General features: G+C 32.7%; 4 protein-coding genes, 1 non-coding gene and 1 pseudogene across 6 annotated transcripts; 5 read left to right on the top strand and 1 right to left on the bottom strand.

Annotated features, from left to right (window-relative positions):
- The first annotated feature begins 4287 nt into the window (after nucleotides 1–4287).
- Nucleotides 4288–7428, top strand: LOC143915838 (lysozyme-like). The gene is made up of 4 exons (XM_077436657.1): nucleotides 4288–4470; nucleotides 5420–5588; nucleotides 5668–5823; nucleotides 7292–7428. Exons 1-4 carry the CDS (start codon nucleotides 4288–4290, stop codon nucleotides 7426–7428), a joined length of 645 nt encoding a protein of 214 aa, XP_077292783.1.
- A 1755-nt stretch (nucleotides 7429–9183) lies between these two features.
- LOC143915837 (lysozyme pseudogene) lies at nucleotides 9184–9741 on the top strand (annotated as a pseudogene).
- A 4029-nt stretch (nucleotides 9742–13770) lies between these two features.
- LOC143915263 (lysozyme-like) lies at nucleotides 13771–14504 on the top strand. Its single transcript, XM_077435821.1, has 3 exons — nucleotides 13771–13909; nucleotides 14032–14187; nucleotides 14268–14504. Exons 1-3 carry the CDS (start codon nucleotides 13786–13788, stop codon nucleotides 14402–14404), a joined length of 417 nt encoding a protein of 138 aa, XP_077291947.1. The 5' UTR covers nucleotides 13771–13785; the 3' UTR covers nucleotides 14405–14504.
- A 6158-nt stretch (nucleotides 14505–20662) lies between these two features.
- LOC143916005 (delta-sarcoglycan-like) lies at nucleotides 20663–26079 on the top strand. Its single transcript, XM_077436857.1, has 6 exons — nucleotides 20663–21016; nucleotides 22936–23182; nucleotides 23261–23450; nucleotides 23690–23882; nucleotides 23971–24094; nucleotides 24197–26079. Exons 2-6 carry the CDS (start codon nucleotides 22937–22939, stop codon nucleotides 24383–24385), a joined length of 942 nt encoding a protein of 313 aa, XP_077292983.1. The 5' UTR covers nucleotides 20663–21016; nucleotide 22936; the 3' UTR covers nucleotides 24386–26079.
- Nucleotides 26080–58400: 32321 nt separating this feature from the next.
- On the top strand, nucleotides 58401–71567 carry LOC143915578 (proton channel OtopLc-like). Of its 2 annotated transcripts, none has more exons than XM_077436277.1 (14): nucleotides 58401–58619; nucleotides 58710–58868; nucleotides 66823–66910; nucleotides 67348–67440; nucleotides 67518–67677; nucleotides 67760–67865; nucleotides 67954–68097; nucleotides 68642–68789; nucleotides 68864–69054; nucleotides 69132–69441; nucleotides 69518–69656; nucleotides 70509–70661; nucleotides 70740–70989; nucleotides 71071–71567. In XM_077436277.1, the coding sequence occupies exons 1-14, from the start codon at nucleotides 58515–58517 to the stop codon at nucleotides 71389–71391; spliced, it is 2367 nt and encodes a 788-aa protein (XP_077292403.1). In that variant the 5' UTR covers nucleotides 58401–58514; the 3' UTR covers nucleotides 71392–71567. The 2 variants fall into 2 exon arrangements, with proteins under 2 accessions (XP_077292403.1, XP_077292402.1); XM_077436276.1 differs by having other exon boundaries at nucleotides 58403–58628.
- TRNAD-GUC (transfer RNA aspartic acid (anticodon GUC)) lies at nucleotides 63033–63104 on the bottom strand. The gene has a single exon. It is a non-coding gene; the product is annotated as a tRNA-Asp (tRNA).
- Nucleotides 71568–72089: the final 522 nt, after the last annotated feature.

Here is a 72089-nt window from a genome sequence, read left to right as displayed (position 1 = left end):
TATAGTTATAGCTTTTGAAACTGATTTTCAAAAGAACGTGTTTATATTTTAAAACAAGTTAAGTTTTTCCTCGAAATTATTCTCACTGCAATACTTATTCCTCATTAAAAAACAAATCAACTGATGTAAGCAGAATTGTATATAACTTTTTACAACCTTGTTTCGAACCTTCAACGTAACATGGTTAGTATGTCAATTTTTACAAAATTTTGTATTTCAACTAGCACGCAGCATATATTGGTGTTTGCGTTAATGCAAACCACCGAGAGGTTACCGGGTTCGATCCCGTGTGTTGACCTAGATTGAAAATAATTTATTCTTCTTATACTGCTAATCAAACTTGGATATTTATGACTCCAAACCAATCGTTTCCTATCAGAGTTTGCCAATTTATCTAACTTAATTGTTGAAATGGTTCCTCCAAATGGCATAAGCCATCCTAGCCACTATTTCACCACCATTTGAATATGATTTCAAAAATTTATAATCTATAAATTTATATATAATATGTATATGTAAAAGTTTAATACCATACATGTCCCTCAGGGGCAACGCAAAAATGGTATCATGGGATAATATAAAATTGGGTCCATCGGTTATGCTGCCTTTCCCAAGTATTAAATCAAATAAAAAAATTACTATCTAATTATCTCGCAGATAACACTCTGAATCTAACAGATCTGAAATGTCAGATCTGACATATTTGGCCAAAAATCAATATATATCGTGTATTACCTTACAAGAAGCTACACGCCAAATTTGAAATTTATATATACATATGAGAGTTAAAACTATAAATATTTATATATTAGAGATAACGAGAACTAAAAAAGCAAATTTTATAAAATATAGAGTGAATTATAGGCGTTTAAACAATTAAAATCTGATATGGCCATTTCATGGCGAACAGGTTAAAAGACAGTATAACGCGGTTGACGTCGGCTTTGTAGACGTCAGGCAACTCGACGAGCTCGAAATTTAAAACCCGTTGTATACGATATTTTATCTCCAACGTAATAGCAGACGATACATTGACGTATATTGATGACCAAAATGAGCAATATGGCAAAGTATGAAAACGATTGGATAAGAGATATAAAAAATGACTTCTTAAACGAAAACCATGTGAACTGTATAAGACGTATGTAAAAATTACTTATACCCTAGTATTTTTTGAACATGAAAAATTTTTAATTTTAGACATAATGATTTATTAATAGAATCACTAGAATTTCAGTTGAATATTGAGAACAAATATATATTATATAAATATTCTCTGATAGCAAAACAATAATAGAAACAACCTTAAAAACGACCAGCAATATTAAAATTGAATTCAATTTTTGGGAAAAACATCAGTTTGATTATCGCCGATCGACGACCAAACTATCGCTAATGCTTGTTCGCTATTATTTCGACTATTAGCACTACGCGACCCACCACTAATAAGCCTTTCAGCTGAAAACGATACTTGCGAATGCGATAATAAAATCTCGACCAAACTAGCGGCGGTCCATTTTATTTTTCACAGAGCAGCAACGGCACAAAATTCGAAGGGAACCGGAAGTTATTGATCAATAGGGTTCGGTGGCCGGTGACCAGCTGCCGTGTACCGACCGGCTGACATTAATTGAAATTTCGATTGGTTCTGCATACAAATAGCAATCGTTCGTCAGATGGCCACAAAGCCGCCGAGCACTAATCCCAGCAAACATCACTCTGGCCAAGAATGCTTATAATTGATAATCGAAAATATTCATCCATACCTCTTGATATACCTAATACAATCAATCCATAGTTCTTGATATAAAATCACCGATTTATTTTTATTTAAAGTAATATGAGGCATTTTAAAAGCAACCTTAAAAATAACCAAATGTTTGCCTGAGTCACTCCTTTATGAAATAGCTAACAAGAATGTATAATATAATGCGGAGTAGAATTATACATATGTATGTATGTAGGTAGAATTTAGGCCGGAGCAAAAACACGAATTTCGGATTTTCATCGATAGACCTAGTAGAAAACTCTCGTTGTATCAAAGTAACGTTAAATAAATAGCACTGTTCGACAAATGACGACTTTTTTTTTGGTTCAGAGACGAGATATGACTTTTCTTATAGATCTATGCCCACTGAACATGAATCTGGTAATAAAAAATGTTGATTGGCTTATCTTGTATCTATGTATGTATCTTGGTGTTATTCGGTCTATGTCTCAAAATCTATCAATTTCCTGTTCAAAATGAATATTGGAATCTATAGTCGGGTTTTTTATCTTTCATTTGTAGTACTTTTCAGCTTTCAAATCTCTCTAAGTAGTCATCCAGTTCAATGTGGTTCCAACCAAAATAACCTATTTTGATGCAAAATGTCATTTTCGACAAAATATTTAAATTTTGCCTCCGTATATTTCATTAATTTTGACATTTTTTGTGTTCAAATTAAGCCCACGGAAACTTCCAACGACTTTTATTTTCAAAATAAAAGAAGAAACAGGAATGGAAAAAATATGATTTTCGAAAAATAACGGTTTCCCATACAACCCCCACAAAAATAACGATTCCCCAACATTCATACTAAGCACGCCACGCTTTGTATGGGACTTTCGAGCGAAACGGTGACTTCGAATTCTCATTAATCAGTCAACACTTATCATAATTGACCCAAATAAACTTCAATAGGTGAATATTGAAAGTATTTTTTTTAAATAGTATAAAAAAATTTAAACTCTTTTTTTCGAAATTTTCGTCGAGGTAAATCGATTGGTTGTGGGCACAGGAAATTTTTTAAAATCAATGATTTTTTAATTTAACATTCCTTAGATACCAAAAGTTTTCCAATAGGTCCATCGATGAAAATCCAAAATTCGCGATTTTCACTCCGGCCTATTAAATGTAAATGTACATACGTATAAACAAAACAACAAAACAATGTTTGATATATATGATAGCAGTCAATGAAGCTGAAATGTTGATACACGCATATTTAATTTTTGCACCCCAAGTCCCACATATGTATGTATGTATATCCATTTTAAACATGCTGCGCCAAAAAGTAAGTTGAATGTATGATTTTACTGACCACAATTTTTATTGACCGCTACTGTACATAGGTACTTACTTTTTTTTTGTAAAAGAATAAACACTAGTTTTAGTGCTTTGATTAAAGTTAATGCTGATTACAATTTTTAAATAATAGTGTTCTTGAAAATGTTATGTTCATTTGAAGATCATGTTGCAGTTATCGGACGCACTTATCCACAGAAAATCAGAGAATCTGCATCTTAAACTTAATAGATAAAAACTAAAATAAATAAAATAAAATGTATAATCACTGTTATTTTAATGTGCTGTAGTATCTACATACATGGAAACGAGTAAAAGAATAAGAGTTAAGAATATCATCTCATTAACTGCTCGACTAGCAAATTTTCTAGAGCACTTTTGAACTCCACAATCCATTAGCTTATTAAAAGTTAATTAAGAAATTTGTTTCGTGTATCAGAATAAGGAATAATAAATAATAAATTTGTTAAAAGCGCGATAATTTTTCAACAATTTGATAATTCAACCAGCGGTATAGTGTATAAGAAGGTGAATTGCAAGGTGGATGCTGGATAATGCATTTTGGATTATGGTGTAATTTGAAAGGGTTTAGTACGTAGGTGTGCCGGTAATTAGCGTGCACTCCAACGCAATGGTGAGAAGATCAAGCAAACCAATGCGCTCGGCTCGGACTGCGCAGCTTCCATTAGCAATCTGCATTAGAATTTATGTATGTATGAACCTCCGATTGCAATGAAGCACTCTTAAATTGGCATTAAATCATCGTACTGTGGCAATAGACCCGTTTTCGATACCGTACAACACTGGGAAACACTAAATTTGAGAAAAAAATCTTTATATAATACTCGCCAACGAAACATTGTTTTACGGCTCATTTAAAAATCAGGTTATATATTTATGTATTAATTACAAACAGAAACATACAGTATTACAATATTTTTCCAAAACATTGACAGCAAAAAAGTTTCAACATATTTATTTATCCATTATATATTAGCCCCGACCATAGGTGCCATTACAGTTTGCCCAAGGCGACACATATGATCAAACTTTTCTACATACGTGCCAAATATCATCATTATATAATGATTATACATAAAATATGAGTTGAAAACACTGTGTGACTACCCCTGCCACTGCGGAAGCCACTATAGCAGCTCTGTCATATTTAATTGTTCCTCTTCCCAATTGGTCGAGCAAAACTAAAGGGGTTGATTACAATGCGCCTCAATATTGCTACTGCTTCACTCAATTCAACCAAGAAGGTCGACTATCCTGACATTAGTACATCGTCATATTATGCACAAAAACTGTGTCATATTTTGAATACTTTGCTGAAAGTCGTCATACACTTTGATCTGTATTTCAGACATTACCAAAATTCATCTATGCCATCAGTTCAAGTCTGATATATTGAATTGTGCAATAAAAAACCGCTACATATGAGCTAAAATTACCAGCGTAAGTGAAAATATGGAAATATGTATATTCTGAGACGTCTCCAACATACTAGGGATATCTATCAAGCGAGACGAGAGACATTATTTTTGACTGACGATTACGGAAATCTCATACCGGGGACTTATAAGGCATGAAATTATATCGTTATGCTTCTTTCGTTTCCTGAAAAGGAACTGTCATAAAGTGAGAAGCGTGAGATATGATTTTCCCTCCGCTTTCCATTTGTTATACGAACGTACCGATGCGCACGTGTACGTACCACTCGACTCGCACAAAATAATCTCAAATTTACGTACATATAATAAAACTCCTGCGAATTTCCCATTCGAATTACAAAACACCATACAAAAATTATTCCCGTTCAAACAAACTCGATCGTATAGTCGTTCAAACTAGAAATTTGCCAACAACTATTCACATGTCAACACTCTCTTATCTGGGGATATCCAGCCACTGCGACCCATTTCAAATGAATATGTGGCGTTCGTGCAATGCAAACAGAGTTCACCTTAATTATCATTTTTTAATAATGTTTCATTTATTTTACACACTCTTATCGTATAATTATTCATGGATGTTCTTATCTAACCTTAGCCTTTCAACGCCTGGAAAGTGTATAACGTTTCAGGTCGCCCATATTACATATTGCATATTAAATATGAATATATACCTTGATCTGAATTTATTTTTTTTAGCAGCACAATACGGGCTCGATTGGGCAACACTTTTGCAGAGATAGTGTCAGCGCATTTGTGTATTTTTCATGATTTATGCCATCGATGCATTCACTTTGGCAAACAAACGAGATACATTTTCAAGTACGCTCGAAAAAAAAAACACTGATAAAATCCTGTATATAAACGCTGGGAGAGCCGCATTTTTTCAAAGCAGAAATTCGACTTCGACAAACTCGCAACCGTATCCAAAATGAAGTGCTTGGTGAAAATCGTCATTTTTGCGATCGTCGCATTACACGTCGCTCACTGTAAAGTTTTCACGCGTTGCGAACTCACCGAAGAGCTGAAAAAACAAGGCTTTCCCGAGCATCAGATTCGCGATTGTAATTTATTTAAAACGTCTATGGTAGAGCGCCGTTGTTGAAGTTTTGTTTTTATTGTTTATTTTTTCAACACTTTCAGGGGTGTGTCTGGTCGAGTCCGAGAGCACCAGAAATTCTACTGCAAAAGGCGGTCCGAATTGGGACGGATCTTACGACTGGGGTCTCTTTCAAATCAACGATTATTACTGGTGCAAAGTGGGTTATCCTGGTGGCGTATGCAAAATCTCTTGCGAAAGTGAGTATAAATATAAAGTTAATGTGTAGTTTTACATAGACGGTGGAGCATTTGGCTCACGAATTGAAAATCCAGAACCCGAATATCAATACCGAAATTTTTTTTTTTTTTTATTTTGGAGCTATCGATTATTCAAAAATGGTTTATTTGTACAATAAGCTTAGAATAGCTATCTATAAACAAAAAATAATCAAATTTTAAATAATATATACGACATAAAGTAAGTTTGGGGAAGCATTTCAGCGTTACTGGTTGGTTTCGTGAGCAATTCTCAAATTCTTGCAGAATTGAACTATAATGTTCCTAGCCAACTCGGGTATATTAGATGCCGCATGTTGCTTTTTTTTTCTGGTGGCACGTACCAATTTTGATGGTTTCGCCACCTGTTACAAGGGATATCAAGCTCCTCAATCAGATTTCTGTTAACCTAAAATATGCTAGTTGAGAGATTGTTTGATTTGAGATCGTAACGTGTTCTATTAGACTGTTCGACAAATGACGACTTTTGTTGTTTCAGAGACGAGATATGACTTTTCTTATAGATCTATGCACAGTTAATACGAATCTGGTAATAAAAAAATTTGATTAGCTCGAGATTCGGAGATATATGGGTTTCTTAAATCGCGCGATTTTTCTATATCTTGTCGTTTTTCGGTTGATGTTTCAAAATCTGTCAGTTTCCTGTTCAAAATAAATATTAGAATCTATAGTTGGGTATTTTATCTTTCATTTTTAGTACTTTTTAGCTTTCAAACCTCTCTAAGTAGTCGTCCAGTTCAAATCAAAAGTCAAAAGTACGTATTTTCACTTGAGATTTTTTCCCACTGTTAATACTATTTTATATTGAGTATTTTCTATTGAAACGTGTTTATTGGGATAGTCTTCTGGCCACCTTATTTTTTGTTTTCGTTTAAAAGGGTTATTTGGAAGTGTGCTGAACTTTAAATCGGTAAAATTAGACGAGATTAGGAAAATGTGTGGGCTTGGATGGATGAGAGTTGCGCAAAACAAAGATAAGTAGAAGCGTATTGGAGAGGCCTTCATCCAGCTGTAGATGGTGAATGTCTATAGATGATTATGATGATTTTAATTGTTATTTATTTTCTTATAATTGTATTATTATAGCCATAGTGACAATCTTGTAATGTCACTATGGCCAATTTTAAAAATGAAAAAATAAAGAAACATATTTTTATTTCTACACAAAATAAATAGTAATAAAAGTATGATAGTTAGCTTATTGCTGTATTCGAATGACAAATAATCAATTATATTGCACATACGATAAATTCAATAAAAATAGTACTATTTTCTATAAATTCTATTGTAATCAATATAATATCTACATAGAAAAGCAAGTGTTTATAGTATTACAGACAACAACAATAGGAATGTATTTGCTGCATACAAATGTATATATGTATACATACAATTTCATTATACTAAACACTAATTTAAATATTTAAAGGTCTACTATCAGACGACATAAGCACTTCAACCAAATGCGTAAAAACCATTTACGGCATTCACGGATTTGACGCCTGGTACGGATGGAAATACAGATGCCAAGGAAATCTACCCGATCTATCAGACTGCGACGCCTAATTTTTCCCACATGCTACCCGTTTGTAAAATTGAAAACATCTCAATAAACAAAATTTGATCACGTCATCATAACGTCTTTCATTCTCTAAATTCCTCACAGACCCATAGCATATACAAAATACGTATGTACATATACACCATGTACGTAGTGTCGTATTAAATCCGGAACATTCGGCTTTGTCCGGTTGGCCGTTTGCGCAAACCTTTCGGTGTAGCAATATCGCAAAAGTGGCGGATAATGTCCGCGGGATACGGAAAATGTTCGTCGCCGAGCCGAGCCAATCACCCGGAAAATTTAGTTTTCATACCGGAAAAAGGTTATATGCGCGGCACTAGCCCGTACGATCCGTGAAAAATCCCATACGATTCGTGCCGCAAATCCTACAACGATTTCATTTTTTTGTTCGCAAATTTTCAACTTTCTGATGGCACACTTTGACGAAAATACATAATATTAAGCTCATATAATTACATGACATTCAAAATTATCGTCAGTTCTATTATCAAAAAATCGGTGCAAATTAACATAATAGCACATACCGAATTATTATTACATTGTGTTTAAAAGATAAGAAATGTTTTTGAGCTGCGATGTATTACTCCATTATTTAAGCCTATTTTATAATTGCTATAAACAATCATTCTTTAATCACACATTAATCGATTAAGATTTAGTCCATCACTAAAAACCACTCTCCAAATACATGTTGACTCAAAGACTAATTGATATATGTAGTATGATTATTACAGTACATTTTTTTTTCAGAAAAAATATTTTAAGGTAATTTGTGTATACGCAAAAAATTGGTAGCTTACTCAGAAGCTTATAGACAGGTGATTTTCATAGAAACGTGATGTTTTAATTTATTGATAATAATTACACTGACCAACAAAAAATCACGTTTTTTACTTACCGGAATTTTTACTAATCAAGTTTGGCCCATTGAATTTGAATATGATAATGATTTGTGTTGGCTTACTCACGTTAAAAGATATAAGCATATAAAAAAATGTCTTATTTTTACAGATTTTTGGTTTTGCAGTCTTTAATTGTATATTTGGTATTGTTGTGACAAAAATGACTATTGGAATCAATATTTAAATGCTTTTTTCTAAATAAAATAGAATAAAATACTGCAAAAGCCAAAAATCTGTGAAAATTGCCCATTTTTTTTAACCGCTCATATCTCGTAAACAAGAGTAAACTAAAAACAATTATTGTTATATCAAATTTTGTGGCTCAAACTTAGTTCAGATTGATAATTTTCCGCTCCGGTAATTTTTTTTTTTTTTTTGCTTCGTGATATTAAAATATTGTGACACTTTGATTTTTATTATGACAATTTCTATAATATTATATTGAAAATACATCAACAGTTTTCATATTAAAATAATACTACATATGTACATATTACATAAAATATGATAACACTTGTAGTTGTTTATTTTGAAATAGATCGATTAATTTGATTTAAATTATTTCATTTAATTTGATTGATTGTCTTTATTACATACATATATTGGATATAAAAAATAGCTAATCTTATCTGCTCAAGACCATTGTAATTTTATCTGCATACTTTGATATGAGACGAATCAAACAAAACATACACATATTGAATATAAATAAAAAAAAGTATTATCGCATAAAAATATATAAAAAGAGAAACATTCTCAGCATCCGCATCGAGTACCATTTTATTTATAAACGAGTGAGCGTTGTTCTTTCTTATTGAAATATAAAAATAATCTACGATGAAATCGTATTTGTATCTCGCAATTTTCCTGATAAGCTCCCAATATAGCGTGGCTAGGATTTTCTCAAGGTGCGAACTCGCTCAAGAATTGAGGAGACAGGGATTCAGTGATCTCCCAAATTGTAATATTTAATCACTTAAACATATATTCAAAATTTTCATTCGAATTGTAATCCATAACTACACGTTTAAGGGGTGTGTCTGGTGGAATCAGAGAGTTCAAGCAACACAGCTGCCAAAGGTGGACCCAACTCTGACGGATCGTACGATTGGGGTCTTTTCCAGATCAACGACCGATATTGGTGTAGACCTGGTGGTCCAGGAGGCGAATGCAACATTTCGTGTGAAAGTGAGTCTTTTGAAAAATTTTAATTACCTTAAAAAGTTGAACGGACAATCTACAGCGGGATAAATTTCAGGTCTCTTGTCTGATGACATCACCGTTGATAGTATTTGCACCAAGCAAATTTTCGCCATTCATGGATTCGGAGGCTGGTACGGATGGGTTAATAAGTGCCAAGGACAACTACCAGATCTCTCTTCTTGCGGTGTTTAAATATACACATATGTATATTAATTAGTATATTGTTAACTGTAATAAATAATATATAATTTGTATTAGTGAAATGTTTATTGCTACTTTTCTTTACACGTTTGAAGAATTCATATTACGAACATATGTATTTAATAGATTCATATATAAGTGAAATATAAAAAAAAACATATGAACTCAATTTTATACGATTTAAAATCAAGTAGCTTTTGTTTTGATTTAAATATTTCTTATAAAGAGATTTTTCAATTGAAATAAATTTCAATCAAATTTTAACGTGTCGCCTCAAAATATATTCGACTTTCTTTATAATTACGAGGATACAATTTGTTGCAGGAAAGATATGGATGATTATACAATCCTGTCAGAGTTTTATCTGACAATAATTGTTGAAACCCACCAAAATCATAATCCATTCCAACACTCCAAAAATCAAGCAGAAAACCACTAAAGAAAAAGACCTTTCACAAAAAAATATTGTAAATCCGTAGTATAAATGTTAGACATAACTTTCATAGGACAAGATATTACATAGACAAGATATTACAAGATAAGTATATTACATATGTAAATTGTGTGAATTTGTAGCGTTTTGTGTAATTCTTATACATTTTATATATGTACATACTAGCTGAACCCGACATGCGTTGCAATGCCACAATAACGCATGCAATTCCCGTTCCCTTTCCCATTCCCGTTCTCGTTCCCATTTGTCGGAAAAACGCAGGCAGCGAACACATTGAAATTATTCAATTATTTGTTTATTTTACCCTAAAAACATTTGAAATTTTTGCGTTGCATTGCCACTCATTCCCGTTTTTCTCGTTTCCTTTCTTGTTTTTAGGATTTGGATATAAGATTGGTGGCTCTATTCTTGCTTTTCACACACTTGTCATGGATCTGGGAATTACTTTTTTTGAATATTTGGAATTTTAATTCTCATGTCCAAGATTTTTGCAATAGGGCTGCGAAAACATAAAGCTTTGTCATCAAAAACTCACGCACCGTTGACGGTCTGGAGTAACACGATTACTTTGTACTACATTTGTGCGCAGTTTACTGGAGTCTGGCTCGGTCATATACATATGTAGATTCCTAATCAGATGAAGTACTCGCTCATGTTAGAGAGGGTACAGGGAAAATTTCTGCGCTATCTTTAAATCGATGCAGTGCAAACGATCGAAAAGCGCCAGACAGACTGAACCACAGATTAACGACACGTGTACCTCATGCGTGCGCACTGCTCGCACTTTCACTAAGTGAAATCTACTCGAAGTCCCGACATACCTACCCTGTATACGTTCTGTGCTTCTGATACTTTAGTTCCGAATTTTTCCTTATTAAATTATTAAAAACTCGCCAGAAAGATCCAACTCAATTTTAATAATTACCATTTTAATAATTGCATCTGAGCACATCGAAAGGTTACTCGTCATATGATGTGCAATTTTTCATTCGTAAAGTCGAGAATTGCGTTTAAAGCAGCCATCCAGTTAATCTGTGGTTCAATCTGTCTGGCGCTTTTCGATCGTTTGCACCAAACCCCTTTACATATATGAGAGAGTTTGGACAATATTCCTATTTAGTTCCCAATAAGTTTGTTATGGGTTCTTTGGGCTTTGACTTCTTAGGAACCTCGCGTAGGAACGCTCAACTCGGTAAGCTTTTTCTAAAAATTCTAAGGGGTGAATGTCACCTTTCAGAATTTCTGTTTAGCATCAAACTTTGGGTACCTGGGAAGTTGATAGAATCTCGCTACTTAACTCTGTTTCTGCCAGTTCGGGCCAGAACTATGTAATGTGCTTTGTGTGTATTCACCTACATACATATGTATATACATACAATATACACATATTTATCAGTGGTGTGCCATGAAAATCTCCTTGTTTTTGTTGCACAGCCTTATTTACGTGTGTGCGAGTAAGATATAAAGGGACTATGTGACGTCATACCAAGTCCCCTTGTATCCTACTCGCGCACACGTAAGTAAGACTGTGCGACCAAAAACGGAGAGATTTTCACGCCACGCCACTGGCTTAATAATTATTCATTTTTTCATAATTGGCCAGGAAGACGCATTGGGTTTACCTGTTGGGCCTTCCTGGTATTAATATATAAATAAAATAAATATAAAATAATAAAATCTGCCACCCTCAGAATTGAGTTTGCATTGTAAAAATAATCTCATCATAGTATTTGCATAAACGAATATATACATACATACAAACATAACATGCTAATTTTCGAAAATTATACTACTATGCACATTGCATGAACGACAATGTAAATGGGAGTTAAATCGCGTTCGATTAACGAACCACCCACTTAATATTCATGTAACCGCTGTGTAATACAGTATTACAAACTGAATCGTACACCAAATTGGGATTATTGACAGCACCTAGAGCATTATTAATACCCGATATTATATACAACGCAAGCATAGTAATAATGTTAATATTAAGCCCAATATATGTATGTATGTATGTACATACACAGAGAAAATAAGAATTCACTTGTAAGCGTTGTGACCAGCTTGCTCTGTATACTTGCGACAATAAGCTATAAAACATATGTATGTATGTATATGTATATAATATGTATTTACTAAAAGAATTCTGTTCCGTTTTCCATATCCAGCTTAGAATGAACTTTTGCTCTGTTGATATTTATACATTACATTGGGAGAGCTACCAATAAATATTTACTTTTGCTTACAAAATGTTCTCTATTTTTGGTTCTAGCTGTAACATATGTATATGTATGTATATATTCATCATGTTATGTATGTATATTTATATTTTGCAGTAAAAGTGTATTACCAGTTATAACATATTTTGATTAGTTAAAATGTGTTTCATCTTTCTCACGTAGGTATTTCATATGACACAATGAATTTACAATATGAACTATTTTTCCTATTACGCTGTACATTAACATTAGAAGAATATAATACTATGATTACTAACAAAATCAAATTAAAATTGTAAAATAGAAAATGATCAGTTGATCAGGTAGCTATTAAAATAGACATAAGATGTATTTTGAACATAATTTAGTCATAATAAAAAGCATTTAAAAATCAAAACGATCTGAATCAGTTATTTTGTATATATGAATTCCGTTGCTTCTAACCATTAACCTTTTTTAATATGATTAACAGGATTTTTATATGATTCACTGCTTTTCACTTGACACACTTCAAATTTGAGTCAAAATGTCACATTTTGGTTTTGCTTATCGTCTTATGAAACTCTGTTCCATAATTCGTAATAGTAAGTAATAAAAACTTATTGTTGAATCCGACAGCAATCTGTAAACATATGAACTATTATAGCCAATGTATAATTAATGGCGAGCATCGGTGAAACTGTATTTTTGCCTGTAGAACCATATATTTGCAGTTAATTTATACTTGAACATGAATTATTGTTTAACAGATGCGAAAATTGAGCACATACGAAAGTGGTTAAAAATGAAGAAGAAAGAAAAGATTACATGTAGATTACTTTTTCCCACCAAACAAACATAAACAACTTTATCTTTACTTAAAAATGCATAACATAACATACATACATAAAATTCCTTGGGCATAAAATTTCTTTTCAAGCACTGAATGATGAATCTCCCTCTTTTATAATGCAATAAAAAATCATTGGGAAGCGTCATAACTACTACATTAATTTATAGTGCAAACGTTGAAAATCTTAATAATATTTACTTAAATAACTTTTCCGTTGTTCTCCTTTTTCATACATTATTTTCATATTTTAACTTGTTTTCATATATATTTTGCATTGTCGTCATACTTCTATTATCTAATATTACATACAAATTAAAACGAGTATCTTAATATCATACTTGAAAGATAAGATATATATTTTGATGTAATTACATATGTACATTATCATAACCTCTTTTATTCTTAAAAGAATAGACAATACTATAGATAATCAGCAATCAATTAAGTGATGTATATCTTATAAAACTGAGAAGTTTATATAAAAACGAAGAAATCAAAGACTCACACTACAATTTACGTTCAAAATGAAGGTCCTCTTGGGTGTTGCTATATTTCTGATCGTTGCTGAAAGCACCACGGCAAAAGTTTTCACCAGGTGTGAACTTGCTCAAGAGCTAAAGAGGCAAGGATTCAATCAAATTTCCAATTGTAAGTTCATTATTTAAATTTTATATAAATATAATGATATATGATTAATAAACAAGGCAAAATTTAATTTTATGATACCATAATTATATTGTCAGTCAATTTTAATTTAAATTAATCCATAGGGGTTTGCTTGATCGAAGCCGAAAGTGGTAGAAACACGGCTGTCAAAGGTGGTCCAAACAATGATGGTTCTTATGATTGGGGTCTATATCAAATCAACGATAGATACTGGTGCGTACCTGGAGCTGTAGGAGGTGATTGCCGTATAACATGTCAAAGTAAGTCAACTTTTTAGATTATGTATGATAAAAATATCACAAAAATCACATTGTGAAACTGTTTGATTGTTCATTTGTAGATCTGTTGACTGACGATATCACCGTTGCTAGCAATTGTGCCAAGATGATCTGGAATAGACACGGTTGGACAGCTTGGAACGGATGGAAGGCCAAATGCCAAGGAGCTCTTCCAGATCTCTCGTCTTGCGGTGTTTAAAATAATATATATTCTCTACCTGAAATAAACAAATATTTTCATTTTTAAATTATAATCAATTTTTATAGCTATTTTTTCAAAAAATACAATAACTTTTTTCAAAAACGAGACAGTTTAAGTTTTCTTTACGATATGTACCACTTCCGTCCCATATTAATGGACTAATTTTAACTAAATTTTGTTAATTATTAATTATTAATTACTTATAATGATCCAACTGATATAATATTGTAATATATACATATGTATGTCCATAAATTCGATGACATTAATTATGTTATTATTAATATGTATGCAGTTCGTAACTACATCTTGACATCCAATGTATTTATTTCTGGTATTTTTATTTGAAAAAACAAAAATAATTATTATTGTTTTTTCTTTTTTTTATATTAGATTTTTACTATATTAGATTTTTACCGCTAGCAAATAAAATCAAACAACTTACAAGTAAATTTTTTTTTAAGTTGTATTTTTATCTTTTAATTATTTTTATAAGCCCACAATGAACTGTGAAATTTCCTCTAAATGTGAATTTCAATTATATATTTTTATCAAAAAATATATTTTTATAAAAACAATTATATACGTATTTTAAAGCAATAAAAAAATACAGCCAATAGAAAAAACACCCAACTATTTATTCTAATACTCACTTTTGACACAGCAATACTAGATTTTGAATTAAAGACTGCGAATCCAAAAAATCTATAAAAATTGCACATTTTTTAAACGCTCATATCTCTTAAAAAAAGCTAACAAAAATTATTGCCATGTTCGAATTCAGTGGGTCAAATGTATTGAAGATTGATTAGTCTCCGCTCCGGTAAATAAAAAATGTGATTTTTTGTTGCTCAGTGTAATCATATGATCTCAAATTACCATCAAGCATTCATTCATTTACATAAATTATACATAAGTACGATTCATAACTTTGAATGTCAAGATATTGTCTGGTTGATGATTAGGCATAAATTACCAGACTATTGAGACGTTCGGACGTGGACTAATGCTTTCATTTCGACGACTTTTCCCCCATTTTTTTATCATTTGACTGCAGGAAGTCGTTAGACTACAATCAGAAGACACTTTCGTCACCGAATCGAATCGGTGAAATGGAGGAAGTCACCAAATTACGACCCATTCGGCATTACGGGTAATTTCAGTACAACAACAACAATAAAATACGAATGATTGATGAAAGCTTTTCCCCTGTAATATATTTTTGACACCTTTCGACGAACTTTTGCGCATTTCTTACATTATATATTATATTTTCAAACACGTTAACCTTTACCCGGTCATTGTCCACACATTTGGCCAAAAGTTGCCCTTTTATTTTACATATCGTATGTGATTATACATTTATTTTAATACACACCAAATCGATAAAACTCTAACCATGCATGTATATGTATATTATACAATTATACTTTAGTATTTGAAGAGCTTAAAAATTATTTTCGAATCACTGCGCCTAAAAAAATACACCGAAAGTCTGGTGACGCATTGCGTACATTTTCCGCTTGTTTCAAATTGAATTTGCATTTGAATTCAAAGCAAGGGTTCGTCAAATAAATAGATGTGTCTGAAACTCGCTTAAAGTGAAGGGGATGCTTATCGTTAATCTCCAACGTGGAAGAGGTTGATAGACACGAACACTTATCTTAAATACTATCTTTTCCTTTCAGAAACACGCATATGTGCGAGCGATCCAAGGCAACGTATAAAATATATAGATCTAATATAAAGGTCACTTCAGACTATCAACAGTACACATAATATTTTTCAAACTCTTATAATTGTATTTATTTTTTAATACCAAAATAAATATTTATATTTTGATTTTATTCGTAATGCAGTCGTATTATATTATGCGAGTGGCAGACTACGGGACATAAACTTTTTCCTACCCAGGTTTCCCCCTTCGTATACCCTACAGATAATTTACCACATCTCCATACTCCCTTCTACTGCCTTCAACTTAAGCTACACCATTGCACGAAGTCAATTCAAAAATAAAATTATTATTGTTCGAGTGATGTGATTTACGACAAGCATGCGGTTCGATCTCACATCAATTAATACGATATAAACGAGGCTAAAATGTGCGGGATGTTTGCCAAGCTTTACCACAACGAATCAATCGCAAAAGCTTCTAGGGAAATTCTTCAGACTAACGCACCTACATATGTACATATGTACGTGTGGTTTTATAAAGCATTTCTCAACCTTTTTTCCACTCATTATATACTTCTGAATTTTGTTTATTTATGTCCCTACGTCTGTATATACGTCATAAACCTGTGCGCTCTACCGACATCCATATTCTCACAATTTAACTTGGATATAATGCAGTACATATTAAACAACACTGGAGTAGAGAAGCAAATCTTTACAAAAAAGTATGAAGATTCTGAAAATTCTGCAAAATTTTATTTATTTACTTAAAGTTTGGACCATTGTAGTATTACAGGAATTCCTAATGCGCCACAATGGTCAAAAATATAACAGAAAAGAAAAGAAACAAAATAATAACTAAAGAAATTAGACATAACAAAAACAAAACATATATATATATACAAACAACTAATAATATTAATAATTACAAATTATAAAAAACAACAAAGAAGGGAATGTCTTATAAAAGAAAAAAGAGAAAGAAAAATAAATATAAACATATGTATGTATATACACAGACAAAAATACATTTATTCATAATCATAATGAAACGTAAAGGAGGTATGTAAAAAACAATAGCAATTATAATAACAGATACGTAAAAATATCAAATATAAAATATAACATAAGGAATGCCTTGCACCTACAGCCAGTTCCAATAAATAAGAACCAACTGCAAATACAAAACATTCAAAAGTAAATCAAAATTCCACTCATAAATCACAATCAATCATGAACACAATGATGAGCGCAGACTACCAGATAAATGGGTTAGAGTAATATCTGACAATTTACGATCTGAAAATATCACATTCAGTCTCGGCAGCAACGATTTAACTAAGAAGTCGAATAGCTCTTGGAATAGGAGCCATTCGAAAAAGCACTGTGCGGGCAGGAGGTACAGTCATCAAATGATGATGTCTACCATGCACATATGTAGTTATTAGGGACATAAAGTCCCAACTGCTCCAGAAACAACGGGCATGACGTATTACCACGTAGGAGCTGGAGAACGAAACGAATTAATGAGAAGTTTTTCCGAAATTCAAGGGAATTATACCCTAATTATTTTGATCAAATTACTCCAAAATAGATGGCGAAATTTACACAGTATCTTTGAAAGTTTCCCAAAACCCACACAACAGTCCATTATTTTTCTGTAGCCCCTTAAAAACATGGCACAGCCCCAGGTTGAGAAGCAGCATTTTAGCTTATACATATTTTCGTTTCGTTTTCATTTGATGTAACGCCGCGACGAAATATCCGTGGAAAATCGACGCTTCGACCATAAACACAAGATTTTCAGAGACGTCTCTCGCCTGTCAGTTTTCAACTTATTTCGAGCTTTAAGTTTTATTTATTTTTTTACTTCAAATTTAAAGCGAACAAAGAATACTTTCAAACGTTCTTACAACACGCTCATCAATCACGTCAATTTTAATAACGGCAACTGTCGATTTCATAGCATTTATTTCCGAGTCCATTTACATTATTACCGAAATATCAAATTGAGTATGAAATTAACTTTTGTTTGCATGTACTACATGCATTCATCACGCACAGTCATATCAATACACATCAATAATCGACAATAAGTTAAACATACGATCCAATTAGATCAAAGATCTCTATATCGCGACCTAGATCAAAATGTATGTACATACATAAATACGTATATATGTATGTGAAATGTAATAGAAAATTGTAATATAATGTAATATACATGTAATAGAAAATTGTTACATGTAATGAAAATTATAAATTTCATGCACTTATATTTTTAACTTAACCGGAAGGAGTACTTTTACTCTAGAGAATCGAGGTTGTTTATGTCTTTCTCAGAAACCGTGTATTAAACTGAAATTTCATATCTAGAAGTTAAAATTTAATACTAAGTTTATATAAAATTATTATTATTATAAAAAAAAAAGTTTATATAAAAAACACCCGTTAACTGGAAGTGACAGTTAACTCTTGTTCGATTTTTCTTCCACTATTTTTTGACCCTTTAAATATGCGTGCTCTTCACGAGACAATTCAAGTATAATCTTTGTATCAATTTGATGAATATAAACTTTAAATTTAATAAACCGGAAGTGGGATTTTTACAGAACGTATATATATTTTTATATTTTTATTCTTTATGTACTAACTAAGAGTTGATAACGTTTTATTTAGAATTCGAAAACCGGAAGTAGTATTTTTTTTAAAACAATATTTCGTTATTTTATTTGGAGCTTCTAAATTATTTCAATCTTCTTGAAATTTTATCTTCATAATAATTACAGTGATGTTTTAACTGCTAACTGCCACTTTAACCCTTTAACTGCTACGATGTTTTTCAAAATTCTAATGAGAAATGCTAAAATTTATATGCTATATTTATGAATATTTACATATATATATTAATTGTATGTATGTATATGTATAAATTTTTTCTCACCCCTGACGTATTGGCGCACAGAAAGTATTCGAATACGACCATTATGATGTCAACAATAATTTGCATCGAAAATGCTCTCATAGCTGGTATGTGTGAACATGAAAGTATGTTACACTTTCGAATTTTGTTTTTTATACTTATATTCCTCAAATACACAGATGAAGTCGTGGGTTTGATCACATTTTGGCATTTTTTTTTTTCGTTTAGCCATATTGACAGACTTTGTATGTATGTAAGTTTTGGTTCGTAGAACCCGTGACCTTATCGAAAAAATCAAATTTTCTATGACGACGATATCGATATCGATTTCGATTCCGTTTTCAATTTCGATTCATTTTTCAGTTCTGAATCCGGATTCCTTTTTAAGTTCCGGTTCCCGATTCCTTTTTCAATTCCGGATCCCAATTCTTTTTTCAGTTCCAGATCGGGATTCCTGTTTCAGTTCCAATTCCGATTCCCTTATATATATAAAAAAAAACATTCGTTTCTAATTAGCTGTCGTAGAATATATTTTTTTTCAATTCGAATAAATTTAATAAAAAAACACGTGAATGTTTACGATTAGATTAGCCATATTTAAGCGGTTTATATTACAAATACCGATCAAAACCACTAGTAAATATAATAATACTAGTTGTTTTACCCGGCTTTGCTCTGTATTTGTAATATAAACAACGTAAATATGGCGAATCTATGTAATAGTTCTAATATTCATTTGTTTTTTTATTAAATTTATTTTAATCGAAAAAAATATAATATTCAACCAATTGAATTGTCGTCATAGAAACTTTGTTTTGTTTACGAAGTTCCCAACCAAAGATACTTTGTAAGATACAAACTTACAAAGTATCTTTTGAAATTATATATTTGACTAGTGGTTTTACCCGGCTTCGCTCGGTATTTGTAATATAAACCGCTTTAACATAACTAATTTAATAGTAAACATTTTATATAAATTTATTTAAATATTCATTTGTTTTTTTTTATTCAATTGACTGTCACGAACAAACAAACATATGTATATATACATATATATATATATGTATATATGTATACTGTCTCTTTCAAAATTATATGTATACCAGAATCCGGTGCTTGCGCCCCCGGAGCCTTCGCCCCCAGAAGCTTCGCCCTCGGCGGCTGCGCCCCTGGAAGCCTCACCCCCTAGGGCTTCACCCCCGGGGACTTCAAATCCTTTGAATCGAAAAAAATCGAATCGGTGCCTATGAATCGAAAAAAAAAGTCAGATGTGTCGTCTACGAACGAAGGTTACATACATACATACATAAATACATGCAAAGAGATTATATAGGTACAGACACATATCCTCACGAACAAAACAAATGATTTCATTCTTCCTAGCAACCTGACTTATGTGTTAATGTGTTCATTCGAATATGTAACATTTGAAGTTTACCAGCTCATTGTTAGTATAATTCACCTTAGTTATGGGTGCCTCTCACCAGTCATGCCTTTTTTCTTCAAAATGACTTCAATTACAACCTGCAAGGTACAATGAGAGCGTGAAAACTTATATTAAGAGTTTTCCATTAAAAATAACGATTTTGTATACAACATGCAACGTGCACTCGCAAACGTTGAGTGGGCGAGCGTTAACTATTTCTGTTCCTCATACACACACACCCACACACGAGCACACAAGTTCAATCCAATAACTGACCCACCTCTCCCGTTCCCTATCCCCTCATTCCCGATCCCCTCTTCCCGTTGAACTGTCTGGCGCGGTGTGATATTTTGAGTACAAATTTCGCGTTTCTCTCCACTTCCTGACCGACTTTGCCCAAATTCCGTTTCGTTTTGATAATCCGAGAGGCCGGTGCGCTCCACGAGAGCGGACAGCTTTCGCGAGCTTTTTCATTCGCCGCATTTTCGATCGGACAAATCGCGTAAACAGATTTGACAGTGCGTGCGCGTTTGTTTGAAATCGTCCGTCTCGGTGGGAAAATGTGAAAGGAACATCTCTAAACGTACGTACATATTTGTTCATTTTGGTGATACAATTTTCGGTGCAGATTACAGTTTCCGATTTGAGGATTCCCATAAAATTTCTCTCGAATTTTTATCATTCTTTTACGGTGACAATCCTGAAATAATTGACACATATCAATTCAATTTTTCAATAATAATTAAAGTATAAATATTAATAGATTCTATCATATGTGCATAAGTGCATCAAGTCATCCAAATAGCTTTGAAAGTCAATTATAATCAAATCTTTGACGATATATACATACGTGTATGCATACATATGTGTACTTTAATTTGTCAATATAATGCTTCATCGTAAGAATGCTTACAACTATCATTAGAAAAGATACTTCTCTAGTAACCACAAGCGTATGTATGTACGAGTATGTAGCATGATAAAGTATAAATTAGAGTTAAGATTACGTGGTGTTGTGGTTCAAATTTGTGCTTAAAATGGAAAGTAAGTATTGTATAATTATTGTACGGCACTATTGGAAAAAATCTCAAAAACCTATTTAGAATGTGTTATAAATGCTCATAACACATTTTATACATATGTATGTAATATTAACAAAAAATGATCCTACTACATTAATCTGCAGCAGCATAGATCAGTCATTAACGTGTAATGCTTTCAATTGTGTGGCCATGGGTTCAATGCCTGGCTATGTGCTGCTGGCCAGACCTTGAATGTGTGAATCCAAGGTCGATCGTTTCCTATAAAAGCTTGCCAATATATTTGATTACATAGAAATTTGCAAACTTGTCCTATATCACGCAAAGTTCGAGTTTATAACATTTCAAATTTTCTGATTCATAAAAAAATGCTGCAAATTTGCCTATAGATGTCTCTATGATTGTCAATCGATGTATGTTATAGGCTTTTAATAATATAATGTTTGACCATAGATGTCGTGTAAAATGAAATAAATGAGTGTATACCTGTATAAATAATTAAATAAATAAATCTATAGGATCTATTTGAAGCTAGTAAGCTTTCTACAATAAGCTCTCTCGTGCCACATTAGCACTCATGTATCCATTCTTATAGATGAAACTTTAATCACCAAGCTTTAATATAAAAATTTGAGCTATCAATTAAGCTTTTGTGTGAAAATGATCACATTTCGTCTTAATTATTAATACATCAGATTTATACTCGTATAAAATTATAAATTGGAGACTTCGCTATACATCGTCTCAATCGTATGCTGAGGGTAATCGTCATTACCCAGTCACCCAGTTTCCTTCAATCGAGTGCTTACGTCGACCAATCTTTCGAGTCGATCAGCGTTTCGACTGATTGGATCGACACCGAACCAAATTAACACCTTTTGCACGTGTATTGGAAAATAGGGAGAGGGAAAAAAACCGTATCACGCCCAAACTAATAACACGCTTTTTTTTTCATTACACTGTGCAATGAGCGTACATACATATATATGCAAAATGAAAGGTGGGTCTGTGGGGGGGGAGTGAGGGGGGGGGGGGTGCAGAGACGGTGAAAGTTTGATTTTTCTAGTTTTACAACTCGGCAGTCGCCGTCTGAGTTCTTATATCAGAGGGGCATTATGTTAATGAGACGGAGAGAGCAGGTGTTTGTAACACTGGGCCGCAGCCCGGTCCAGTTGAAGCAAGGTACGCGAGACAAACGAGAACTATTATATGTGCATTCGGAGGTAATATAGCAATAATGAATACATATAACTGTATTATATTAGAAAAGTATATAAGAAAGTGCTCTAATACTATATATTATATAAAATTTAAAGAAATGTTTCAACGTGTTGTAAAATATGCAATAAGTATTAAAAAGAAAAAAGTTTTTTTGTAAAATTCAACTGAACATTTCCACTAAAGCGTTTCTTAAGAAATCTTTGTGTGCTGTGTCGTTAATATTTCATATTTTAATTTTTAGCATGAAAACGGTGGTTGCTTCAGACGACATAGACGTAGCTGAAATTCAAAACCCTTCTCAAGAGGAGATTAACTTTCACGAGAGGACAAAATCGTGTATACCAATCTGCGTTAAGGATAAAGTCGACATTAAATTCCAAGGATGGAGAAAATGGTGTATATTCGGAATTTTACTTTTTCTCATACTCTTAGTCATGCTCAATTTAGCGCTAACCATGTGGATACTCACAGTGATGAAATTTAATAAGGTTTCAATCCAAATACATTTTTAAACAGTTCAATTCCACTTTAACACGATTGTAAAATTTCTCCGTTGGATGTTTCAGGATGGAATGGGACAGTTGAAAATCACAAAAGAAGGAATTCAACTCTCCGGAAAAGCATATTTCCTCGACGATCTCGTCGCATCCACGATAAAAACAAGAAAAGATCGATCGCTCACTTTAGAATCGTATAAAAATTTCACAATTAAAACGCTGGATGTGAACGGGAATTTGTCGAATCAAATCTACATAGGTGAGTAATACGAAAGCGTTAAGAAGAAGTAGCGAAATTGAGTGAAACGTGTAAAAAAAAAGATCCTTTGTATCCGATAATGTCGAAGTTTGTTTGAAAGTCCATTAGCAGTTTATCATAAATATTCAATCAGATGAGTACTACAAGGCAGCAAACGCGTAATGAATAAATCAGAACGAAATCGCCAAACTTTTAACAGCTACATGATGGTTTTTTTTTTACAATTGATTTTATTTTAGATGAAAATCGATTTGAATGTCTAGGAAAAGAATTTACAATAAAAGACCCTAACAATAATGTATTATTCTCTACGAACGCCGATGAGGTAACTTTGGGAGTTAACAGTCTAAAAATTACTGGTTCTGGAGGAGCAGTTTTTGAAAAATCTCTCATGACACCATTGATAAGTGCAGACGTTGGTAAAAACTTAACGTATGCAAACTTAATTAATATTTATTCAATTACATACATGTGTAAGTTTCTTTGTACATATGTTTGACGCACATTTCCATACTTACAGAATACAATCACTAACTCGATCTTTAAATATAGAAGCATCTGGTAAAATAAATTTAGAATCTAAGGCGGGATCTATAGATGCTAAAGCATTGGGTGACATCAAATTCAAATCTTCAACGGGAACAGTAAGTATATTTATATACATATTTAATATATAAAATATTATATTCGAAAAATACAAAACGCACGCGCTGAATATTGAATAATATGGCTTTTTTGTTTCATAGATCAATTTAATTTCTTCAAATATAATACTTAAAGACTTACAAAAAGCCAAATCTGAATCAATTCCTCCCAAAATGAGAAAAAGCGGGATATTCCAACTGTGCATCTGTGAAAATGGAAGACTTTTCCTCGCTAATGCGAACGGTATTTGTGCAACGTTTGATTTAGATTTTGATTCAATTTGCACTTAGACTTGCTGAATAAATGTATTTTGTTAATAAATACATATTTTATTTAGTACATACATACATATGTACATATATTCTTCTCCAGTGATGACGGATGGATTTGAAATTGAACGCCAAGATGCTACACGAAGTCTAATGCACCCAAAAAAGTATGGAACCCAGTATGCTTGACATAACGAAGAAAGACAGAAAGTGGAATACGTGGGTGAGAAGTATGACAAGGGTAGTAGATATAGTGGTTAGAGGGAAGAGATTGAAATGGCAATGGGTGGATCATGTAGCCAGAAAAATTAACTAAAAGTAGACAAAAGAAGCACTAGAATGGTACCCGAGAGAATGCAAATGGGTAAAAGACGATATAAGAAAAATGTTTGGGGAGAGATGGATGAGTGTTGGGCAAAACAGAGACGAGTAGAAGCGTGTTGAAGAGGCCTTCATGTAAGGTAAAAATTCGGCTAACCTAAATATACATACATATGTACATTACAAAGTGCAATGATATGGCGCAATATTGCTTGTCGTCGAGTAAATATTGTCACAATATGATGCCTAAAAAAATATTCATATGTGCATGGCACTTTTTTTTAGTACGGGTGCACTAGCCACTACGAAATCACGCCATGCTTGAATATTTCTACAGTAGCAAAAAATAAAACTGGTTCTGCTCGATACGTTTCGGCGACATGCACGTGCTGTGCTAATATAAATAGACCTTAAATCGTGTCGCTGCTGTTTTGATGCGCCGCGTACACATTACGGAATATATTGTTGCGTAGAGGGGTGGGTGGAGGATCCAAGTAAAAGGCCAACAGTCGTTTCACAGCATTTATTGATGATTCAGGAGTTACACGCACTGTCCCTGCTCAGTCCAGAATGACCTGAGATCGCTTACGTACCGCCTTATAAGGGGTAGATCTCTCAGGACGTCTAATCTATTTACCTACTGTATAATCACGTATTCGGATATGTATTCCCACGGTATGAGAAGTGCAATCATTGTTTCATGCACTTAGCTTGTCGCTTATCCTTAAAACCCACTTATACCAGTCGCACGGTATGCATTTAGTTAATCCGTTAACAGATATCCGTTACAGATAATCTTTGAACGGTCACACAGTCTCTGGGATTCTATTCGCTTAATCCGCGGCGTACGTTACAATATAAATGTGTCCATATCATACGCTACCATTAAGCCAGCAGATTAATGGAAGCGTATATAATTAGCACCACTGAGACCGAAGGTTCGGGTCATCGTCAAACTGCTGGTTAGGTTTGGGGGTTTTGTGACTCCAAATCGATCGTTTCTCTATCAGAGTTTGCCAATTTTATCTGATCATTACTGAAACGGTTCCTGAAAAATTGCTATTAGATCATTTCCTGCTGTCACAAAAATCTGTCTGTGTATAATTTGTAAAAATTATGCACATCAATCTGAAATCTATAGATATCTCTATAATTTCGTATTTATTATATTTATAAAAATTGTACACAAAATCTAAAAATAATCCATAGATGTCTCTATGATTATTATTTCTGATTAATTGTTATATGATTAATTGTTATATGCTATGTATTCTGATTGTATATGTATATTGTATTTCTGACCGTTAAAACGTACACTCGTCGCATTGGAGCAATATCTAATGACGAGTGTATATTGATTGTAACAATAAAATAAAATATAGAAGTTACATACTAAAGAAAACTTTTCGTACTGCTGTTTACGTGCAGTTTGCTGGCTTGAGCTGTACTGGTAGTAACGAACCTTTGATTTCTTTTCGATGGGTCTCTAAGACAACGGTACCTACAAGATCGAATTTGGTAATTTGACACACGAAATGATTTTTTTCAAAAATTAACCTATTTAAATTGCTTTTAAGGATAGTTTCATATAATTTCATCAAAATCCTTACATCCGTTTCCGTAATAAAATTGAAAATGTATACATATGTACATATATTGCATATATGTACATTTATAATATATCACTCTAAATCTGCTCTAATTTCAACAAAACCCCCATTTCAATCACAGATTATTTTCAATAGAACACTGTAATCAGATTGTATCGTTTGAATGCATTTTAGTGGCATTTGAATTTAGCGTCGCGTCATTGCACATTAATGCGAAATCCACAGGTAGGCGAGAGGCGTGGACCGACACACAGACAGACAGATAGTTCTATATGAGAATCACGCGATTTCACAGGCTGCCGCTAATGACAATTATAGTCGGTGATTGCACGTGAAACGCGTGCACCCCTTAATTGTTGGGATTCGTGACGTTGTGATGAGATGCACCGGAGTGCACGCTGCACTGAGAAATCTCGACTGATTTCCATTTTAATCCCCTATAACCGAATGCTGAATAATGTTCATTTGCGTCACACAGTACTCAATCAATAATATTAGCATTATAGCCCTTCTACAAAACCACCAATATATATAACTCGCTCAATTAGCATGCACCATATTTTATTATGGAGATATAAAAAAAAAACAATACATTTATAAACCGATTTATTTATAATACATCATAAATTCAGCACATCAAATAAAATGGGATTTATGAGCTCAATTTATTGTCGTAAATCGTTGATTTATTTTCTCCTTTATATATGCTCAAATTATGTTTTAATTTTTTACTGTGAAAGAGAACTTAATTTTAATTTAAATGCACCAAACTAAGCCAAGTAAAGACATACGTTCTTTTCATTATAAAGTTATCAATACATACATAGGTTTTTACTGTTCCGTATTTTATTTCAAAACAAGATTTGCTAATGCAATTTTTCAAATAAAATTTCGCGTTATTATAGCTGCATCGTAAAAATGTAATAAAAAAACCAATGACAAATTATTTATTATATGTAATTGCCTTATTATTGCCTTTTGGCATCATTACAAATTCCAATTTCCATAGAAATTCTGAACATATTGCACATTGTGTTTATTTTAATTTCCATTTTCATTCAATCCCAGGCAATAGTAATTATTTATTAAATATCGCACTTTCCTCTACTGAAAACTTTTACAGGTAACATACACTATTTTTAAAAAAATAAAATATTTCACCATTGCACAGTATTTTTCCTATCCGTTGGTTCTAAGATTTGTTCGAATTGTGCTTTATTACTTGCCCACCAATAGATTAACAACACATTCAAATATTCGTAATCTATCAATCTGTCGTGATTGTATGTCGTTGAATAATTCACTAACTCCGTATTGAAGTACATGTTTAAAAGCTTGTCACTACGGTGACAGCTATGAAATATTCATCGATTGTTCACATTTGATTTCAATCAAACTCATTCATAATTTAGATTTATTCTACACAAATATATGTAAGTACCCGAGTGAAGTACGGCGAATCAATGCAATTTTGTTTTCATCATCCATTGAGTCCAGTATTAAAAAGTATGAAAAAGTGTGGGCAAAAATATTTATATAGCACTTAATCAATTAGTCAAAGCGATATATTGCGTATAAAAGCTCCCCGAATGACAGCTTTAAAATCACCTGAAGAATGAAAGACGGTGACCCTACCCTACATACTACTTGAATACGTTTTTAAAAGCTTTCGGCATTTAACTATTCAAGGAAAACGTAGAAATGGGTGTGTTTAAACCGTGAGTTATTCGCAACGTTTAACCGAACAGAGCCTATCCGGAAATTGAAGTCGGCCTACGAATGCTCGCGTAATTGAAAAATGAACGGAAGAACTGCCAGTGGTAAATTCTGCATTCGATTGCAAAATCGGAAATAGTAATTTTTCAAAAATGCGACAACTTCAAATTTCAAATGCCCAGTTCCTTTAACTTTGACATAATATTGGTCCTCATATTTTACAAAAAAAAGAACAATTTAATGTATCTATGTACATACATACAATACATATGTATGTACAAAGTTTCATTAGAGGAAGTTTTGGCATTTTTAAATTCCAAAATGAAGTAAATTCATACATTTCCAGCAAGTAAGTATTGTATATTTTTGTATTTGTTTCTTACATCCTAAAATAATAATTTTTGATAATGATGCTTTCACCGAAGAGCTTTCACTTATTAAAAAACCAAACAAAAATAAATCAAATAATAACCATAGTATTTAGCAGATTATTAAAATAAAATACAATTGTATGAAATTTTTTTCCGATAATTTTATTTTATCTATGTACATATATGTATGTATGAATCAATCCAAGTGTTTACTCCAGCTCGTTAATGCACATACATTATTGTTTGTTCATACACGACCTATTGATTTTAGTTGTGCTATAGTCAAAAACTATCTTCAAATACTCACCAAGTGTCGCATGAAACGTTTAGCTATCAAAACTTTTGAGCTGTCAAAACCATTGAGATGTTTATCAAGCTTTTTAAATAGGAAATTCTATGGAAACCGCACTACAACGTCACTATGTACATATATTAATATTATTGCAACTTAAAGTAAGCAAAAATACATAGAGGATGGGAGAAACGACTGAGAATACTACTTATACTTACATATGCCTAATAGTTTGTGCCTGAAAAAACTTGGAGTGCAAGTATCAATTGATGAAGTATTGTAATCATGAGAACATTTTAACTCAAGATTGTGGCTGATTTTATTACAAAAGTTTGAAGTGCCAAGCATATGCAAATTAAGACGCATTAATTGGAAGCATATACATAGTATATAGACACAGTGAAGCAAATGTAGAAAATGTAAATAAAAAAAGTTTCTTTAAAATTCAATGGAAGTTGGTAGAGGAATATTTACTCGAATAATATTGAAGAAATTGCACATAAAAAAGCAGGATAAACCTCAAATGTGTTGAGATAACGGACTTGGACGAAAGGATTTTATAATAATCAACACCTAGACGAATGATCTCCAACCGGAAGTGGATGATGCTTGGCCAACAGTGATGATGCTTTCTATAGTAGAGTTTCATTCGACCAATTTTCCTGTTTGAACAGTCACGGATGATGTTCGTGACGGTGGGTCACACATATTGCGAGGCCTTGTTTGCCTCGCGGGGCGTATCACTCGAACTTGAGTTGGAACTTTGCAAGGAAAGAGGCTTTGCCGGTAACTAAGCCGGGCCAGAGGTGAGCAAGCCTCCCCCTCAAGACAAATAACACGAACAGATCAACGGCTCATCTGCATATATACGAACCGGAGTGGGCGGGAATGCTTCACCCCACCCCCGGTTGCGACGCGAAAATGCTCTCGTTTCCGGTTCCGATTTGCATCCCTTCATTTCCCGACGAGGAGTCTGGCAAAATGCGCGCGATGAATCGCCCCGTATAACACAATTCATTTCGTTTGCATGTTAACACACTCGCAAATGCTCATATATTCTTGGTCTAGTACGTATGTACACACATATGTACATATATTACAGAGGCAGCGGCTTCTTCATAATTACTAATAAATTAAGTGCCAACTCGACTACCAACAAGTCATGCGCAAAAACACTTCAGTTACATACATACATATGTAGATTTTAGCAATACGCGGAGAGGTACGCAGTACGTGTTGCTGTTTTTTTAGACAGTTTTGCACATGCAAAATGCGTCCTTCAACCCCTATAGTATCATTCTATTGACATAGTTTAGAGAGTGATCGACAATAATGATTCCCATCTTTGAATAAATTTAGAAACTTGTCAAAATAATAAGAACCTACGAATTGTTGAATAAATATACCTACAATGTATTTCATATTCTCCTATTACACATATCCACCATTAGGTACAATATAATATACTAGTACATATTAGCAATTATATTTGCAAGTGGCATAAGTCAACTTTTCTTCATTCCAACAACTAAGACAGCAGTATGGCTCGGTGGTTGCGTTTATGTTAAGCACCGAGAAGCTACTGTGTTTTACCCAGTGCTAATCTTTAATGCTGCTGGTCAGGCTTGGATATTTGTGACTATGTAATTTGCTTGGATATTCGTGATTTATGTACAATATTTAAAAATTTATGTACAAGTCTAAATCAATAGATGTCTCTATAGATTAATTCATGAATTAATTAATAATTTGGTGTTCTTCAGTATCTTGAAATACAGCGATTGTTTTTTACATAAATATATGTAAACCAGGAAGGCTTGACAGGAAGACACCGATGCACCTTACTGGACAATTAATTACAAACAATGCACCATTTTTATTACATAAATCACTGTATCAGAGTTTGCCAATTTTCTCTGACTTCATTGTTGAAACGGTTCCCGTTTAAAATTGACTAAAAATCCTTCCTACCTACTACATATATCACCACTATTTGAGTATGATTAATGTACAATAAAATTTACGTACAATTCATATGTAGATGTCTCGTTGATTTGCGAGTTTTTCAGTGTCTCATAATTCAGCGACTTGTGTAATAAAAAATGCTGCATTTTTTTTGTAATTGGCCAGGAAGGCGCATTGGGGCTTACCTGTAAGGCCTTCCTGGTATATATGAAAAAATAAATAAATACATAAATATATATGTATGTATGTATGTAAAGCGAAACGATTCTCAACGTGTAATTATACGAGTCCCGCTCGAAACTGAATAAAACCCCGCAAAACACCACAAAGTCTGTTTGCAGTCATCAAAAACACGCCACCCAGTCACACGCTGAAAGCCGCGAATGACTCTACCTCGGCAGCAATTTTCCCACGGTGAGATTTTTCCGCGAGCGGAGGGGGTAAGTTACGCATGAGTGAATTATAAATTGATACAATAGTGAACGACACGACCATTAACAGTAATGCACTCGAGTAAGATAACGGCCTCGGGGACGTAATGTGCCGCGCCTAATCTCATCACGACAGGGTGTTTAACAATTCACACACGACACCGCCAAAACCGGCAGACCCTCCCACAACTACCACCCCACCCACCACCCACCCACCGACGTGTCCCCGTCCCGGACTCTTCTCCGTCGCCGTCTTCATGGGATATTTACGCACGCAGATTGCGTCCCGTAATAGTTTGTGTGCCGCGCGTCGGTTATTACGCGATCGCGCCGTAAATTCGGACCGCCCTCTTTTGAACGACTACACGGGATATTTCATTTCTGCTAATCCTCATGCAAATTCACGTTTCCTCCGAGGAAATGAGAAACGCTCGCGACAAGGGGAGGGGGTGCTCTTGCTATGAGGTAGGGCGCCGTTTCTCAAAGTGCGGTCCCGCGCCCCATCCATTGACGGCCCGCTTCAGCTATGCATTGTGAAATTTATTGGAACTTCATTGCAATTGTTATTGTCGGCAAAGAAAAGAACAAACAGAGAAGTTGTTTCAGATGAACAACTAAACTTTCGACGGTAAAAATTTCTGAAATATTAAATCAAGAATAGACTTTGCAATAAACTGGGGATAATATACGTAATTTCTTAATTTATTTTTACCATGGTGTCATTAAGGGATCGTCCCAAGTTGACATCTATGGCCAATTTTAAACAAATTTATTTATTTATTTAGATATTTATACATATAGCCAACAGCATAGCTCGGTCGTTAAGCTTCTGCCCAGCAACGAGAGGCGCCTGGTTCGATTCCATGAGCTGACCTCGATTAAAAAGAATTTTTCTTCTGCTGGTCAGACTTGGATATTTGTGCTCCAGGTCGATCGTTTCCTATCAGAGTTTGCCAATTTTTCTGATTTCATTGTTGAAACGATTCCCGATTAAATTGGCTAAAAACTTTCCTACCCACTATGTCACCACTATTTGAGTATGATTAATGTACAATAAAATTTATGTACAATTCATAGATGTCACGTTAATTTCGAGTTTTCAGTGTCTCGTAATTCAGTGACTTGTGTGATAAAAATGCTGCATTGTTTGTAACTGGCCAAGAAGACACATTATATATATATATATATATATATATATATATATATATATATATATATATATATATATTTATTTTCAGTAAATTAACACGCATACAAAATTTACATAAAAAAAAAAAACATTTTACACCACTTTAGGTTTTATAAAAATTAAATGGTCCCACCTTTGATAAAACAACGATCGTATCAAGACTCTTGTTTACCAAAATAACCTGGAAACTGTTTGAAAACAATAGACATTTCAACTTGTATCACAAATAAGCATCATTGTAATATGCGAATGCCCAGAACATATTAAATGTATAAATTCACCAATAAAGATATTGTGAGCACCATGAATAAAGAAAAATTAGTGCCTTACCTATGACTAGAAAAGTTTGAGAATGCTGGAGTGGGGATATATCTAAGTTTCGAGCGTCTACGCCCGATTGATGGGGGTACGCTAGGAACCTTAATGGCCTAATGTCCGCACGCCACTGTCGCGACAAGAAATACATAGCTTCAATGTTGAAAAGCACGTCTCCCATTGACATAAACTATCCTCACTTTTGATCATAAGTAAAATATTTTAAACCCGTCCTTTGGACATACAACATAGCTTTTTAAAGGGCACTTACATATGTACATATGTAGGTACTAATAAGTGGGTACAAAAATAAGCCGAGCCTATTAAATATACAGATCATCATCGTTATCATTTGAAATCGTTCGTCATCCATTACTGGATCAAACGTTTAAAAACCATTCATATAACCTCACACATTTTCGGTACTTCATCCACCCACCTGACTTATAGTCTCTTCAGGCACCACTTTACACTCCCTCGGGCATCATTCGACAACTTTGCCACTTATCCTATCTATAACTATTCATCTCTCCACAAACTCAACTTCATAAACTCATATTTTTTATTAATAAATGTTATTCTATTCTATATATGATAAACAGAATATTGAAATTTCTCAATGCTAAGCTCTTGACAAAGACCGAAAAGATTTTACCAATTTGGTGGAACCATTTCAATGAAATGAGATAAATTGTCAAGCTCCGATAGAAAACAATCGACATATATCCAAAGTCCAGCCAGCAACAACGGCCCACGTAATGAACTCATGGCCCCTCAGTTGAAAGCATTACATTATAGTTACATATATGTATATGTTGCATTGAATTGTATTGAAAAAAATAACTCAAAAATACCTTTCAAAATTAATTCACTTTCATACGATATGAGATTGAAAATAATTAATCTTTCCACATTAGAGACGAGAAGAATGAGAAGCGATATAATCGAAGTTTACAAAATATAAATAGCCACTAAAATTGTAAATATTTATTTTAAAAAAAATCTGAAATTTCTTCTTTTCAAATAGAATGGTCACAGTTTTGAATAGTCTACCAAATGAATAACTAACTTCTAGTAACCTAAATCTCTTTAAAAACAACCCTAAAAATTTACGGATTTTTTAGTTTTTTTTCCGATTAATTCTTATCATATTTTTTTAATTAATTAATTGAGATAATAAATTCCATTGCTTCAACTACGTAAGTATGCGTTATTTCGAGCATGCAATTTTTCTCGCTTCTACAACATAATAGTTCTGAATATATACATACATATGTAGACTTTATGCACCTTTTTGGCATTAAATCAGCAATTCAGATTGATCATTTGAGAAAGTGCCATTTTTTTATCATGAAGATTATATCGATGGCTTGCTGCACAGATATTGTATGTCCATTTTTGAATTTGTATCGAATTTTAAGTTTGTAGATGCTGGAATAATTCTGGTTTTTCCTTTCGACTTACATAAAATTCGATACAGATTCAAAAATGGACACACAATCCATGCATACATATACAAAAGCTATTTTGTAACATTTTACTAGAAAGATCGTCTCTTATATAGGTGCTTGTAAACGACCCTAAATAGTCGGGTCGTTGATCGAGGGTGAGCGTGCGGCTTTTCCAAGACGGATCGAGTCGCCTACGATTACAGACACCCACACACGCTCGGCAAAATGGTGTGTGTGGCGGGTCGTTAAGGACGTTCATATCCTCGCGAATATATCACACGTTGTTTAAGAGCTACATTCCGATACGTCGAGCAAATAAATAGTAGTACACGGCTAAATAGAGCAACGGTGGGATCCGGTCGATCCACCTACGTACACACACACACACACATGAAAATATATACACCGGAAGTGCCACAGAGGTTGTTGCATTCAAAGTAATTAAATTCCGACAAATAAAGGGATTCTGCCGAAGAGAAGGGCGAACCGCGAACACAGTGGGAATTCTTACCCATACAAGTAATCGAATCTTCGTATGTAGGTATACGTATATCAAATCTTCATATCCATGTTGAAGTGAAGAAAAAAATTGATATTCAGTAGCATAAATATTCATTTGTTATGCCGGTTGGGTAGCAACACTTTTGAAATATATAGTTAATTTATAAATATTATTTCTGAACCCTTATATATATTCGATTATAAGAAAAGGTTGGAGCTCAAGGTCAACAACACCCCATAAAAATGCCCCGGCAACGCCGGGCTAAGTTTGTCCTTTATGCAATTTCAGCTTTCATAGAACACCAAATTTTTCTATACTATCTAATACTACTTATGTACCTACATAATATGCACCTTAATTTGCCGTAGACGAGTTTTGAAAGAAGTTGGAGACTTTTTATATTTTTTATTTTCAAACTTTCTTTCGTCTGAGCAACGCCAGATTATATATGTATTTGTATATTCATAAGCATATGTGTAGCAGTTCAAATTGGTTTCACGAAAGGAAGATTTAAAATTACTATATAAAACTTTTAGTATCGCAATTTTGAAGATTCTACTAATATGAAGCAAAATTCTGCATACATATTTTCATTTTATTTTATTTACATTTTTTTCAAGATAACATTACATAATTGCTCCAAGTTTTTACTGTGACATTAGACAAGAGGGACTAACTAGGCTAGTCTCCTAAAATATTTTATCTAACATTTAAATTTATCAAAAATTCAATTATGTACAATAAATTCGAATCGTTGTTCATATTGATATTGTTCACTCAGATTAGGAAAGTTCAGAAATCAGAATCAGCCCTACCTGAGGTAACGGTAGTGGCAGTGGATTGTTATGGTATGGTCGGCCACATCGTCCGCTTGCACGGACTCGCCGTCTCAATTCTGTACTGTTGAATTGTTATGTATAGGTGATCTGTCGAAGACAATACATTTTTTAATTTATTTCGTTTTCTCCAAGAATATTCTGATCATTATTTTATATTTTTTGGTTGAAATAACACATAAATAATTGCAGAGAACTTATTATATACACAAGGCGCCGGGTTGGATCCCATGAACTGACCTCGATTGAAAAAGAATTGTTTTGAGTATATCTGTAGTGCTGCTGATCAGACCTGGATATTTGTGCTCCAGGTCGATCGTTTCCTATCAGAGTTTGCCAATTTTCTCTGATTTCATTGTTGAAACGGTTCCCGGTAAAATTGGTTAAATATCCTTCCTACCTACTATGTCACCACTATTTGAGATTGATTAATGTACAATAAAATGTATGTACAATTCATAGATTTCTCGTTAATTTTCGAGTTTGTCAGTCTCTCGTAATTCAGCGACTCGTATAATAAAAAAATGCTGCAATGTTTTTAATTGGCCAGAAAGGCACACTGGGGCTACCTGTAAGGCCTTCCTGGTATACTGTATACTGTATATGTAAAAAATAAATAAATAAATATGGCAAGGGATTCGGCTTGCGAAGCGATTCCTTCAGAATAAATCAGTCCAGAGAGTGTGGAAACAAATAATAAAACCTTGGAATGTTGCATTATCGATCGATTGTTCGATAAATCATTAAGTTTTGAAGACAAACTGAGATGTTATTAAGAAATATAGACTACTTAGGATATTTCTGTTAGCACGATAATGAAAAAATATACTCATCGTTTCAAGACAGATTACGCTGTTCGACAAACGAAAAATGGTTCAGAGACAAAATATGACTTTTCTTATACATAGATCTATGCCCAGTAAACACGAATCTGGTAATGAAAAATGTTGATTGGCTCGAGATTCGGAGATATGTATGTGTTTTTTTAATCGCGCGATTTTTCAATATCTTCGTGTTGTTCGGTCGATGTCTCAAAATCTGTCAATTTCCTATTCAAAATGAATATTGGAATCTTTAGTCGGGTGTTTTATCTTTCATTTGTACTACTTTGTAGCTTTCAAATTCCTCTAACTAGTCGTCCAGTTCAAATCAAAAGTCAAAAATACGTATTTTCACTTAGGATTTTTTCCCACTGTTAATACTATTTTATATTGAGTATTTTATATTGAAACATTTTTATTGAAATAGTGTTCTGGCCAAACTATTTTTTTTTTCGTTTTAAAGGGTTAATTAGAAGTGTGGTGAATTTTATATCGGTAAAATTGCGAACTAAAAGCTCCTACTAGTATTTACACGAATCTGAATTGAATTAATAGAGATAATATATTAAATTGCCTTAATATGAGAATTAAATAAAATTCCCTTCCCTAGAAAAATTGCCGGATTCGCGCTTGGGTGGAAGTGGCATACGCAAAGCCCACACTATGCCGTGTTTTTTTCACGATATACGATTACAAGAGGAGAAAGAGAGACGGAACATATTAACGGACATGTGGGCAATTGTTATACACGATATATAAGATATTAAAGGTACATCATTCGAAATATTCTTCAAATATTTTCTTGGCCAAGATTTATTCAGTACAAAGCATTAATGTAATCCACTGCCTCTTTTTAATCATTTCATATACATATGTACTTTATTCATAGTACAAAGTTATCAGTTTTAAATATGACGAAAGTAAAAATGGAATGGCCCGTCCAAATGCGCAATCGTTTGATTACCATATCCGAATAGAGAGCCAGATGGGATCCATTAGCGCCCATTTATACATAGAGTGAGAGGCTGGGCGAGCTGGGGGTGGTGGTGCCGGGTCGATCTGTTTACCCTGCCGATGATTAAACAAGGCTAATCCCAGGCAATTAGACCGAACGAATTTCCCCGTAGACCGTCGCCGCATCACTCAGACGAACACAAAGAAGCAGAAACACAACGCCAATTAATTAATAGCATCAATTCGCAATTTTTCACTACAATCGAGAAACACGCATCGCGAGCTCAATGAAGAGAAAATACGATTTTTCCGATATTCACGCGTCGAGCTCAAGTTCGCACCGTTAAAATATTCCATAAATGCGAATTGAATTTTGAAAAAGGCTCGTTACAAACTTTGATTTGATTCGTGATTAACGCGAATTTTGATTAGTCGTTAAACTCGAATGAGAGATCTTTCGTCTCGCTTCTCTGCAATGTAATCCGGATAGAGCCTTGTGAAAGCTCGCTGTTGCAAGTTCAAATATTCACATTACGAGGTGTAATCAAAAACTTTGGAAACCGACTTGTTCGCGAGAGCAGTTTGGTGCATATTTGGAACTTGGACCGTGTTGAAATTTCGATAGAACAACGATTAGCACATCGCAAAACAACTGTTTGAAAAGCGCTGATATGACTTTGGTAACATTGCAGAAAGTCTGATTGCAAGTAATACGATTGAAGAGGCTTAGCAGGGTGTCTTCGTATAATAATAAAATTACATAGATGGGTAAGATTTATTATATAAATCGTGTAAGTGCGAATCATCCACAATCGCATTACCCATCAACAACTATCTTATTCATCTTTAATTAAGGCCCTTAAGACCCTTAATTAGATCTCGGAGGGTCAAGGGATCTACCACTTGAGGGCGGCGATAACCCTTTAATTTAACACTGAATGAACGACATCAATTATAGCGATGACGGATTCTAATTTGAGTGAGAGGTATGAGATTTCACATATAATATAATAATTGCGTAAGTAAATTTAAATACCTATATAAAATAAAAGACATTGAACTAGAACAGAATGAGAATATGAAAAATTATTTAAATATAACATACATTTACATTTAATAAATTTTATTTAAATTTATAAATTTAGCCAGCAGCAAATCTCGGTCGTTAAGCTTCTGTCTAACACCGAGAGGCGCCGGGTTCGATCCCATAAGCTGTCCTCGATTGAAAAATAATTTTTCTGAGTATATCTGTGGTGCTGCTGGTTAGACTTGGATATTTGTGACTGCAGGTCAATCGTTTCCTATCAGAGTTTGTCAATTTTCTCCTAGGCTCCTAAACCAAAAAACCGATTACGATGAAACTTTCAGGATTTGTTGTATATATGTCTGGAAAGATTACTGTGAAAAAAAAGTGAAAAAACCTCTTAATAATAATATTCGTAATTACGATTTTATCGACGCGAAAGTATGAAGCGCCAGTAGGTAGTTAAGGAAATGTTTACGTTAGTAACCGACTTGCGCGCACTACCAACGTACAAATACATCACGTACCACTCATACGAACCTGACCACTCATAACTAGAGGTCGGAATCTGAAGGGGCCGGAAACGTGACGCCTATTGTTCCATTGTTGTAAATCCTTTGTAAAAAAGGTTCGGCAAACCTTTAACAATGCATTTACAATCTTTGAACAATAAACAGCCCCTTCAGATTCCGGGCTCTATTCGTAACAATCCTACATATCTATATATATCAATGTTTTTCTGTCTGTCACGTATGCGTTCCTATACTTTACTATAATTTAATTTGACTATTAAGTATTGATTTGAAACTGAATCATTCACTTATCGAAACGCATCGAGAAACGGGAACGGGAACGGGAATTGCATGCGTGAACTTTCAGGATTTATGCATGTCCGGGATGCTTACTGTGAAAAAAATCGGCCAAAAACAGGAACGGAAACGGGGAAAACGGGAATGACTGGCTAATTTCAATAATTCTAAATCTTTTTAGGGTAAAACGGGAACGGGAACGAGAATGGAAATGGGAACGGGAACAGGAATTGCATGCGCTATTGGGGCATTGCAACGCATGTCAGGTTCAGCTAGTGTACAATAAAATGTATGTACAATTCATAGATGTCTCGTTAATTGGCGAGTTTTCAGTGTCTCGTAATTCATTGACTTGTGTAATAAAAATGCTACATTGTTTGTAATTGGCCAGGAAGGCGCATTGAGGTTTACCTGTAAGGTCTTCCTGGTATATATGTAAACAATAAATAAATACATAAATATATATGTATGTACGTATAGCGAAACGATTCTCAACGTGTAATTATACGAGTCCTTCTCGAAACTGAATAAAACCCCGCAAAAACACCACAAGGCCTAAGGTCTTCCTGGTAAACAAAAAATAATAATTTACATACATAGCAGCATAGCTCATAGCCAGCAGCATAGCTCGGACGTTAAGCTTCTGCTTACCGTCAAGAAGGTGCCGGGTTCTATCCCTGAATGAAAATGGATTTTTCAGAGTATGCTGTTGGTCAGACCTGGATTTGTGACTCCAGGTTGATCGTTTCCTATCAGAGTTTGCCAATTTTCTCTGATTTCATTGTTGAAACGGTTCCCGGAAAAAAAAATTGGCTAAAAATCCTTCCTACCTACTATGTCACCACTATTTGAAAAATTTGATTGATGTAAAATAAAAATTTATGTACAATTCATAGATGTCTCGTTAATTTGCGAGTTTTTTCAGTGTCTCGCAATTCAACGACTTATAATAAAAATGCTGTATTTGTATTTGTAATTGGCCAGGAAGGCGCATTGGGATTTACCTGTAAGGCCTTCCTGGTATATATGTAAAAATAAAAAAATAAAAATAAAAATAAAAAATATGTATATTATACGAATATACATATTTGTTTTTTTTTTATTCGATTATTCGATCGACCAGAGAATTTATGGTATTACGAGAGCACAATATGCGCATTCACGAGATCCGTTGTGTATTTATCGTTTCGCATTGTCGTCGTCGAAGTGGCGATCTTCGTGCAAACACATCTTCTAGGAGTAAACAGTAATCAGGTGAGACAACAGCAGACAAGGAGGCCACTTCGGCAACGGATCACCGAACAGGTTTGGGAACAGTTGGTGATTTGTTTGCTGGTATGGACCCACGCGGAACTAATTTGTGATATTTGCCGTGTGTACGAGTCGACAATCGGACAGTCCGTTTTATTGAATTAGCGATCGGAAGTGGATCAGCTCTCCAGGTATGTAGCCGTCGAAAACGAGATGTGACTCGAGCCTCTGTAATTGCATCAATCGGCGTTGAAACGTTCGTGATCCGGTTTTCTTTTGGAAACAATCAAATTAAATAATAATAATAAAAAAAAACAAATGCACCATTTGATATTACAAGGATCTTGTATTACGAACAGAAGGATTTTCAGTAAGTGTATTGTTGAATTCAATTTCTTAACTAAATTGTTTTCAAAAAGGATAACAAAACAGGTTTTCTACATATATGTACATACATATGTATATGTATATATGTTACACCGAATCCGTAAAATTTTCTATTACACGCATTCAGCAAGAGAATTGCCGAATGCATGAACTGGACAGCGTGTAATATTATAACCAAGTGTCAAAGTGACAGCTGAATAAGGATGTTTAATTTAGTTTAATTTACATATTATTATGTATAATATGACTACATACATATGTTTCGATCATCTCATATGACTTGTACATAAACTAATGCTATTTTTATACATTTTGATCAATATTTTAACAGTCGGAATTTTATACCTTGTGAAGAATCAGTAATAAGTAGTGTACCTTGTGAAGAATCATAATTTCTAGTGGCCATTACTTTTTACCATTAATTCTTTATACTGTAACAACTCCTGTGAAATGCGCCAAATTTAAATTTGAGCAAATTTTATCTGTGACGGTGGGAAAAATTGAAAAAATTGTTAAAATTTTTAATGTTAATTTATATCATGTAAAAATTATGTACTATCAATGAAGACACATTCAATTCCATTGTATTTTTATCTAAAAGAAATATTAAAAGCAGAATTTGCCGAATCCGTGAACTGGGCAACGTGCTTGCATTTTTCACGCATTCGGCAATTCTATTTCCGAATGCGTGTACTAGATAATTTCACGGATTCGGTGTAACATATACATATATGTATGTTAAAAAATATATTTTAAGTGAACCACAAATCTTTCAGATTAACCCAGTGTACATTAACTTTATCGCTTGTTATTGAAGCTATTTTCTATATATTGTATTTTCAGGGGGACTTTCTGTATATCACAGTGCAAATGTTTTATTCTATTGGGTTTTGTTCACGCAAATTGGCAACTCGTTCACGGTGTCGCCGCCCGGTCACGCCGCTCCAGGTAGCCATGTTTATTTTCGTCATTTTGTTTTTAAAAATGTCGATCAAATTAAATGCTGTATTTATCACGAATAAATTCAGAAAAATATTTTTAATGCCCCTTTAATGTAGGTACCTACTACACAAATAAAAGAACTCCACACAACAAAAATGGGAGGTTAAGGCAGTCAATGAATGGCTTAAACCTCGAGGTATTGCATATTACTTTTTCATCCTGACAAGAAAACTCAAATAAGATTTGATATGAGTTAAACCAGTGATTGGAATCCATTTCGAACAAAAAGCCAAATATCGGAAAATTCTGGAAGCTGCAGCATTTTAGAAATATTTAATAAATGAATTATATTATAATAATTAAATGTATTTTTCTAGTGCATTAGAATATCTTGAAATCTATTAGCAAATAATTTCAGAACTTCATATCTTTACAAAGCTGTAATATATAATATGTACTTTCGCAATTACACCATTTTAATTTTATCTATTTTTTGGTACTTTAAAAATGCTATAAATTCATTTTATTTTTATTTTACATAAATACATTTCTACCATAGGTGTTATGACAGTTTGCCACAAGGTGATACCACTGGTCAAATATCTGTACGTAAGTACTCAACTAATCATTGCAATATAGTTATTATTAGTCTTCGGCGGTAGATCGTGCTTTTTCCAGGAAAGAAGGCGTTTTGGGGCTATTTTCCAGGAAACAAGGCAAACTACAAAGCTAGAAAGCAAAGAAAAAGGTTGGCCATTGAAATTGACAATGGTTAGCACGGTCGCGCCTATCTCTAGTTATTATACATACAATAAAATAGCCTCATCTATGGAAAAACTAATACAATCACCAAATTCGATATTTACACATTCTACATAAAATTTAGGTAAACATATTTTAATATCAAGACAAAACAAATGAGGATAGGTTATCAATTCGTTTGAAACCATTTCAACAAAAAAATGAGATAAATTGGCAAATTCTGATAGGAAACAATCGATCTGGAATGACATACATATATAAAAAGGTCTAACCAGTAACACTAGATCAGGGCTCGAACCCCTGACCCCAATGTTGAGAGCCGGACTTTATCATACAAAGAGCCGAGTACCGCTCCAGAACCGCCAGTTTCCGGATAACAAGTTAGACATATCAATATAATACACTGCCGATGAGTTACTAAGTTTTCAGTAGAAACCTGAGAAGAAGAGAAGATAAATTAAAAGGAAACATTGCACCATTTCATGTCTTAATGTCTTATGGTTAAGCTGCCATTCTTGCAGAACTGAATTACTGAGTACCAAGTTCACTTACTTCAAATAGTATGTTTTATAACTGGCTTACATGTTTACATCAATATCTCACCCTTGCACCTGTCGCAAAGGATGCTCATTATCTTAATTAGATTACAATTGACAAGAGTTTGTTTAATAATAAACACTCAAAATTGAAGTATTAACTGTGTATAATGATAATTTTACATTTAACGAGTGTATTTATTCACAATTTTTAATATTAATTTAGTATGATACAAAGTAGATTAAATTTGCTATGAAATTAATAAACGCATCCATCAAGCGCAATCTCTTGCAAGTTCTTTCACAAAAAGAACGCACAAGTTGGAAAGAGTGGTGTTCAGCAAAGTTTGCGGGTCAAGTTTATGTAAATTTTAATGCAGCAATCGTTTCGTATACATGAATTTTCAAAACTTTCAGGAGACGTAGCTTATTGCTGAAATATATTCCTTTGTACAATACATCTGAATGAATTTTCGTTAAATAAACTTGCTCCACCGAGCATAGCTAGTATGAGTTAAGTACAATTTATTAAAAGCCAATGATAAAACACTCAACGAACAGGAAATATTGAATTATAAAATTTATAAAGCATTTAGTATTCAATATGGTTTGGAAATATTTGATTAAATGGCCAGCAGTTTAGCTTAATAGTAAGGTATATATTTAGCACCATTACGATCACTGGTTCGATTCGACAATAAACTGCTGGTTAGATTTGGGGGTTTTGTGACTCAAAATCGATCGTTTCTCTATCAGAGTTTGCCAATTTTATCTGATCGTTGTTGAAACGGTTCGTGAAAATTGGTAATAGATCATTTCCTGTTGTCATAAAAATCTATGTGTATAATTTTTAGAAATTATGCACAGAAATCTATAATTTCGTGTTTATTATGTGTATAAAATTGTAACAATAATTGTGCACAAAAATCTTAAAAATAATCCATGGATGTCTCTATGATTATTATTTCTGTACTTAATTAATTATTGTATTTCTACGTATTCTGATTGTATTCTATGTATTATTGTATTCTGACCGTTCTTGTACACTCGTCGCATTGGAGCGATCTGTAATGACGAGTGTACATTGATTGATTGTAATAAAATAAAATAAAATAAAATATGATTATACATTTGTAATAGTATAAATTTTCTTATAAGTACGCATTGACCGCAATATGCGATAGCTTCCATGCCCAATTCAATATAATATTGAGGGGTATTTAGTGAAAACGAGCATCATAATACGTCGGCAAAACTGTCCTAACGTTCCAAGATTCGTTCCTTTACATAATACATTCATTATAGGGGAGGAAAAACGCGGAAAAACGATGCAAGTATAAGAGGCTTACCGCTGATGAAGCCTCGCCAGTAAGCTCGCGAACCGTCATATTCGAGTTTTTCCAAGGAAAAACATAATAATAACAAATGGTTCGTCCGAACCTGCACCCACACACACACATGATTATAATATTATATATATATATATATATATATATATATATATATATATATATATATATATATATATATATATATATATATATATATATATATATATATATATTTATAGGATTTAGAGCTGCTTAAAAATCTTACGATCCACGAACAATTTACAAAAGATCTCAATAAAAATTTTAAACAAAAATGTATTGAAGAAAATAGTAATGTAAACATAAAGTGGGAAGGTATGAAATCAGCAATGACCCAATCTGGGAAAAAGTTTCTTGAAACAAATCAAATAATTAATAAAAAACAACCTTGGATGACGGATGAAATTATACATTTAATGGAAGAACGTAGAAAACACAAACATAATAATCCAACACAATATAAAAATATTCACCGCCAAATTCAAAGGAAAATTAAAGAAATCAAAGAAAAATGGATGGAAAATAAATGTAACGAAATTGAAAAATTACAAGAAAAACACGACGAATTTAACGTACATAAAAAACTAAAAGAAGCAACAGGATCATTCAGAAAAAAAGATTTCATACTCCTTAGGAATAAAGATGGAAAAATCATTTTAAATATGGATGAGAAGAAATCAGAATGGACCGAGTACACAAAATTGCTCTTTAAAGACAATAGAGAAACCGGAGGGCATATTGAAGATCCAGAAACGGGACCATATATATTGAAATCCGAAGTGGAACATGCTATAAAACTAGCAAAGAGTCGGAAAGCTACTGGACCGGATCTGATTCCTGCCGAATTTCTCAAGTTATTGGACGACGATAACATAGAAAATCTAACAAAACTCTATAATAAAATATATTTATCAGGCGAAGTACCTAGCGATTGGTTACAATCCATATTTATCCCATTGCCCAAAAAGAGTAACGCGAGGACGTGTAGCGACTTCAGAATAATTAGCCTAATGAGTCACACATTGAAGATCCTACTAAAGATAATACAGGGCAGAATTTACTCACGGTGTGAAGAGGCGATTAGCAGAGAGCAGTTTGGGTTCAGACAAGGCTTGGGTACCCGAGAGGCCCTTTTCTGTATGAAAACACTACTCCAAAGATGCAGAGAAGTCCGTAAACCTGTGTACATCTGCTTTATAGACTTTGAAAAGGCCTTTGACCGTGTCCAACACGCTCGCCTGATGGAAACATTAAAAAATATTGGCCTGGATGACAGAGATGTCAGATTGCTACGAAATATTTATTGGAATCAGACTGCAGTAGTACGTGTCGATGATCAATTCACTGATGAGATTCCTATAGAACGGGGCGTCAGGCAAGGATGCATCCTATCACCTACTCTTTTTAACACCTACACCGAATCCATCTTCCACGATGCTCTCCAAGAGGCGGAGGGCATCAAGGTGGGCGGCGAGACGATCACCAATATAAGATATGCTGATGACACGGCACTAGTCGCTGAAAATTTAGCAGACCTGCAAAGATCTCTAGACCGTGTACATCAAGAAAGCAATCGAAGAGGTCTGCGCATAAATCTAAAGAAAACAAAATTTATGATAGTAGATAGAATGCAAACAGACACCGGGAATCTAACCTTGGATGGAGAGGTGATAGAAAGAGTAAAAAGATTCAAATACCTGGGTACCTGGCTGAATGAAGAGATGGACCCAGATGAAGATCTAAAAATCCGCATCGAGATGGCTAGAACAGCATTTGTAAAAATGAAGGCGGCCCTTACAAACAAGCATCTCAATCTTCATACGCGGTTGAGATTCGCGAAGAGCTACGTCTGGACAGTATTACTACACGGATGTGAGACGTGGACTCTGAAAACCAAGATGATCAGCCGCATTGAAGCTTTTGAGATGTGGGTCTATAGGCGTATGCTGAAGATTCCGTGGACCAAAAAGATATCAAACGAAGCTGTCCTCGGCATGATGGGGAGAGGCAGGGAACTTGTTTCTGTCATCAAGCGGAGAAAGATGGAGTACCTCGGACACATGATACGGGGTCCAAAATACGAATTTCTCCGTTTGATAACCATGGGGAAAATAGAAGGAAAAAAATGGATTGGCTGGAAAAAGTTATCTTGGCTTCGAAACATGCGCATGTGGACCGATATGAGCGCCGAAGAGCTGTTCCGAGCCGCTGAAGACCGATGCGGATATATTCGAATAATCGACGAGGTGGTCGCCAACGTCCGGATGCGGACAAGGCATTAACAAGAAGAAGATATATTTATATATAAAACACGTGAAAAAGATCGATTTTTCTCGAGCGGGACGGGGTTGAAATTTTCCGACTAAACGTCTCTCCTCCGCATATTGAGCTTTTAATTAATACCTTAGTTTCCCCTCTGGAAGCAATTTATATTAAAATGGTCGATTATAAAAGGCGTCTTTACATATTGAGCATCGTCGTTATGCAATAACAACGATGTACTTTTACAAATATTTATATACATACATACATACATACATATTACCTGCACTATGTAGCCGTTGCAAACTTAGGATAGGCGTGCCCAACGTTTCACGTTAAAAAAAAATGTGAAGTATGAATTTCTAACTACAACATAAACACTTGTAAAAAACACTGATAAAAAATATGGATTTAAAAACATTGAAAAGAAAAGTGCAAAATTTGGATACTCATATGTAAATCTACCACATAGAAATTAGTTGATTGACGCTTGTCGACCATTGGTTGACTATCGCTAATAACCTAATATCGCGTTCGCGCCAAAAAGGCCTTGACGTATGAACAAGTTGTATACAACAGCCAATGAACCTGTTGTAGGTGACCCATCAACCAATGATCTTTCTCTGTGCGGATATTTCCTGATGTGTTTAACTATTAGGCGGTGCTTCATCTGGAGCTGGCAAGCCGACGGATCAAGAACAATAAACTACCTCTACCATTACTGCTGCACCTTTTCAAAATTAAAATTTTTGTAGATATTGGCTCAAAAATGCCACCGCTGATCCAAACTTTACAATAGCTTGCACAACATCAATTTACTGAAAAATTAATGAAAATTGACTATATATTCTAAAAAATAATTATCTTTTATGAAAATTTTAACTTTTAGAATTAGAAAATTTTAATTTTTTTAAAATTTATTTTTACTATGGTGTCACTACAGGATCGCTCCAAGGTGACACCTATGGTCAACTTTGTACATATGTACAATATATGTATTATAAAGTTGAAATTAAATTCAAATAATGAGGGTAGGTGGCCAACTTGATAGGAGTTCAAATAAATTGACAAACTCTGATGGGAAACAATCAGATCTTGAAGTGACATATGTAGTATATAAAAAGGATCAACCAGTAACACTAGATCAGGGCTCGAACCCCTGACCCCTCAGTTGTTAGCATTATACTGGGCAACTGAGCAACATAACATTATGTTGCTCTTTATTATCATATATGTATATAATTTCGCTATTCTGTGTGTTTGTCTGTCTGAAATAACGCTCGCCATAAGAAGCCTGGTAGCGGGGAAGTGGGGGGGGGCGTCATGTGATATCGGGTGGAGCGACGGGTGACAGACAATACATACACATACACTTCATCATTTCGAACGGGCTGGATTGGTGAACGTGTATGACGCGCACTTTTTATTACGATTTAAATTACTTTTTCTTACTATAAATTACTTTACACTATATATATAACATATAACTTTATTTTAATTCGTGTATCCATTCCTTTCCGAAACCACCCGTTGAAAACAACGGGCAGAATACTAGTATATGTATGTATAAAAGTCTATATACATATTTTATTTTTTATTTTTATTGTTACAAATCAATATACACTCGTCATTACAGATCGCTCCAATGCGACGGGTGTACGTTAACGAAATACAGAATACATAAACAATCAGAAACCAGAAATACAGTAATACATATACAATCAGAATATAAAGCATATAATAATTAATCAGAAATAATAATCATAGAGACATATATGGATTATTTTTGGATTTTTTTGTGTACAATTTTTATACATATAATAAATACGAAATTATAGAGATGTCTATAGAGATATCTATAGATTTCAGATTACTATGCATAATTATTACAAATTACACACAGGCAGATTTTTTGTGACAACAGGAATAGATCTGATACCAATTTTCAGGAACCGTTTCAGCAATGATCAGATAAAATTGGCAAACTCTGATAGAGAAACGATCGATTTGGAGTCACAAAACCCTCAAATCTAATCAGCAGATTTGGCGAGGACTAGAACCTTTGACCTCAGTGGTGCTAAATAAATACGCTACCATTAAGCCAAACTGCTGGCTATGTACATTATCAAAGTGTATTTATTTTCCGGGGGGAAAAATTAATATCAAATAAATGGAATTGCGTACACAATATTTGAGAAACATCGAAACGAGTTACTTGGAATAATTCCAAAGGGGAAACAAGTCAACAAACGGAAATTAACGTCAAATGCCTTACAAAACCTTTTTATACATATACTATATGTATGTTGGTACTTTTGCTATTTTATTTTAAAACTATTGACACATACATACATGTATGTACATATGTACATTTGTATGTAGACCTGTTAGTAAAAAAATTATTTTATTTTTAAAATATCTGGTCTGTCCCAGTCCAAATGCAACTTTAATATGACAAAAAGATATTACCAAATCCGTTCCAATTATATTTATAATATTGCTGTAGAAATTGCATGATATTATGTTAAGAAAATTATTGGTATAATTTTTGCTTACTTTGTGTTACCTGTATGACCCAATAAAAAATTAAATCTTTAATCATTTTAAAAGGGACTTTCATCTCTTTTAAAATGGTAAATCCCACTGTTGATATTTCCAGATCACTAGAATACATTTTCATCGGAATTCAACCGTTCGCACAAAATATGTACATGTATGGATCGAACATTTAATATTTTAAATAAATCTCAACCGTCTCAATTCAAAGCATTGCGTGATGTTTTCAAAATTTCATTCAATAATTCAAACGTGTATGCTGCGTATAATGCTTCTCTGAACGGGCTATAAAATTCTAGATGATGGGATTATGATTGTCAACCCTGGAGTATGTGCAGATTATTTAAATTTATGCAGATTATGAATGGATAATGAACAAGCATTACCGTCAACGCCATAAGCCTCACATTCGCATAACCGCGTTTGGTTCGTTCGGAGATTGCTTCGTGAACATAATTTCGATCCAAGCGAGAAATTGATACGTTATTGTCATACAGAGAATTTCCTATTATATGTATATTTTTAATACCCATATATATATATATATATATATATATATATATATATATATATATATATATATATATATATATATATATATACACATGAAGCTCTTATTATCAAATGTTTTAATCATTTTCTATAAGTATAAACATACATATAGAAAATGCATAATAATACCTTCCTATTTTAGTGTTATAGTATATGCAAATTTCATAAAAAGTAAAGATAGATTACAGAAAATATACAAAAATATTGGTCCCACAAATATACATATGTAATTAATTATACATACTTTTAATTTGAAATTAAGAAAAAAATTTACAATTCTTGATAAAATTTTTAAAGAGACATCTATTGTTCAAATTCTTAAGCGTTTAAATGAAATATTTGTCAAAATATTAAAAATATATTGTTCAATAAATATAATCTAATATGATCATACTATGCAATGACACCATAAATAATTAATTGATTTTGTTTAATTATTATATAAATGCTAATGCCATCTATGTAATTCAAGAAGAAGCTTTTACAGCTTTGATGAAAACATTACTACTACATTTTTATTAAAGCTTTTATTTAGTTTGACATCCAAATTTTATTGGATTTGTAATAATATGATACGCAATAAATGTATAAAATGACTTCGTTTGATAACCAAATTAATCAAAATATTTAAAACTCTTAGATAAAGTTTGAATTTATTTATTTATTTTTCTTATGAAGTTGTTTCATAAATATTGTATTGATCACACAATTGCTTGGTAATATTCAAAATGTTGATTAGTAACAATCTATGTGTTAGATAGTCATTTCAAAGTACCTTCCAATAGAAACACAATGACTCTGTTGAAGAAGCATCTTAAAACTGTTGAATTTGAAAATCCTGATATTGTTGACATATCTGTAATATATTTCATCAAATTTATAATTATTTTTAAACATTTCCTGTTGTTATTACAATTTTATCTACTATCATTGTCAGGCTATTGACCAGGAGAGTGAACAAGTTTCCAAAGTATTGCCAGATGACTTGTATAAAAAAGTTGCAAAAATTGTCGGCCTCGATGAAGATGTTAAAGAAAAACTACAAATAGTCAAAGTAAAACTAAATAAATTAAAAAATGATTTCCTAATGATGTGATTTGATTATTTTAATCTTTAAATATTTAGAGAAAGACGTACAAAAGACTTTACAAAGGAATTCGCAACATATCTAAAGCACTGCCATTGATACCTGTTGAAAAGGACACCACTGATGAATATTACAGTGATTCTTCAGTTGAACCTCCATCACCAAGGTAATTAATTTCTTGCATATACATATATGAGATCAATGATTTCCAAAACTGATGTAAATATATAATATTTCAGACTCAAACCAGATGATCCCAATACGAATCCATACTTTGATTTTTTCAATAGGACTGAGAGGGAACAAGTAACTTGGAAATCAAATTACCTACCACCAGAAACTGAAATGGAGAAAGGTCTGATAAGACGAGCTGATGATTTGACGACAAAGGTGGACATTTTAACTATCCAAATTTACATTTAAAAAATATGGAAAAGAGAAATATGTGAACATTTATTTTACAGATCTGTTCCGAGTTTTGTACGTACATGCGTAGTCTCGGCGGATATGATTCTCCACTATTCCAAGAAGATATAGTGAAAGAACTTTTCCAAGTATTGATATTCCTAATCTTTTACATCATTGAAATCAGAAAAATATACTATATCTTTTGAAACTTTTTAATTTCATTTTTTTTTACCTTCAGATTGAATTCAATGCACATATTGTAAGAAGCTTACAAGTTTATCCTCAAGAAATGATATCAGTTCCAGAGCAAGTGGCTATGTCATCAAATTATCCCCTAGTTAGTGATAAAATTTCCAATTCACAGATTTATATTGGAATTATTTTATACTACAAAATGATTTATCTCATGATTGTTTCATATAAGGCTCAACATGAAGAAGTATTAAAAAGGAAAATTGTGCAAAATGTACTAGCAGAAAAAAGATCCGCTAAGAGAACAGCTTTTGGTAAAAATTTATCTAAAAGCATGCAATGGAGACCACCTTTAAATAACACCAGAGATAATTGGCAAAGACTACATCACTTACCACAAAAAGTTACCACAATGGAAAATGTTTGGGGAGATATAACAAAATTAAAGTAAATATCTAATTCTTAACTTAACTTATATATGTTGAAATCATGCTTTGACTTTTATTTTAAAATATAAATTGAATTTTTTAGATGCGTCCACGATTTTTGTCAGTGGATCATCGACCATCCGGGTAGCAAATCTCCAATTTTTTTGAAAAACACTGGAATGTTACATCGTGAAAACTTAAAAAAAATACGGGCCATTCATAAATATGACGAAAGAAATCTTCTTCCTAAAATTGACATAAAAAATCAATTATCTGGACAAAGTTCGAGAAAAATGTCAGAACCGCCAGATACTATTAAGGTCGCAGTTGATGAAATTAATAACACGTTGAAAAATCTATCGTTTTTATAAATTTTATTAAATCAATATCCATTTTATTTGAAAATAGTATTATACCAAGTCATATTTTATATAATAAATTATATGCTTAAATATTATATTACTTTTCATTTGTTTGTATATTTACTTTTATTACTTTTCATTTGTCCATATTCTTCTTCTTATAACATATATTTTCAAATGATTATAAAATCAACGTTTGCATGAGAATTGATATGATGTATAAAAAGAAAATAAATAGTTTAAAACTTTGGAAGAACATTTATGTCGAACCAAAAGTTATAAGTGATGAAAACTACTGGAATATCAAAAATTTTCATACAATACGTCACATTAACAATGTCGTTTTTGATAAATTTGCAAATGGAAAAAAGCAAACGTATAATTCCATTGAAAAATGGGAGTTAAATGTCAATACTTCAGATAAGAATAGGTATTTTCATTAAAGACATCATTATCTTTGTATTTACACAATTATTGTTTTAAATATATGTAATTTTTTATACATAATCCACATGCATTAAAAAATTATCTACTTTTACAAGCTTTTTATTATTGTTAATATTTTAAACATTTTTAATTTGTATAACGTTATAATATATTTAGGTTTTATTGTAAAAATGAAGCCCAACCATACATGAACCTGTTATTTGGAAATAAATCTGAAAGAGATATGATAACATGGTCATCTAAATATTTAATGGAACTACCGAAAGAAGACGATACTATTTCTTTAGAAAAGAAAGCTTATATTGCAATGAACAAAGTAATTAAAATCACATAGTTTCATACACATACATCTCAAATACATCTAAAATTCAACTTTCACCAAATATAATATAAAAAATTACATTTCAGATAGCAAAAGATTTTGCCGAGTGGTCATCAATTTTAGATAATGAATATTCAACAAAAAATGTGGAAAATATGATCGACTTCATTCAAGATATATTTTCGGTAAAATGAAGCTAAATATACATAATTAGTTTTTACTTTATCTACATATATACAAAGTATCAATAGATGAAGTAATACGATATTGCGATATTTTTTTCAGACAAGGCTTAATGATGAGTTAGATAAAGGTATTCCAATTCATGTAAAAGATGTCAGTGTCATTCCAGATCAAAATTTTGAAGCATCGGAGAAGTTTGAAGTACTTATATTTATATGCATATTATACATTTCACTTAAAATTAGAAAAAAAATCATTTTAATAATTATTTTTTTGTGTCTAATATAGGCATTATTATCGAAACTTATTCAACAACAAATTTCACCGACAAACACAAAACTAGAACCTACAGATATAAAAGAATCAGCCTTCCAAACATTCTTGCCAATCAATTTACAGTTTTCTAAATTGAATAATCCGGAAAAGGTTGAGTGTTTCGATGTTAAGAGTGTACCCAAAGAAATTATTTCAAATATGAAATGGAAAGACATATCTGATCTAAAGTATACAAAGCCTTCCACTTTAAATAATATGAACTATCTATATATGTATATTTTCAATTTATTACAAAAATTTCAGAATACTTGAAGATTTTTTTGATTGCTTAGCACAAAAGCAAAATGATCAAATGAATATTTTCATTCAAAATATTCACGTAAATAAAAAGAACGATAATAAAATATCATACAAAGTTCCCGTATGTTCAAAAACATTACCCCCGGCATCAATGAAAATATTGACCGATTAAAATAGTTTGATTTACATTTTATTTTTGATAATCAAATATTTTTTAAAGAGTTGTCACCTTTTTAAAATATCCACTATAATATACTTTCGTTCGAAAGGTTTCAAAAAAATTTTTTGAGTCAAATCAAAAGTGAATTTATCATTATATATTTATCATTTTATGTTTTAGACAAAATTTTTCCTTATACATGACTGAACTGCTATCAGAATAAAAAATGATGAAAAGCCATTCATAGAATATTTTATTGTTTCTTTTCCATAAATCCATTTTACTGTAATCTCTTTAACGCTAATAAACTCTATACGCTTTAATGAATCGTTTAATAATATAATTGAAATATAATAGCAATTCGGTATAATTGAATCTATCTACATACATAGATATGTATGTAGATAGATTCGAGTTTATTCCTGATATATCTACCAAGTGATACCTAGGATGACTATATGTCAAAGCTGACCACAGAGAAGAGTTTATGGCGGTAAGAACTCACTCCTTGAATGGAAATCTCTCTCAAGTACCGCCTTTTTCTCAACACATCTTGGATAAATGCGAGAAAAATAATATCCAAACCTCCAACAAGGTAAGAGTGACGATGGATGATAGCTTAGCTAATAGAAACCTGTATTTAGCCACGTACAATGTAAGAACGTTATCGAGTGAAGGAAGTGTGCTTGCATTAGAGAATGAACTAGAAAGTATCAAATGGGATTTAGTAGGACTTAGCGAAGTAAGACGAAAACAGGAAAACCAAATAATCCTAAAAAGTGGTAACTGTCTCTACTGGAGAGGGCTACCAAATGGTAGAATAGGAGGAGTAGGGTTTCTTATCAATAAGAGAATAGAAAGAAATATTATAGAAATAAACGACATATCGGAACGTATATGCTATGTAGTATTAAGAATCTCGAGCAGGTACACTTGTCAAATCTTCCAAGTGTACGCCCCCACATCTAGCCACCCAGACGAGGAAATAGAAGACTTCTACGAAAAACTACAGGGCGCATACGATAATAGCCGCCACCACTTTAAAATAATCATGGGCGACTTTAACGCAAAAATAGGACAAAAGGCAAACACAGAAAGAGCAGTAGGCAATTTTGGTACCGGCCAAAGAAACGACAGAGGCGATCGCCTCATAGAATTCGCAGAACACAACAGGCTCTTCATCACTAATTCATTTTTCAGGAAAAACACCAACAATAAGTGGACTTGGGAGAGTCCTAAAGGAGACAGAAACGAGATCGATTTCATCCTAACAAATGCCCTGCACTCCGTTAAAGACGTTAGTGTTTTAAGTAAAGTAGATATAGGCAGCGATCACAGATTAGTCCGTGCCAAGATGGCCATTAATATAAATTGCGAACGTAGGAAATTAATAAAAGGATGCAGTAACTCTCCAGGTTTCGCTCAACTAAGGTCTAGGAAAAAGGAATTCGAACTCGAACTTGGAAATCGATACGGGAAATTAAACCCAGAAGCAGACATCGAGGAATTGAACACTGTAATTAGTTCGGTTCTAACCTCAACAGGTAAGAAATTAGGTGGTTTCAGGAAACAGATTAAATTAAGCAAAATTTCAGCGGAAACAAAAAACCTAATTAAGCATAAAAGGAATTTAGATAGGGATAATAATAAGCAAGAATACAATCTAGTAAATAAGGAAATTAAGAAGAGAATAGTCAGGGATGTCAGGGATTTTAACAGCAAGCTAATAGAAAATACCATTAAGAATAACCGTAGCCTGAAAAAGTGCAAACAGGATCTTTTCTTAGGCAAAAACCAAATGATCGCAATCAGATCAGAGAGCGGAGTAATAATTAGGAATAGAGAAGAAATCATAGACAGAGTTTACACGTTCTATGCAAAACTATACGAGAACGACAACGGCCAATTCCCCACTCTGGAATCGACACACGGCCAAAGGGTTCCTGCAGTATTGCCTAGCGAAGTAGAGGCCGCGCTAAAAACTGCAAAGAATGGTAAAACCCCAGGGGAAGATAATATTCCCATCGACTTACTAAAATGTGGCGGCCCCCCCCTAATTAATATCTTAGCTAGGCTTTTCAGCAAATGCATCCAGAACCAAGCTATACCAGAAGGATGGAATAACGCAACTATCATTTTAATACACAAAAAAGGCGACAAAAGCGATATCAAGAACTACCGACCCATTAGTCTACTTTCAGCGGTCTACAAGCTCTTCACGAAGGTTATTACAGAAAGGCTGAAGAATATCCTCGACGAGAACCAACCTATAGAGCAGGCAGGGTTTAGGGCAAATTTCAGCACAATGGACCACCTCCAAGTAGTTGGCGAACTAATCGAGCGCGCCAACGAATATCAACGGCCACTGTGCCTAGGTTTCGTCGATTATGAGAAAGCCTTCGATACAGTTAGTCATAATGCAGTACTTAACGCTCTAAAAACACAGGGAGTGCCGGAACCCTATGTGGGACTGTTAGCTACAATATATAAGAATGCCACAGCTTCAGTTAAAATTTTTTCAGGTACAGATAGATTTAGCATAGGAAAAGGAGTAAGACAAGGAGATACAATCTCGCCCAAGTTATTCAATGCGGTGCTTGAGGGAGTTTTCAGGAAATTGGATTGGGATACAGCCGGAGTAAGCATCAATGGTCGCTTTTTGAGTCACCTTCGGTTCGCAGACGATATAGTTTTAGTAGCTCGTGATTCAGCTGACCTACTTATCAGACTAACACAGCTGGACAGGGAAAGTAGAAAAGTAGGATTAAAAATTAACGTAGATAAGACTAAACTAATGTTCAATAGTTATTGCATGCCTGATAGCATCCCCTTAGATGATAAACCAGTAGAAGTAGTAAATAATTATTTATATTTAGGTCAAATAATTGACATGTCTGGTAGTAAAAATGAAGAGATAAAGAGACGTATGAAATTGGGGTGGAGTGCATTTGGACGGATGAATGCTGTTTTTAAATCAAAAATGCCACTCTGCCTGAAGAAAAGGATCTTTGATCAATGCGTTTTGCCAGTGATGACGTATGGATGTGAAACTTGGACACTGAACGCCAAGATGCAAAATAAAATCCAATGCACTCAAAGAAGTATGGAACGCTGTATGCTTGGCATAACGAGGAAAGACAGGAAGCGGAACACGTGGGTGAGAAATATGACAAGGGTAGTGGACATAGTGGATAGAGTGAAGAGATTGAAATGGCAATGGGCGGGTCACGTAGCTAGGAGGATGGACGAAAGGTGGACAAAAGAAGTGCTTGAATGGTACCCGAGAGAAGGCAAAAGAGTAAAAGGAAGACCGCAAGGAAGATGGGTGAACGAAATTAGGAAAATGTGCGGAATGAGATGGATGAGTGTTGCGCAAAACAGAGACGAGTGGAAGCGTGTTGGAGAGGCCTTCATCCAGCAGTGGATGGCGAATGGCTGTAAATGATGATGATGATGATATCTAATATTGGAATAATATGTCAGGTGACAAATAGTGGAACACGTTTATTCTATTTTCATCAATTTAAATACTTTCCATGAATTACAATATTATTAAAACTTTTTTTTATTTGAACATATTTATTTTTATTTTATTACGTTAATCTTAGTAAAAATGTTTTTTTTTTATGAAATATGCACGCACAGTTTATTGCATTATTGTTAAAACATTTTCTTATACATACATACATATATGTACATATATTTCCTTATAACTTTATATACAAAATAGTAAAATTTAAGATCACTCCTTAATATTATATAATTTAAAAACAAATTAGTTGTGAACTAATTTGGAAAAAAAATTCCAAAAAAAAATTAAAACTCATAATAAGCACTCAATCAATTATACAAAAGAATCTGAGGATTAAGAAAAGCCTACGTATTTTTTAATTCAACTTCTTATCAGATGAACTTGGAGAATGCACAAAAAAATTTGTAGTCTAAAAACAAACCACGCATATTTTAAATATTACACACGAAACTTTTTTATTAAAATGTATTATCCATATACATATGTATAAACGAATTATTTTGCACATTGCGATTGCGCGCACGACAATCATTGCCACAAAAATCGTGAATACGGAATATCTGGCACTCGAGTTCTCATTAGTACAATATTTGGCTTTCGATTGATGGAGTGTTTGGGTGCCAGATGATCGAGATTTTATTGACGTGCGCGAGATCGCTTTTGGGGAATGATCGTTGAACCATGTATGATATATGAATATAAAAATACATGGTTCTGTTTCAAAAATTCATCATTAATTCCAAAATTGAATAATAAAATTCTTTATTGTATTGAATTATTTCAAATAGGGATTTATTTTTAATTTAAATATCAATTTTTTTTCTGATACAAAATTTAACTATAGAACACCAAATAAATATTCGAATTATAGCTGACTTGCGTTATTTTGTCAATTAGAGTAATTTAATTACAATATTGATTGAATCATCAGAGTGTACATATGTATGTACATATATGCATTACTACTCTAATCCTACGGATTAGATAATATATTAAATTCAATATATTTTTTTTATTTTCACCTATTTGTTCTATCATTATGAGATCAATTTATCAACTGGATTTAAACCTTAGATAACAATTTTTGTGATAAATCTAAAATCTGTAAATCTTTGCACTCGCGCTCGATTCAAACGCGGATAAGTATTCAACGGATTTGCATTCCGGCTGAATCTTTATCCAAAACTAGTTCTTAATCTAACTAAACTCTGATTTAAAAGAAAAAATAATGAGGAGCGCAGAGGAAGACGATAATTTTCCTGAAGGAATCGAAGGATATCCCACTATAGAGGAATTAAACAATGGTCACGCCAGTGAAAACAGATTTACCATGGTAAAAAATGTAAATGCCTTCTATGTATATTGCTTTAAAAAATGTGTAAAATATTTGATGACGACTAATTTAAATGTATTTATTTTCTAGACCAAAAAGCCAACAGAGTCCTCCAAAAAACGTCATTACAGTCAACCCGGATTGTCTCATAAAAGTCGTGGTCCTGCATCAACGAGACCTGTGAGATCCATGGCTAGCATGGATGACATAGTCTATGATCCAATTCAAAGAAAGTTCATCCCAAGAAAGGTAATTAAATTATGAATATTTATTATTTATTATAAGTTATTTTAGTTCAATATCAAAATTCAAAATCAGAAAGACTTCTCCACCTCTATGTATATATGTGTGTATACGGTAATTGGACTATTCGTCACATTGGGGTGGTCACAAAGACAATTTTTACCATGAAAATCGCGAATACACAATATTTAGCACTCAAGTTCTCGTTACTATGATAGTTATCGTTAGTATGATGGACTTTTCGGCTGCCAGATGTTCCGTTATAGAGATTTTAGTGACTTTGTGACGAGTAATTTGTGACCAGTAATCACCGAACCGTGTATACAGTACCGCAGCAACGCATTGGCAACAGGGCGGTTGCCAAGGGCTAAGGGCGCCTTGGGCGCCCGTCGCCTATTTTTTCTTTATTTTTTTTCAAATGATCAAAAACCATTTAAGATCGACCAGTGGTGAAGAATGTGAATTAAAGAATTATATGTATGTTGATAACTTAATAACATAGTACTTTGATAACGTTTAAAATTTATAATAATTCTAATATGTAGAAAAGGAAAAATATTTCAGTTTTATTTTTAAATCTTTCATGCAACTTCAGCATCAATTCGACGCTTTCTTTATACGTCTTTTGTACCTGCATAGCTATCATTTGTCGAAAAAAATTTATTTACTTTATTTAGTCCTCAAAATTCAAAAACTGGTGAATTTATTGTATATATTTGAAAAACATTTTACTTGCGCCTTTTTTTTCTTACTTTATATATTAAATACTAAATACATTAAAATTAAAATACGTTTTTATATTGTCTAATATACATTTTTTTTTATTTTCACAAAATAAAAACGATTTCGTTTGTGCGACATTGGCAAAATGGGGTATTTATAATATTAAAACGTTTTGTTTTTCAGTTCTCGTAATTTTAGTTTTACTCAATTTTTATATTTTGATAAATCTATTTTTCGTAATATTTTTTATTTGATACGGCAAAAACATAAAGAGGCGCCAAATTAGATATTTTCCAAAGCCGCAGCAACGCAAAAAGCATTGCTACGGCTCTGTGTATATATACGCATATTTAATTATTTATTCATATACATATATACCAGGAAACCCCAAAGCGTTTTCCTAATCAATTACACAGTATCATATGTTATTTGCAACCCAAATAAATGGCTATGTTCTGATTTATGAAATAAACCTACTATAAACCTTGTAAATACACAATATACATAAGTCACATATCAAAGATTATAAATAGTTAAAAGATATATACAGGTATTCCTCGACTTACGACGGAGATACGTTCCTGAACCTCGGTCGTAAGTCGAATCCGTCGTAATTCGAGGAATATATTTATATTTTTTTTTCGGTGATTTTACTTACTTTTATTAATACAGTAATTCAAATGAATTCATATTTAAATTTAAAAAAAATTAAACATCTACATCATCTGTACTTATTAATTATAAATTATACATCCTCATCAATTATCACATAAGTAAAATCCATTTCTTCATCTTCAGTTTGAGATACAGTCGTATGAGTTTTTTTTTGAAAAATGTGTCCTGAAAATTTTGTTTGAACAGTATCCTGTTTTTTCTCTATATATATTTCTTGGTAGCATGCGAGATTTTCTTGAATCCTGCGGTTCACATTTGAAAATCTTTCACTGTCTGGGTCCATCATTTCAAACTTTTGTATTCCTTGATTAGTTAAATTAAAAGCAGCAGCCATTTCTTTCAATACAAATTTTTTCAGCGGTTCCGCAGATGTGATTGATTCATTTTCATCAACATCCTCTTCTGCAACCATTTGAGTTTCAAGATCTTATAATTCTGCATGGGTTAGATCTTCTGAATCATTTTCTAGAAGATGGTTGATGTCTTCGTTATCTACGTCAAATTGTAGATGTTCACTAAATTGTACGATTAGGTTAGTAATATCCTCGACATTTTTTTCTTTTTCGTATATGCAAAGAGAAACGGGTTCAAATCGATTGGTGAGTTTTTTCTATATTCCGTACATACATGCTGAAGTAAATTCTTTAGCCCTTAAAGGGCCCATCCATTATCTATATTTCTTCTAGCATGAAGGATATTATAATTTTTCCAAAATTCTTAAAAAGTTTTTCCTTCTTCTATTGCTTCAATGCCTTGCGCAAATGTAATTTTTAAATATGTAATGAGCTTTAAGAGACGCAATGGAATTCGTTTTTCAATCTTGTCATCGATCCAAATCACTAGTAATTTTTCCATTGGTTGAATGGGTCCGAATCTTTTTTTATTTATTATTTTAGATTTGATTGACAAGGACCCTTTAACGGCTTTACGAATTTTTTCTTTATCTTTTAAAATAGTGGAGACCGTTGAATGTGACAATTTCAAATTATTTGCCAAGTCCATCACTTTTTTACCACTATCATATTGTTTTATCACTTCAAGTTTCATTTCTAAGTCTATCGCCTTTCTCTTTTTTTAACAACAGTTTCTTTATCAGTCATTATCACGTTTCTTTATCACACATAATAAATGTTATTATAAATAAAAATTTGAGCACTAATCAACGCGAAATTGAGAAAATAAACATCCTAAAACAATAACGAACAGTTATGTAACAAACAGTAATGACCGTATGAGTTTGTTACCGTCGTGCGACTGGTGACGAATCCCAAAAGAATGAGTCATAACTTAATTTTTAAAACTACTGCGATGTTTCATTTCTTCCGAAAGAGAATTCCCCGTTTTCATAACTCACATCCGCTTGAGATTTATCAATCAATTTTTGAAAAATAATTAATTAATAAATTTTTTTTTTCGGTCGTAAGTGCGAACCGTCGTAAGTCGAGGACTACCTGTACACTATTTCCAAATTCAAGAAGAAAAAGTAATTTCACATTACATATATTGCGTCATTGTTTACCGCTTGTTCATACAAGTGCATAAAATGTTATTCTCGGAAAAGTTTATTCCGATGCAATTTACTTTCAATTGTTGAGTCCGTTCATTGATAAAATTGATAACATCGACATGATAAATCAAAACGGAAACAAATCATTCCATCAAAAAAACAACAAAAATAAGTTATGAGAATCATTATATGTTATGTACATACGCTGACCATACGTCCTTAATTTAAGATGACAGTCCTTTATTTCACTGATTTTTCCTTTATTTCACTGCTCTGTCATTTATTACACTGCTCTATCCTTTATTTCACTGTTATGTCCTTTAGATTTATTTATTTTCTAAAATTTCCCTTTTGTCCTTTACTTTGTAAAATCGACTGTCGTTAAAAATATTATCGCCAAAATATTTAAAGATGGAATTCATAAATTTTATCAAACCTGTATTGATTATTCAAGTTTTGTGGAAATGGAAGTATTTTAATGTGTTCTATTACGATAAATTCCTCTGTGGACGACGATCGATGAAAGCTTTTTGTTTATTTCTAGTCTAGAAATAACAGATCCTTAAACATATTTGACGAAAAATTATTCGGTGAAGTTTCGTATATTAAATGTAATGTCACAAATGAAAAGATCGAAGAATGGCGACAAAACGACAAGCCCTGCTAACAAAGGTGGGTTGAAAATTGTATATATTTCACAGATAAAAAGATTCATTTCGTAAACATTTTAAAAATCTTTGAATTTTCCTTATTTAATCCCTGGATCTAATGCTTCAATTTAACGATTATTTTCATTGATGAAAAATATGTGGGCCAAGGAAAAAACCCAATTAAAAATAAAGACACTGGAAGCATACGAAATGCAACTTCGAAATAAGCTGTAAATATGTATGTGTACAATTTTTGATTTTATTTAAAGCACGAATTGCGGTATTAATAAAAGTTCTAAATTAATGTCTTTTAACAAACCTTAACAAACCTTATCTACATAGTTAAATTAAACCTTACATACAAAGTTTCTTTCGAAATTATATATTAGATGTTATAAATTTATAAAACATCTTTTAATTTATAAAACGATTCTTTGTATGTACTTTATTATCTCCAAAAAAATATAGTCACCGTAATTGTAAGATAAACCTCGTGTTTTTTAAAAAAGTTCGTCACCGAATATCATCATTACAAACATTTTATTATTTTAAAATTAGTGATGCAATAAAGTGACACATCCAGTCACAATGTGGCATGAAAAATCACAAAAAAAACTCCCCGGCGGGGAATCGAACCCCGGTCTCCCGCGTGACAGGCGGGGATACTGACCACTATACTACCGAGGACTGTGGGTTTTGGTCTCTTTCTTCCTGTAGTCAAAATTTATCTTTATATTTATTATGTATATGTAAATATTTTGATAAATTTATATACAAATTTAAATAACAGCATTTATCTGTTTTCAAATGTAAACATTTTCATATATGTATAATATATTGATAAGACGAAAACAACGTCATCCAAAACCTTTCTATCGATCAAAAATTTTTGAAGATATTTTAATCTAGGTTGATCTTTTCTTTTAATTACAAAGCAGGATATTTTTTCAAAAAAAATATTATATTGAAAAGAAACATTGTATAAACATATACGCACAGTTATAAAACATAAATTCATTTTGTCGAATACTCTTTTAAAATGCTACTTAAGACTGGCTAGGATTATACTTAGCGATTAGCAATCGTTTTAAAGTTTCATCATTTAGTTGTGTTTTATTACAGTATCACATACTTTTCTTCAAAGAAAAGTCGATCGGCATGTGCATTTGTTTCTGGTAAACAGAGACAGTATTCAACTAATGTGTCAATATTTTTTTAGGCGACATAATTTTCACTAAAAGCTTACATAAATTGTATTTCAATCCATCTATTAAATCAAAAAATCTTGTTACATAAAGTGTACTGGTTTTATCCTACGATTTTCCCGGACAAATACCCAAAAAAAACAGTACTGTATCTATATAGCCAGTACGAATAGTCACCTTATTTTAATCCAACAGAAAATAAAGTAAAAAACGGTGCGACCTAACATATTTGGAAACGTGTCAATTTGCATAAAACTTATAAGACTTATATAAACATACATAAAACTTATATAATATTTTTTTAATAAATTTAAAATGAATTATATTCATAATATGTATGTATGTATGTGTCGTATTTAATCGCATTATTTTATAATACTTAGTGTTCGTTTATTAACATATACATACATAGGTAGATGATACTGATGAAATTTCAACTATTTACATAATTGTATTAACAAATTTAAATTCAGTCATGATATCATGTGATGTTATCTTTATTCAAAAAAATCATATGTATATGTATATTTTGAAAAATAATTTAAATGTTCGGAAAAACCAAATATATACATACGTATGTACATAGGTATAAGAAAAACACTTCCAACATATTTTAAATATATGTATATATATATATATATATATATATATATATATATATATATATATATATATATATATAAACATTAATTCTGAAAACGGTTATCCATACGGGGTTGAGCATTTGAGGTAACCGTAGAATATTTTTGTCAATTGTGAAAGCATTGTATACAAACATAAAATGCATATTTTCACAGACAATCTAAATTCGTTCAAAGTTCACAGATATTTATGTAGATACAAGATAATTTAAATCCGTGCAAAGCACGTAGATAAAGTAGAACAAAAGCGTTACAGATTATAGGAAATCCCTCTAATCGAATGGCTATATTTAAAATCAAAATTTAATTGCCTTATTTCAAAATAAAGTCCTAACATCTCAACATAATCTATCCCCGAATAGAATTTTAATAATTACATATATGTACATACATATTTAAATATGTATGTAGCTTCATCATCATGTTAGCACGCGAATTAAAAAAAACATAAAACTCACTGATAACGAAACTTTGCTTTATGAAAGTTAATTCTATTGTCTTCGAATATAAATTTAAGTATTGTATATTTGATTATTTTTATTTTTATATATGGTACATATTAAAAGAATCTACCAATGTTTAGAAGCAATTCACCTAATTTTATATAAATCTAAACTAATCAGAAATAAGCTCTTATGATTATTCATTACAGGTAAACCTGTAATGAATAATCATAATCTGATTAACTAAGTTTCAATTCAATCACCATCAGGATTACTCAGTAATTAGTTTTAATTTCTAGCAATTTCGGAGTTTTATTGTTCAAATCCTTGACAAAATCATTAATGCAATCAATTAGGGTGAACCAACTTGTATAAGACAATTCGATATTTATTACTCGCAAAATGGGAAGTGCAAAGATACCATTTCGACAGTAAAATCAGATAAATTGGCAAATTCTGATAGAAAACGATCGACTTGGAGTCAAATACCCACGTATAACCAGCAGCACTACATATAATACTCGGAATACATTTTTTTCAATCGAGGTCACCTCACGGGATTGAACCCGGCAACATCTCGGTGTTTACCATAACGCAACCACCAAGCTTACTGCTAGCCAATAACAAATGATGGCTCTATTTTTCCATGTGCTCTTGATGTACTAGTTGTCATGTTCGATATTGTACAAGAAAAATATCCAACAATCCATCTCAAATAATAATAGGGAATATTGAAAAACTTCGACTGTTAATCGTTTAGTGAAATGAAAAGTGCAAGCTTGATCGTGGGGCTAATTTTTGTTCATATAAATTTCACGCTATCGTTGATGGTACGAAAAAGGCAATTAGATTAGATTGAAAGTGCAATTTCGAATTCTAAACGAATACATAAACGTCGGTCGGATAATATGTACGGTTAAGTGCCGTCGATGCACTGAGCGAAATCGCTTCGTTGGAAATGCGCTCAATTGATTCTGGTTTCCGAGGCGATTTTCCTTCTGGATTTTCCGCAATTTTCCCCGACGGTTTTGTCGGTGCGATGCGATCTCTTGTCTCGCGTAGTTGAACTCTCAATCCGCGTCGCGCTTAATTGGCAAAAGTCATTACGGCGAACGGTCAACCAGCACAAATGTATTCGCTAAACTGTATCTGTTGCCATTAGTATATATGTACATATATGTAAATGTATACATTTTCATTTAAATTTAGTAAAATTTAAAATTAATATGCGACATATGTACAGAAAATGTATATTGTCATACAAACATAATAAATTTATGATTTCAACATAAATTTTGCACTAAGTATCATTTTCCGCGAAAATTATAAGCTTTTCAAGCCGAAGAATGGTGATGTTAATCTTATCTATTCGAGAAACCTTTTTAAAGAAGCGTTAGCTGTTTTATTTCTCAAAGAGATAAAACCACTTCGACGGAGCACACCTAATCAGTATTTATTAAATATATAAATAATTTATGGAGGTAAAATTTTACTTTAATTAATAAAAACAACACACACTTATGTTTATGTAGATTAGATATTAAAATAATCAATTATTTTCAAATTTTATAATGAGACATCTATTGTTCAAATTGAAAACTATTTTTGTATATAAGAGTTTCTTCGCAAGTTGCTTGGTTCTCGTATTTGCTGAAAATTTTATCGTGAAAATTGGTTTCGATATGTGATAGTTTTAATACAGTACATCTATTTTAATATGTATAAAGTTGCTTTAAAAATGTATTCTAGACATATCTAAAATATCTACAACGTTTATAAACTTCGATCTGGCTACTATGTATGAAATTGTATACGTGTACAATTTGCATGAAGCATAAATTACAATAATCCGCAAAAGTGAGCGTTAATTGCCAAAATATTTTTGCGCCGGAACCGAACGTGCGAGTCGGTTTTATTTATTTTTTCGGTTTTGCAGCGTTTTAATGGGATTAAGTCGGCAGTTTGACCCAACGAACGCCAATGCCGATGCACTAATGAAGTTATTAATGCGTCTATATGCAATTAGTATGCAACGGTGTCGAATTTCCGCCGTGAAAATACTTTGTAAACGTTCACGTATGTAATATTTATTTATTTTTTCATTTCTATTTTGCAGACAATCACAGACACTAATGAGCCTATATACGAAACGACCGGCCCACAGGTGATGGCAATTACTGCAGACACGCTGTCGTCCTACAATTGTACGTAAACCTTTGCTTCAAAACGAAATGTAATATTTTTAAAATAAAAACCGTATTTTTAATTCCTATTGTATACTGTTTCTCAACTTTTCGAGGCTTTGATTTACGAGCTGTTTTATTTTTTCGCAACAATTGTATGAGTTTGCTTGACTATCAGGAAATTGTTCAGAGTAGCAGGTGCAATTTTCTTCTTTCACTCGAACGCTCCTTGCTTTTATTCGATTTCTTTTGAGACACACATGCACAATATTCGTTCGAAATAAAGAAAATGTATTATTTTCAAAAAGAGCCTTATCAAAGTAATCAAAAATATCACACGCAATAAAAATACGATTCGCTCAATTACACCTGAGAACATCTTCAACCTACGTGAATCTATTTTAATCGCACTCCTAAGTGGTGATTTATTTTTTATTTACAATTTTTATTTTTTACAGCTAACAACGAACGACTATATCGAAGGAAATCAGCGGAAGGTCTCAACCGGTCTAACTTTTCAAACCAAGATGTCGGTTTTCCTAATCCAACCTGTATGTACAATTGTAGAGTTTGATCTTTTTATAAAATTTCTATTTCTCATATCTCATGATTTTCCGTTCAATTTTAGCGATTCATGAATATAAAAATAATGCATTTTCCACGTCAAGCAATGATCTTAGATCGGCAAACAGTAGACAACACAAAATATCTTCAGCTTTTTCATTGGCCTCCGTAGATATGTTAGATTTGCATTCAACTTCCTCTGAAGAAAAGGATAGAACGTTCAAGTAAGTATAATATTATACTAAAATTAATAACAAAAAAATATTATACGATGTTTTTACTTTAATAAATTATTAAAATGTTTAGAAGCACTCTGACGACAATACTCAGCTGCATGTATGCATTGTTTCTTCTAACCTTAGGCTTAATTTTATTCATTGCTGATATATTTATTGAAACCAGACTTTCAGAGGTATGTTTTTGATAGTAAATTTATTTATTTCATTAAAAAGTACATATGTACATACATAAATAAAGTAAAAATGTTACGTCTATTTTAGAATTATTGTTTGTACCTGGTAATCGTTGGATTAATATACTTGATCTATTTGTATATTGACATCAGAATTTATACAAATAAGGCTCATAAATATCACGAAGAAAAAAAACAATATGAATTGAGCGAAGAGTTGCAACGGGCTGGGGTAATTTATTTAAAATAATTATGATATTTATTTATTTGATCAGTATTTTAAAAGTTTTTTTTCCATGATGCCATTCTGGGTTGCCCCTAAGTGACATCAATGGCATTATACTTGTACATATATAAATTAATATATTATAAATTTTGAAATCATATTCAAATAGTGGTGACATAGTGGTTAGGATATTTTTGCTATTCGACGAGCAACCATTTCAACAATGAAATCAGATAAATTTGCAAAATTTTAATAGGAAACGATCGACTTGGTGTCGCAAATATTGAAGTCTGCCCAGCTATAGACATACTTTCGAGTAAATTCTTTTTAATCGAAGTCACCCCAGGGTTTGAACCCGGGAACCATTGGTTAGCATTGACGCAACCACCAAGCTATACTGCTAGCTTTTAATGTTGATTTTTTATGTTGATATTTGGTTAGATTAAAAAGCAAATATTATTTTTATGATCGAATTTAGAACGCATTCAATAAATTTCTTAAAAATACTGAAAAAACCAATATTTTTAATATGATTTAATAATATTAACAGCTGGATCAAAGCACTGTGATACCTGATTATGTAAAGCAAAATGTGAATTTATCAAAACCAGCCACACCTCCGAAGCCATTAGACCACCCTTATTGTTTCACCCAAGGAAGACACGCTGGTAGTTTTTATCTCAAAATGGGAGCTGCTGGTAATTATTTTTCAAATAAATGCAAATTTTTTATCAATTTCGTCCCAATTTAATATTAAAACAATATATTATAGCATTTTTCCTCGGACATTTGGTACACTCTATTCTTTTTTTGAGTTTGCAAGTAATATATCTGATATCAGATTTAGACGATGATTGCGGTAGTATTAATGTATTGATTCTGGATATTCTGTATCCATTATATTCATGCATCCAATTGTTCTTCATATTTAAATACTCCAATGTTATCATAATCAAATGCAAGGTAATTACAAATAAATCTCACTAATTGCATTCGATTTGAAAAATTCAAAATGAATTATAATACTCACTTTTTTATAGGAATTGGGTCGTTTTGCATTGATGCACTGCATTGCATCCAGTTTGTGTTTCTGGGTGTGGACTATCATCAGAGAAATAATGGAATCGTTGACGGTGTACGCGAAAAAGAAAGCCCAAAAAGGAGATTATGGAAATTCGTCAGAAGAAGTCAAAATGCTTAAATCGGCCCAACCGTGGGATCCGAAATTTCGCTTCAATATTTCAACTTTAGCAGATGACGTTTGTTTGTCGGTGCATGAATTCGACAACATCATTGAGAGCGTTTTTCCCTACTTGTATCCATTTACAATAGAATTCAGTATACTCATCGGTAGGTAACTTTAAATCTGAAATGAATCTTGTACTGTCGGAATTTATGTAAGAAAAAATAATATGCTATATTTCAGCTGGAGTTTTCTTCATTCTCTGGCAAAACATTGACAGTTGTTCGAAAGAAGACGATGTCCACGCTCAAAATGATTTACCAGATAAAACCGATTGGGACAGTTATAATACCAGTCCATCACACGAAACAGACCAATGCAAGTATGTACATATATACATACATAAATATGTTAGGTTACATTAGATCACGTATAGATTACATTTTCATTTTATTTCTCAATAGTCTTTTTGTATATGGATCTATCTTACACTGCCTTTTGTACATATTCGAAATCATATTTTAGCCTCTCTTTACTGCTACCGTTTCACTTATAAATCCTCCAGATTTGCTTCTGTTCATTTCACTTTTGATACATCCTTCACTTGTCCTCGGAACATGACTATATAATGATTTATTTATTTTATTAAATACATTAATCGTATGTGCCATTAGAGGAATTACCCCTAAGCGACACATATGGTAAGGCTATTCTGTAAATAAATACTAACAAATTTTCAAACATAACAGTAAATACAATAGACACATCTATGGACAATCAACAAAATTTTAATACACAAAAAATACATTACGTAGGTAGCATATTATTATAAGATTGAACAAATTCGAGGTGCAAATAGCTTGAATTTGCGAGAAACTGAGAGTATATCCGTCACAGCAATTAAGCTAGAAAAAAATCGGAAAATTCTAACAAGATATGGTTGATGTGTATATTTTCAATAACCACAAAACTCGCCAGCAGCGTAATTGATTTGGACTTGAACCCATGAACTCTCTACTGGCATGCTATAGGTCTACCAGTGCACTACGCTATGGCTTATTAGACTCGGTCACCTAAATTGAGAGCTCCCAAATCAGTTGTACTAATTTTCTCCCATCCCAATATTTATCCCAGCGAAGTCCTTCAGTTGCATATGTTTATTTCCTCAATTAAAATAACGCATCTTAAATTTAAAGCGTTAAATTTTTTGCTTAATTAATTGTCATTCTTACAGAATTCCTACTCCAATTGACGGTAACCAAGCAGAAAGCAATTTAACATTGAGTATCGACTGTCATTCGTCAAACAGAGGCTGGTTCGGCGGATTGATGGTTCTCGTGGCATCCATCGTCAGCATTATCGTATGCTTCATCGCAATTTCAAACAAGTAACAATAGCCCTGATATATGTGTGTGTGTATCTTAAGCTAACATCATCATGGAATACAAATTTTTGCGTATTTCAGAAACACAGCGCCTTTTGGATCTATGCTCAAAGATGTCTCTGAATTGTGTCTGCATCTGATAATGCTTGTCGCTGCTGTATTTGCTTACTATCAAATCAGAAGATTAGATGTGAATCCTCATCCAATATCTCTACTCGATGATCTTCTACTGTTCGTGTGTATCCCCGCATTTTACATGGAGGCATGTTTCACGCTAGTTCCAACGGCGATTCATCTCAGTTTTGTCAAATTTTTCAATGTTTTATTAATGGTACGATTGCTTAATTTCATATATATTTTTTAATTGGCATATTTTTAATAGATATTATAGTATTTGTTTTCATTTTTTTAGGTGTTGCAAGTGACTGTGCAAACTCCTATGATAATAGACGCACTAAGACGTTGTAGTAATTCTAGAAAGTTGAGGAAAATTAAACCAGGACGTGAATTGATCACTTTCTTAATCGTCTGCAACGTTGCAACGTGGATCTTTGAGACGTTTTCGATCAAAAATGCTGACGTCGAAGATGCAAGATACGAGTATTATGGGAAAATTCTGTGGACCATACTCGGACACATTTCAACCCCATTGTGCATGTTTTATCGATTTCATTCTAGTGTATGCTTGGCCGATATTTGGAAGTGTGCATATGAGCCTGGAAATAGTCATTGATAATATAAAATAAATTTAATAAAGTATTTATTTATTTAATCTCATTTTATGTAAGCTTAATTAGTATTAAGTTGGATTGGTGTATTGTTTTTTTAATACTTTTTTTACGAATCGTTGTATTTTTCGAACAATTGAGTAAGCCTTTTGTGCTGTTGAAAATAAATCAAATATGTTTGATATCAGTTTTTTATTTGACTCATTCAATTTCGATATGCGTACTAAATACGTTGGAAAAATATTTTTAGACGGATTAAATCACGGCTCGAAATGGAAATTTTCAATAATAGGAGCGCCTAATAATTTTCAAAACAAGATTTTGATTTTTTTACTGTACCTATTATATATGTACATAACCAGAAGTATGGCTCGGTGGTTACTTTTATGTTTAACACCGAGAGGTTAACTGGTTCGATCCCAAGCTAATATTTAACGCTGCTGGTCAGACTTGGATATTTGTTACTCCAAGTCGATCGTCTCCTATCAGATTTTGCCAATTTATCTGATTTCATTGTTGAAGCGGTTCCTCCATCAAATTGGCAAAAACCATCCTACCCACTATGTATATCACAAATATCTGAATTTAGTTTATGTACAATATGTACGAATTTATGTACAAGTCTAAATCCATAGGGTCTCTATGGATTAATTAGTTCTTCAACCTCTCAAAATACAGCAATTTATGTAATAAAAAATGCTGC

This window comes from Arctopsyche grandis, chromosome 8, assembly GCF_051622035.1.
Source record: "Arctopsyche grandis isolate Sample6627 chromosome 8, ASM5162203v2, whole genome shotgun sequence".
Taxonomy (NCBI): Eukaryota; Metazoa; Arthropoda; class Insecta; order Trichoptera; family Hydropsychidae; genus Arctopsyche; species Arctopsyche grandis.
This window is presented reverse-complemented; position numbering and strand designations above follow the sequence as displayed.

Excerpts from the sequence above, each read along its gene's own strand:
- LOC143915578 (XM_077436276.1), top strand. The coding sequence starts at position 58,515 with ATGAGGAGCGCAGAGGAAGACGATAATTTTCCTGAAGGAATCGAAGGA. Across the intron at positions 67,441-67,517 it reads CGGTTTTCCTAATCCAACCT|CGATTCATGAATATAAAAAT; the intron begins GTATGTACAATT and ends GTTCAATTTTAG. Across the intron at positions 67,678-67,759 it reads GAAAAGGATAGAACGTTCAA|AAGCACTCTGACGACAATAC; the intron begins GTAAGTATAATA and ends TAAAATGTTTAG.
- LOC143915838 (XM_077436657.1), top strand. The coding sequence starts at position 4,288 with ATGCGCCTCAATATTGCTACTGCTTCACTCAATTCAACCAAGAAGGTC. Across the intron at positions 4,471-5,419 it reads CATCTATGCCATCAGTTCAA|AAATTCGACTTCGACAAACT; the intron begins GTCTGATATATT and ends TTTTCAAAGCAG. Across the intron at positions 5,589-5,667 it reads CGAGCATCAGATTCGCGATT|GGGTGTGTCTGGTCGAGTCC; the intron begins GTAATTTATTTA and ends CAACACTTTCAG.
- LOC143915263 (XM_077435821.1), top strand. The coding sequence starts at position 13,786 with ATGAAGGTCCTCTTGGGTGTTGCTATATTTCTGATCGTTGCTGAAAGC. Across the intron at positions 13,910-14,031 it reads ATTCAATCAAATTTCCAATT|GGGTTTGCTTGATCGAAGCC; the intron begins GTAAGTTCATTA and ends ATTAATCCATAG. Across the intron at positions 14,188-14,267 it reads TTGCCGTATAACATGTCAAA|ATCTGTTGACTGACGATATC; the intron begins GTAAGTCAACTT and ends GTTCATTTGTAG.
- LOC143916005 (XM_077436857.1), top strand. The coding sequence starts at position 22,937 with ATGAAAACGGTGGTTGCTTCAGACGACATAGACGTAGCTGAAATTCAA. Across the intron at positions 23,183-23,260 it reads CAGTGATGAAATTTAATAAG|GATGGAATGGGACAGTTGAA; the intron begins GTTTCAATCCAA and ends TGGATGTTTCAG. Across the intron at positions 23,883-23,970 it reads GACGTTGGTAAAAACTTAAC|AATACAATCACTAACTCGAT; the intron begins GTATGCAAACTT and ends CCATACTTACAG.